At 37.6% G+C, this 53,464-nt stretch overlaps 7 protein-coding genes and 1 pseudogene across 8 annotated transcripts; 6 read left to right on the forward strand and 2 right to left on the reverse strand.

Moving 5' to 3' along the window:
• Nucleotides 1-3,356: 3,356 nt before the first annotated feature.
• On the reverse strand, nt 3,357-4,355 carry LOC307152139 (olfactory receptor 51E2-like; the record flags this gene model as incomplete). Its single annotated transcript, XM_079860547.1, has 1 exon — nt 3,357-4,355. One exon carries the CDS (start codon nt 4,353-4,355, stop codon nt 3,357-3,359), a length of 999 nt encoding a protein of 332 aa, XP_079716673.1.
• Nucleotides 4,356-9,653: 5,298 nt separating this feature from the next.
• Nucleotides 9,654-10,187, reverse strand: LOC307152140 (olfactory receptor 13J1-like; annotated as a pseudogene). The gene has a single exon. The product of its transcript is annotated as an olfactory receptor 13J1-like (transcript).
• A 4,053-nt stretch (nt 10,188-14,240) lies between these two features.
• On the forward strand, nt 14,241-15,245 carry LOC307152141 (olfactory receptor 51E2-like; the record flags this gene model as incomplete). The annotated part of the gene is made up of 1 exon (XM_079860548.1): nt 14,241-15,245. One exon carries the CDS (start codon nt 14,241-14,243, stop codon nt 15,243-15,245), a length of 1,005 nt encoding a protein of 334 aa, XP_079716674.1.
• Nucleotides 15,246-19,661: 4,416 nt separating this feature from the next.
• On the forward strand, nt 19,662-20,636 carry LOC307152143 (olfactory receptor 51E2-like; the record flags this gene model as incomplete). Its single annotated transcript, XM_079860550.1, has 1 exon — nt 19,662-20,636. The coding sequence occupies one exon, from the start codon at nt 19,662-19,664 to the stop codon at nt 20,634-20,636; it is 975 nt and encodes a 324-aa protein (XP_079716676.1).
• Nucleotides 20,637-25,431: 4,795 nt separating this feature from the next.
• LOC307152144 (olfactory receptor 1E16-like) lies at nt 25,432-26,448 on the forward strand (the record flags this gene model as incomplete). The annotated part of the gene is made up of 1 exon (XM_079860551.1): nt 25,432-26,448. One exon carries the CDS (start codon nt 25,432-25,434, stop codon nt 26,446-26,448), a length of 1,017 nt encoding a protein of 338 aa, XP_079716677.1.
• A 4,756-nt stretch (nt 26,449-31,204) lies between these two features.
• Nucleotides 31,205-32,221, forward strand: LOC307152145 (olfactory receptor 1E16-like; the record flags this gene model as incomplete). The annotated part of the gene is made up of 1 exon (XM_079860552.1): nt 31,205-32,221. One exon carries the CDS (start codon nt 31,205-31,207, stop codon nt 32,219-32,221), a length of 1,017 nt encoding a protein of 338 aa, XP_079716678.1.
• Nucleotides 32,222-37,007: 4,786 nt separating this feature from the next.
• Nucleotides 37,008-38,024, forward strand: LOC307152146 (olfactory receptor 1-like; the record flags this gene model as incomplete). The annotated part of the gene is made up of 1 exon (XM_079860553.1): nt 37,008-38,024. One exon carries the CDS (start codon nt 37,008-37,010, stop codon nt 38,022-38,024), a length of 1,017 nt encoding a protein of 338 aa, XP_079716679.1.
• Nucleotides 38,025-42,373: 4,349 nt separating this feature from the next.
• On the forward strand, nt 42,374-43,375 carry LOC307152147 (olfactory receptor 51E2-like; the record flags this gene model as incomplete). The annotated part of the gene is made up of 1 exon (XM_079860554.1): nt 42,374-43,375. One exon carries the CDS (start codon nt 42,374-42,376, stop codon nt 43,373-43,375), a length of 1,002 nt encoding a protein of 333 aa, XP_079716680.1.
• Between the last annotated feature and the right edge of the window lie 10,089 nt (nt 43,376-53,464).

The following is a 53,464-nucleotide window of genomic DNA, read 5'->3' on the forward strand; positions in this document are numbered from 1 at the left end:
TTGCCCTTTCCATTAAATATTGCTGTATTCATTTTCTGAAATTAAGAAATCAATTAGTTATTTATACATAAATACAACTATACTACAATAAACACTTCAAATAAATAAATAACTACAATCATATTGTTGATGCAACTATCCATAAAAAAAATCCCAATTGGGTAAATAAATTACAGCAATTCCACTGTGGTAAAGCGTTGCCATATGGAAATATACCTTTTCCTCTTCAGTCGGTCAGTCGACGCCACGTCGAGACCGACGAATAGGAATCTCACTAGAGAGGCCAACTACTTCGAGTGAAACGAAAACAAGCCAATATACATTGGTGTGCAATTATTTGCATCAGCTGTGCAGCCTCACAGCGCGGGTATATAATGAGCAGCTGGTGTGATTGCACTTCAGCTTTTTGCTTCGGAGCCAAGCACTTCGATGCTCTCTACTGAACAGAGTGACTTCTACAAGCCTTTTGGACCTCTCCACCTTCGGTGCGGGCGTGACAGCACAGCAGCGCGAGCAGTCTTCTCTCTTTTCTCTCTTCTCTCTTTTCTCTCTTCTCTCTTTTTTTTTGTTTTTGTCAAATTGAGCAAAAAAACAAAAAGCTGTTATCACAGCTGGTAAGGTGTGCCTGAGACACCTCAACAGGCATTTTCATGGCTGGTAAGACCAGCAAAAGAGAGACAGCGCACAGACAGGTGCAAATTCCTGTCTGTGTTCGCGGTGACCATTCCCCTGCGTGCTTCAGCACCAGCGAGAGCAGTCCCTAAGAGCTTACACAGATAGAACGCGTCTTTTTAAAGATGACTTTCTATCTGTGTCTGTTTCTGGATGCGGTCGTTACCTGGGATCACGGGATGGTCACCATCGCTGCCTCGTGTGTCTGGGCATTGACCCTTTATAAGCTCCCATTCAAAATGTTGATGCAGAGACGCATTTTTGAATGCATTCAACCCCAAGATTGGTTTGCAGCGATTGACCTAAAGGACGTATACTTTCATGTCTCGATTCTCCCTCGACACTGACCATTCCTACTCTTTGCGTTCGATGGTTGAGCATATCAGTACAAAGTCCTCCCCTTCGGGCTGTCCCTGTTGCTTCACGTCTTTACGAAGGTCGTGGAGGCGGCCCTTGTTCCCATGAGAGAACACAGTGTTTGCATTCTCAACTATCTCGACGACTGGCTCATACTGGCCCCCTTGCGAGAGCAGTTGTGCGAACACAGGGACATGGTGCTCAGGCACCTCAGCCATCTGGGCCTTCGGATCAATGGGAAAAGAGCAAAATCTCCCCCATGCAGAGGATCTCTTGTCCTGGTATGGAGTTGGACATGGTCAACCTAACAGTACGTCTCACGAACGAACATGCTGTTTCAGAAGCTCCTGGGGCATATGGCATCCGCAGTAACGCCACTCTGATTGCTTCAAATGAGGCCGCTTCAGCACTGGCTTCACGGCCGAGTTCCGAGATGGGCATGGCAACGCAGCACGCACCAGGTGACAATCACCCCGGCCTGTCGCCAAACCTTCAGCCGTTGTCAGACCTTGTGTTTCTACGGGCAGGAGTCCCCCTAAAACAAGTGTACAGGCATGTTGTTGTCTCAACAGATGCCTCTACCACAGGCTGGGGCTCCATGTGCAACAGGCATGCAGCATCGGGCTCCTGGATAGGACTTCAACTGCCTTGAGTTGCTGGAAGTATGGCTTGTTCTGCGCCACTTCAAATCACTGTTACAAGGCAAGAACCTTAGTGTACATCAACCATAAGGGTGGTCTACACTCCCATTGCAAGTCGCAACCCGTTTGCCATCTCCTCCTTTGGAGTCAGAATCATCTGAGATTGCTTTGTGCCATTCACATCACATGCGAGCTCAATCGTGCAGCCGACGAGCTCTCACGACAGCCCACTCTCCCGGGAGAATGGCGACTCTACCCCGAGACAGTCCAGCTGATCTAGAAACGCTTCGGGGAAGGCGGAGGGGTCAGACGCTACAGTAGGTCTAGCAGAGTATGCCCAGAAGGTCAGCCCCAGTACTAGGCTGCCCATATGTTGTGTTCCCTACGGCGATGCCGATGTGTTTGCACCAGCTCTTCTATTCACTGTCATCATGTTGACAGATGAGGTAATTAAAATTACAGTTATGATAGTTTGATAATAAAGTATATTTGAGACAATAGACTATAGCTATGTGAAACTATAGTTTATATGAAACCCTTTTCTTTGCATGACACATTGACATTACACTACAGAATAGCTTTTTCTGCATTATATAAGCATTCATTTCACATGTCATTGAACGGAAGGGAGGTTCTCGGTATAGTGCGCATCCTACGACACATCCTTTTGATTTTCCCAGCAAAAACGTCCCGAGTCCTTCACACGAAAATCAGTCTATGGGCCTTCATACCTAGATACCCTAATAAGTCGGGAAAGGTCTAGTTTTTTTAAATTTCGTTACAAGCTGTTCACACACTGGCTATAAAAAAAGAGTGATTAATACATGAAAATTCATACAAATAGACACTTTAAGGAGCTACTCTAATGACGAGGCAAAACTCACAATGAATTACATTACATTACATTACATTATATTATGGTGCTACCTCCCTGAAATGAGTTTTTGCAGAGTGGAATGTCTGTGTATGCCATTGTGTTGTTTACTGTGTGGGTTTATAGATGCAGAACGTTGCTATTTGGCATTATACTGTGGACTGTGGGATGGTTTTGTAATTGCTTGTATTTACTGTATTACTTTTGATAAATAAACAAGGCCTAATATAATGATTTTTGTTAATTGAAGAACATGCCTACATTATGTATTCAAGACTGTTCATTCAAGCAATAATTTCAGGAGGTTGAAGATATCTGTTCATAAGCATAACAAACATTATGCAGAATATTTTTTTAAAACGTGTTAAATTGAAAGCAAATGTTTTCATTTGACTTATTGTTAAAACCACTTAAAACCACTGAAAAAAATAATAATAATAATAAAAAAAAAATATATATATATTTTTTTTTCAAGCTTTATTTTTAGACTGAACTTATTTTTACAGTGTAATGAATAAAAAAAACAATCACAAAGCAAATTTAGGTTTCAGCCAAGAGGCTTTAAATATATTTGGCCTGCTTATTACATAATTTCTGTTACTTACAACATCTACATACAGAATCAATCAACTCTGTTAAATTAGATATTTATTGAATGATTACAGCTGATGAAACTAGTCAAATATTTCTAGTCAACGTACAAGTAAATCTTTCTTTTAGGCAGGTAATGAAAGTCAACTAACCCCAATATTGTGGAAGGCAAAATGCACCTCGTTTCTTCTTCACACACGGATCAGATCCTGTAAGTATATTTAATTTATCCTGCTGCATTTCATTTCCCTTTTTCTAGTAATGTTCACCTTGCTTCGTTTGTACAGTTCTTTTATGGATTGCATGACCTCCTCTGTCTTTAGAGTGTATATGATGGGATTCAGCATAGGTGGTATCGCCTGTGTCAGGGAATTGTTAATTATTTGAACATTTGGATGCAAAGGTGTTGTTACAGCTGCAATATTATTGCTCATAACAGGGAGATAAAACATTGCCACCAATATGAGATGTGAAGTGCAGGTTTTTATGGCTTTGATCCGTTCAGCACCATGAGCAATCTTAAGCAAAGCCAGAGAAATGCAGAAATATGAGATGACGATCAGTATCAGCGGTGTGCAAATCAAGAGACCATAGGAAATTTTACCCATCAAAATATTTATCGTAATATCATTACAAGCTAGTCTGCAGATTGGGGCATAGTCACAAAAATAACTGTTAAGTACATTAGACCTACAAAAGGAGATTCTATTCACTAAACCTACAAGTACAGAAAAAAATGTTACAGACACTGTCCACATAACACCTATGATCAGAAACATGGCTGTTTTGGTTACAATAGCATGATACCGTAGTGGAAAACAAATAGCAATCAGTCTGTCATAAGCCAAAGCAAGTAGTGTCAAAGACTGCAGATTCATGAAATGATACACAAAAAACATATTTGTTAAGCACGCTTCATATGAAATCTCCTGGTGGTCAAATAAAAACATTTCTATGATTTTTGGAATCAAAGCCGAGCTTCCACACAGATCAGAAATGGCCAGATGGAAAACAGCAATGTATTTGGCTGTGTGAAGTCTGCGGGCCAAATAAATGATACACATGATAAATGAATTCCCTAAAGAAGTCACAACATACACCAAAGACAAGAACACATAGTAGTATTTTGCATGTGGAATATTAGAAAAGTCACTAATGAAAAATGTTGCAGGACGAACAAAGGTCTCATTTGCAGAGGAGTTTGACTGAATGGAGCTCATGACAGCTGTTGTCTGGATTTGTGTGACCTGTAATGAAGAACTGTTATAAAAATGCACACTATAACAAATTATTCAAATAATTTTAAATAAAAATAAAAATGATTCCCAGTCACAGTACATTAATAAATAAACAGTCTTAATGTTCTTTGACAATAATATTATAATAATACAATTGTTTAGTCTCTGCAGTAAATCTATTTAAAAAAAGAAAAAAAAAAAATAGACAAAGCACATGGTTCATACTCTACCTTCTCCAAAGCTGCCAGAATCTCATTATTATACCACTAATCCGACATATTTATAGTAGATCATTCTCTTGCGCTTGGGACTTTCATGGATCATCACTTATCCCAATGGACTTGAAGATGAGGGGGCAGGAGTAAATCTTCTTAGAAAGTTATTTTTACATAGGCTATACATTGATATAAACCCATAATCACAAAAACCCATTTCAATGAATTAGTTTGTGTATTGCTCTACACTGTAAATTACAGTCTATACTGTACTGTCGAACAGTAATTTCATTCCCTTAAACCATTTAGTTCAATGGTTCAAAAACTAATATTTATAAAAGACTGACTTAAACCACATTTATTCTGTGATAAAGAACGGTTTTAAAAATGCACTTCACAACAGAGAATATAAAATGATATAAAAGAGAAAATAAAATACACTCACCTAAAGCATTCACTCTAAAAAATGCTGGGTTAAAAACAACCCAATTTGGGTTATTTGGCAACCCAGCGCTGGGTAAATATTGGACAGAACACATGCTGGGTTATTTTGACCCAGCAGGTTGGGTTTTTATACATTAACCCATCTGCTGGGTTGTTTTTAATCAGTGCTGGGTCAAACAACCCCCATGCTACAGGTTATTCATTTTAGATAATAATAATAAAAAAACGAATAAAAAAAAAACACAAAAATATTAATAACAATAATAACACTACTGTTTATTGATTCAATTAATGTGTTTATTCCAGCAAATTAATATAATCATAAATACATTCATGTTAAAAAAAACAGTTAGACATCTGCAACATAAACGGAGGCCCACAAAAATCATTTGTGCTAAAATGTTGGTATGTTAAAAGATTATAAAATGGTAAGATTCTCAAAATTCAAAACTCTATACTTACAAACTGTAAAATAGCCTATAGCTAAAGATTCTCTTCACAAAGAATACAATAAAAAACACATAAGTACATACATTGCAATTCACTTAAGCAATAAGCAATCATTTAGTCCTGTGTAGCAAAATAAAAACATGAAACTCTAAACCTATAAACTGTAAAATAGCCTAGCTAAAAATTATCTTCACAAAAAGATAAAAAAAAAAAAAAAAAAAACTGAGTCAACTGTTCCAGAGTTTCCCCATTCACCAAAAAACTGTCCAGCCATTCCAAGCTCCAAGACAAAGGGGAAGGGTTTTGCTTCTCTCTGCCTTTCCAGGTAAAGCACCATGTTGGTTTCAGACTAAATGAGGGAAAGACAATATCAGGCACAGATAATTATGTGTGTAATAAGTGTGTCTTAGGTTTTCATAAGGCTTATAGGCTAAGGCGCACGCACCCAAACACAGAGAACATACTGCAGCATAATAAAATATTTTATGTAAAGCTACCTTTCGAAAATGACTAACAAAAACAGTTAAATAATAGGTAACGTTAGACTTACAGCTTCTTTAGCATATCCAGCCACTAGCCAGTGACGTTACACTGCATCCATCCAACACCGCCGAGTCAAGTAACCCGCAACATTTCTGGAGATAAAACAGACACCAACAACTGTACTTAGACATTGTGACCGTGTTATAAGTGGAATAATTGATGACAGACCGTGTAAAAATAATGAATGTTATGTGTAACGTAACGTTAGCATAACGGTCGCTAGTTCGACAGATGTAAAATCTAGACTAGAGCATTTGGTCCGTCGTCAATAATTCATAGTTCATTTCAACATAACTTCTTGTTGACTTTCTGACTTTTTTGACTAACGTTACTTAATGATAGGATAGTTTTAATAAAACAGGGTTGCTCACCTTTACGCTCGCTCGGACTGCTTGAACCTCTCGTCCTCCTGTTGACGTAGTGATTTGAACAGTGTGGACAAAAGCGCGCGACTCGCGAGGAGGTAAGCGCTGGGTCAAAATTTCCAAAACAAACCCAAATGCTGGGTCATTGTCAGCTGATTACGGAGAAAATAACCCAGCAACATAGTCAAAATGCTCAACCCAGCAATTGGGTTTAAAAAATAACCCAGCATTTTTTAGAGTGTTATTAGGAACACCTGTTCAATTTCTCATTAATGCAATTATCTAATCAACCAATCACATGGCAGTTGCTTCAATGCATTTAGGGGTGTGCTGCCGTGCAAAGGCAAAAGACCGTAACTTCGTTTTTGGTCGAAAATGAGTTATTTATATTTTTGGTACATTCAAGACCTTCTTTATCATGTGGACAAGAATCTTGTATCAATTCCGTTTTTTTTTCGAGAAAATAATGATTTGTCTTAACAGTAACTTCCAAAAGCCCATGAGAAACCAAGGCAGAACACCGTAACATCAGTTACCGCTCTTTGGCTTTGTTTTGGAACGCTCAAATTACGAGTTACGGTGCTCTGCCTTTGTTTAGCCGCGTGTCAATATGAAGTTACTGTGCCGGTGTTCAATCAAATAATGCTACCTACCAGATTGTACGGTTATCTGCCTTTGTTTTAATGTCCATTAAAATTAAAATTACGGTGTAGCCTGTGTACTTGTACAGCTGCCATCAGTCGCTCTAACTTCTGATGTCCTCAGAGCGGTCAGAACATTTAGTATGGTCTGAACCCGCTCCATCGACAAACGTGCGATATCGATCGCGAAGGATTATGCAGAGTTGACAGAAAAACGTTACACATTGCCGTATCAGATGAATACAACCAACAATTAAAGCTCTGCAAACTAGCTGGCAGAGTGCCAAAACTTCGCCTTCAGCCCCGCCCTAAACGCGGTCGAGTCAACGCTGGACTAATAGGAGGTATTTTGTCATGTCAAATGTATTAATAATGCCATCAGAATGCAACCAAAGCACAGGATAGCAATAAGTAGATGGCTATAAATAATTGTAAATCATACAAAATAAATGCCATGATCACTAGATTTTATACAGGTGTTACTATAATGATTTTGTTAATGGTGATCAGCAACTAAATATTGATAATGTGGAAGTTACTGCCTTTTGCCTTGGCATGACTTCTCACTTTTTGCTGACAATACAAAGGCAGAGTACAGTAACTTTAAAATAGTGGTCAAAAGTCAAGTTTGAGCTCAAGATTTTTTTATGTATATAATTTCCATTACTAAAACATCTATTTGCCAGATTTCCAGTGTCCTACCTATAATTAATTTAGTGGGACAACTAAAAATCTTTAAAGTCATTTTTCTCAGTTCCACACTCTAGCGACATAAGGTCTTTTGCCTTTGTAGGGCAGTGTGGTCCTGGTCAAGACAATCTCCTGAACTCCGAACTGAATGTCAGAATGGGAAAGAAAGCAATTTTGAGCGTGGCATGGTTGTTGGTGCCAGACGGGCCGGTCTGAGTATTTCACAATCTGCTCAGTTACTGGGATTTTCACGCACAACCATTTTTAGGGTTTACAAAGAATGGTGTGAAAAGGGAAGAACATCCAGTATGCGGCAGTCCTGTGGGCGAAAATGCCTTGTTAATGCTAGAGGTTGATGCTTGATGCTTGGCACACTTTAGGCCCCTTAGTGCCAATTGGGCATCGTTTAAATGCCACGTCCTACCTGAGCATTGTTTCTGACCATGTCCATCCCTTTATGACCACCATGTACCCATCCTCTGATGGCTACTTCCAGCAGGATAATGCACCATGTCACAAAGCTCAAATCATTTCAAATTGGTTTCTTGAACATGACAATGAGTTCATTGTACTAAAATGGCCCCCACAGTCACCAGATCTCAACCCAATAGAGCATCTTTGGGATGTGGTGGAACGGGAGCTTCGTGCCCTGGATGTGCATCCCACAAATCTCCATCAACTGCAAGATGCTATCCTATCAATATGGGCCAACATTTCTAAAGAATGCTTTCAGCACCTTGTTGAATCAATGCCACGTAGAATTAAGGCAGTTCTGAAGGTGAAAGGGGGTCAAACACAGTATTAGTATGGTGTTCCTAATAATCCTTTAGGTGAGTGTAGAACTATATTCTTTGGTTTTACACATTGTGATGGATGATTAAAGGAATTTGGCCTTTGTGTTTCCTCATATTTAAACTCCTGTGAAACATTTAATTATGGCTAGACAATTTCATGTTCCTAGTCACCCTGGTGGGCTAAAAAAAAAGGTAAATATTAATGGGAATATACTTCAGAGATATTTTACTCGTAAAAAAAATTCTGGGGGTGCCAATATTTGTGGCCAACGTGTTTTGGAGAAAAACATTTATTTCATAATATGATTTCCCCCACACTTTCAAATCTTTTGCTTCAGTGAAAGTTTTTTTTCTAATGAACGATCAAAAGGATAAATTCTGACCACAACTTTATATTCAACTTATAATAATATTTTTTTTCTTTTCACTGTGAATTTCAATCGATTTACATTCTAGTATATCATTTATTGTTAATGTCATCTTGTCAATTACTTTAAACTTAACATTTTTATGGACATATATCAACTCCCCCACCTGCTTTGTTTACTCTGTTCATATAATTGAGGTCATAACCTTCTAATTCAAAATCAATTCCTTTAACCTCAATGAACCATGTTTTGGATATTGCTATAATGCTGAATGGATGTATAAACTGTTGTAAATAATCTTGATTGCATTGAAGTTTGTATACATGATTCTGCTGTTGAAGTGTATGATTGACAATTTCCCTTCTGAGTTGATACTGTTGTAATAATCATCTTCATTAAAATAGTTACAATTAATATTGATAGATGAGAAAAACCTGTTGTCAGGGTCTATTTCATCTTCCAAGTCTTGTGCATTATGCTCAGTGTAGTCAAATGATTTCAGTTCCAAGTGTTCATAGTCCAGAATCCTTTGTTGTACCCTGTGTCGTTTATGTATCTTGAAGTAAATGAAATGTGATTGGATGACATTGTATGAATGTACACAGAATGTTGAATGTTTTCTTTTTTTTTTTTTTTTTACCTCATTGATCCAGTAGCGTTCTCAGTCATATTTATCCAGCTCCTCCATCTAATCACCAAAACCTTGGCCTCCTCTGGTGTTCCGTTAAGTTTGATGAATATTTTGCTCGCCGCTCCAGGTCCACTATCCGCTAAATTCTACCGCTATGATCACAGTAGAAACTGTTAACGGTGGCAATAACTTTGCAGAAAGAAAGTCTGCTCATGAACATTGCTCCAGTGATTGTTAGCAACAGTGCAAGTGTCCATGAAGCACCAATTATAACAAGCATTGATCTATGGCTCACAATCACATGATACCTCAGTGGTACACAAATAGCTACTAATCTGTCATACGAGAGAACAGCGAGAGTTAGAGACTGCACTGTAAAAAATTTGAATATTACAGAACATATTGGACATGCATAATCCATACCGAATAAACTGATTCGCAAACAAAAAATGTGTCTTGTATCTGAGGGATTACAGCATATTCTCTCACAAATGTGTGTCAGTGATTAATTAAAGACAGCTAAATATTTAGGAGTGTGAAGATTTCGGTCCATAATGATAACAAACATGAAGTAGGAGTTTCCAAGCAAATAAATAAAGTAGACAAAAAACAGAAATTATGTATATCTCATGTGGGGAATACCAGAAAAACCACTGATGTAGAAAAGGTCAGTTCACTAAGGGATCCTGCATCCTGTCTGGGCAAAAACAAGTGTGTTTATTCAGTGTGATAAAAAATCATTTGAAATGACATGGCATTGCTGTTCAACAAATATTACAAGGCAAAGAACAGATATATTGACATAGACAGAAAATGTTGTAATGATTTCCATAAAAAGCAATTATGATCATTAAGGTTAACACACATCTTTAAAAAAATTTACTCACAGAAAGGTGAAGAGCAGCTCTGATGTATACATGCTGACAGCACTGTAAAAAAGACTTAGTCTTCCTTCAGTCCATCAGTTTTACAACAAATGCCAGGCATCACTGGACTTGTCAGCTGACCAATCACAGCACAGATCTGGAGAAACTTTTATACTGCCAGTCATTTGCTGCTCCATAATGACTATAGGATTAAATCTTCTAAAATTCTTACATTTTTTTCATTTAAGAGAACATGAGGTGATGTTGGTCACTTGTTGATGATATATTCATCATTTAGTGACCTGATCCACTGATAGCACCTATAGTCAAATCTCTGAATATATTAGCTTTTAATTTCACATTATTAATCATAGTATCATAACGCAGAAAATGTTTAGAGCTACTTTATCATTTAGACACACAGACATGATTTATAATACCACATGCTTGTTATGGCCAGACGAGCCAAGAGAAAATGTGATCTGGTGATGTTGGCTAACTGACATAATCATCATGTAGTGGTCCGATTCACTGATCTCATCTAGAGTCTAATCACTTAATATATTAGTTCTTAATTTTACATTATTGTGTATTGTAGCTCTAGTACCACATGCGATCCTGCAATGTTGTGATGTTTTGAAAGAATGTTTAACTCATTATGCAGTTTTGACCTAGAATCAGTGTATAAATCTTAACAATGCTGACAGTCAACAAATAATTCAGATAAACAGATGAACTTTGAACATCAGAAAACAAGCTAAAGTCTCAAAAAAAGCATTTTGTTGATTGTCACCATTGTTGAGATTCACACAAGTCTAAATGGAGTAGCTCTAAACATTTTCTATAATGATGTTATAAAATCTTTCACAATATCTGATTGTCAGAACACTCATGAAACAATATCACAGCGCTACTATAATTAATAATGTAAAATTAAGAGGTATATTTGACTCTGGATTTTATGAATCAGGCATGATAATTGTTATCAACAAGTGGCCAACATCACGCAGTTTTCGAAAACACTAATCACCATAATGGTGATTTCAAACGTAACTCTATTTTTCAATAAGGCATCAACATCTAAACCTCTGTTTATTCTCAATAAGAACTTTTGTACATATATGAAATAAAGTCAAACTGGTAAGTAACTAGTGAAGCTGGTAATGCTGTTTTTGGAGTAATCATCCTCTGCTGAGATCTAGAGATATCTGTTAGTGTTTGATGTTCTGTTATATTGGGATTTAATGGGTTTTATGAGGTTACCACATTAAAGTAGAGCTTGTGCTTTAGTCGAGGATGGGCCAAAAAACATTGATGTTGTGCTGCATGTTGCTTTGTGTAAAAGATACTAACTGTGTAGTAGCCAAACAGTGATGTCTATGGTTATGTTAGTTCATGCACGTGTTATTGAAAGCTAATGGTTAAATACATTAGATTTACATTTTACAGTGAAGGTGTTTGATCGTAATATTTCAGGAAAAGTCTGTAAAACATTCAATGAAAATATCTGTGAAAGTATTTGTGACCCTGCCTGTGAAAATCCAGCCAGTTTTTTATTTTTTTTGAGTCACTGTTTTCTATATAAAATCATCCAACATATTGTAAAGAGCATATGTTGGGGGGGGGGGGGGGGGGGTTAACAGTAGCTGCAGGTCATAATGGTACACAATTCTACAGCAGAAACTAACCTTACCCCATACCCTAAAAGGCAGCTTTCACAAGACCTTTAGGCACTCCCACTACTCCGACCTGCAGATACTATACCATTTGCCTTTAACAGACAGACAGCTTAAAAAATGGGATATAACCAAATTGGCACCAACATGAGATGTGCCACACAAGTCCTGAAAAGTGAAGCCAAAGCATCTTGATCGCCCCCAGGTGATTGGATGCATTATAGGTCATAAACCCCGCCCTCTTCATTTAATGTAATGGATGTGAGACAAACTAAACAATCAAATTACACTTCAAAAAAATTTTTTCCAAAGATGGTTTCTGTCATTTTATGCAGTTTTAATGACGCTGATGTTAGTTCAAGTGTTCCTTCTTTAAATAAGTTTGATTTGAGTTTTTTGATGCTATAAAAACGGGTGTGTGACACCATGATTGACACTACTAGAATGAAGTAGTCACTGAGGCGCCAACTGTTTATTTAAAAAAATCATCACATCACATTATCAATCGCATCACAATAAATGTATTGTGATTGTCAAAACATTTTAGTAACTAAACTGAATTTTATTAGGTTTAGTGACAACATGTTACAATGTTTACATGGTACAATTTCTGGTAAGCTAGGTTTATTTTATTTTATTGCTTGACACCAATTTCACGATTTCATTTCAATTCAATTCTTGTGATTTGATTTAATATTGACTCATTTGGATAAATATTTGGTACACAAGATAGGTAAATGTTATGTGACATAATTGTTCTCCAGCTGTTATATTGAACCCTTTCCGCGGTTGAAAAACACTGATTGATCGATATTATGTATGAGGAATATACATTTCGGTAAGTTGCACGGTATCTTTCAACATTGTTCATTCCTGTTGATTTACTATTAGCTAGTAGGCTAGAGATGATCGGTTCACGTGCCGCTAGGGATCTGTCACGTCAAATTTACAAGCGCCAAAACGGTATTTATTGTTTGAATTTCGTAATAAAATTGACAGAATCTGAGAGCTGAGATTTTTTTTTATATCATAAGTGACTGCTCTGTCTTGTCTGTCGGTCTCCGTGTCCTCTTTGTTTCGCTATTTTTCTGTGCGTGAGAAAATGGATGTGTGGCGTGAGAGCGTCTGAAAAGTGTCAATCGTGCGTCACGCTGAATGCGTGAGAGTTGGCAGCCCTGTAATGAGCTGTTCTGCAGTAAACTGTACTAACAGATTCTGCGGGAGTGGGACTTGATATCGCAGCCCCACTTCGCGCTCACTTCTGAGCAGACTCGAGACTCAAGATGACAGAGACATAACAACAACATATTGGGACACTGGCAGCTTCACTACAATTAAAGAGAGTGAAGGTGCGTCATCAATCTTTTTTACAGTCTATGACACACAAACACACACACACACACACACACACACACACACACTTCTACATCTATCTTTATGAGAACATTCACTGACACAATGCAATCTCTAGCCGCTTACCCTAACCTTACCGAACACAACTGAGTGCCTAACCCGAACCCTTACCCTAAACCTACCCTTAACCTAATTATAACCTTATCCCTAAAACCAAGTCTTGACCCTCAAACAGGCCTTTAAAGGGGTCTCAGAAAGTGAGGACCGGCCAAAATGTCCTCACTTTACTCTCTTTGTCCTCACTCCAATGGTCTAAAACTCAAACTGGTCCTCACAAAGATAGTTGTACAGTTGTACAAGTACACACACACACACACACACACACACACACACACACACACACACACACACACACACACACACACACACACACACACATTCTTTGATACTTGGAAAAGAAAAGAAAAGGTGTTTTAATATAGACAAGTCTACAGGGAGAAGCGTTGCTCCATCAACTAAAGTCCCAAGATCAAGACAATGATTTTACATAAATATCTCTGATTATAGGTAGAATAATAATATGCTGGCAGCTTAGTAGAAGGTAGATTATGAACCACATGTTTCTTCTCTTTTTTTTCTCTTAAGCATTTACCGCATTAACTGTTTTATTATTAATTCAAAATGAATATATCAAAGAACAACTAAATATTTTTGTTCATTAATGTACTGTGACTGTAAATTAAATCATTATTTGAATATTCTCTGTTATTGTGTGCATTTTTATAACAGTTCTTCTTCACAGGTGACACAAAAAGCCAGACAACAGCTGTAATGAGCTCCATGAAGTCAAACTCCTCTGCTAATGTCACCTTTGTTCGTCCTGCAACATTTTTCATCAAAGGCTTTTCTAATGTTCCACATGTGAAATACTACTATGTGTTCTTGTCTTTGGTGTATGTTGTGACAGTTTTAGGGAATTTATTTATCATGTGTATCATTTATTTGGCCCGCAGACTTCACACAGCCAAATACATTGCTGTTTTCCATCTGGCCATTTCTGATCTGTGTGGAAGCTCGGCTTTGATTCCAAAAATCATTGACACATTTTTATTCGAGCACCAGGAGATTTCATATGAAGCGTGTTTGGCAAATATGTTTTTTGTGTATCATTTCATGAATCTGCAGTCTTTGACACTACTTGTCTTGGCTAAAGACAGACTGGTTGCTATTTGTTTTCCTCTGCGGTATCATGCTATTATTACTAAAACAGTCATGTTTCTGATCATAGGGGTTATTTGGATTTTTTCTGTGACATATTTTTCTGTACTTGTAGGTTCTGTGAATAGACTCTCTTTTTGTAGATCTAATGTGATCGATAGTCATTTTTGTGATCAAGGCCTTGTCTATAAATTAGCTTGTAATGATAATTCTATAAACATTATGATGGGAAAAATTAGCTTTGGTCTCCTAATGTGCACACCACTGATACTGATAATTATTTCATATTTCTGCATTGCTCTGGCTTTGCTTAAGATTGCTCATGGTGCTGAAAGGATCAAAGCCATGAAAACCTGCACCTCACATTTCATATTGGTGGCAATCAGTTATATCCCACTTATAAGCAATAATATTGCAGCTGTAACAACACCTATCCATCCGAACACCCGGTTAATTAACAATTCCCTGACGCAGACAATACCACCTATGCTGAATCCCATCATATACACTCTAAAGACAGAGGAGGTCATGCAATCCATAAAAGAACTGTACAAACGAAGTAAGGTGAACACCACAAAAAGAACAAAGTGTACTAGGGGAAATTCAAAACAAAAATGACAGGTTTAAACCTAATCAGATGATCATTTAACAAATATTTTATTTAACAGAGTTGATTGATTTTGTATGTTCGATGTTGTAACAGAAGTAACTGTGTTAACAGGCCAAATATGTTTAAAACCTCAGGGTTGAAACCTAGCTGAGCTGCTTTCTGATTGCTTCCTTTGTTTGAAAACTACATAGGCCTATATAAAATTTCAGTAAAGATTCTAAATAATAATGCCTTGAAAATAGTATCCACATTTTCATCCATTGATTTAAGCTTAAAAATAAGTCAAATGAAAGAACATTTTTTCATTTATTTGCTTTAAATATTAAAGATTATTTAGAAATTCTTCTGCATCATGTTTATTATCTTGATGAACAAAAATATTCACACTCCAGAATATATTGATGTCTTGAATGAATCATTAGCTGGCATTTGTTTGAGCTATGATGACTGTTACCCACAAACAGTTTCTGAATTAAATATCCAGGGATGGACTCTAAACCCACATAAACAACATACTGACATACCAGATGGCAAGACACTATTTTAGGACTGCAACAACAATTTGATAATAAAAAGTCTTGATTTATCTGGTCTTTGAGCTATGCATGAAGAAAGTCTGAATAACGTTAGTTTACAGCAGTTACAGTTTCTATGGTGTAAGACTTGGTTTTTTCCCTTTCATGTTTGGTATCACATTAAATGTCTTAGTGTGGTTGGTAAAATGGTCTCAATTTCACAGCAGTCATTTGTTTTATGAAAAAGATTGAAAACTTAGAATTCTGTTCTCCTGTAGTGGGTGGTGTCTCTTCAAGATATCTGATTATCCTCTCCTCTACCCTGAAAGTAAATATGTAGTAAATATTTACAACTCTTTTGTTCTGGTCTGGGTATTTAAGGGAAACTGACAGAATAGTCTGTGGGAAATTCTGTAGTCAAAAGAACCCCATGCAGTGCTGTATCATTGTCTTAAAAACACTCACAACATCACTGTGTGTCCCATTGTCAGGTATGCATTTCTTACTCTTAAATTAATTTATGTATTTATTATTTTTGTATTGGCTTATTGTTTACTTCAATAATTGGCATAATACATTTTTACCTGACAAATAAAATTATATATTTGGTTTATTTTGTATTATTCTGAAATCATTATTTCTAGTAGATTAAAGTGGAGTCTGGTGTTACCGCAAATCTGTGCTCAGACTAGATCATACCGAAGGCCCAATGAATGGAGCATGGGGCACATAATCTGGGACCTTCCAATTTCTGACTATAACTGACTAAGCAAGTTCTACCAGAAAGACTCGGGAGAATTACTTCAACAAATCGTACATTTATTGACAGCTAAGCAAGCTGAAAATATACAAGTCATTTGGCGTAGGCCCTGTCCGTAGTGCATAATCCGAGGGTATCGGATCTGAAATTCCTGCCTGAAGACGAAGGCAGGGGCGCAGCCGACCCCCCTGGGAGGTATGGACAGGACCATCCTGGTGGTGGTGGGGAGGATGGGGGTAATCGTCGCTTCAGTATCTGCGAACTCAACATGTGTAAGTACCGAGCTTTTATACAGTGAGCATAAGAATATGATTGGATAGAAGTGAAGGCAATAGGTGACTTAGTAATTGAGTCTTCCCGGCAGAACTTATGCTAAAGCTTTCATTTCCAGTTTCGTGACTATAATTTTTTTTACACCTTTTGTTGTGAGGAAGCAGGGAGTGGCCTACTTAAAGGTAAATAGTTCACTTTGCATCCTCTGACTAAGATCTGAACTGACGAGTTTGTGTCCGTGAGCTCATGATTCGGCCGATGTGCAGTCTCTGTGTGACATCAGGTCCCTAATGAACAAATGATTGAAAGTATGGGATACCCAGAATAATCAAATATCTAACTTAATGCATAATCAATATTTATGATTAGTTCCTAATTAGAAACACAATCTAAATGTAATAATCATTAGAAATTGGAGTCAGATTAAGCCCCGAGCTAAAATAAATTTTAACTAAATTCTAGAAATTAAATGAACTTCACCGGAGTGCTGAAAAGGCATACACACATTATACCCTTGCCCACGCCGTTAGATTCTGTCGTTGGGCCGACGGGTGGTTCCTTACAAATAGTAAAAAAACATTTGGAAAATCGCGGATATCACAGCGTGAGAAAAAGAAGTTGTCAAAACAGGAGAGAACTTAAAGGCATCTAAGCGCCCATAAGCATAACATTGCCTGAAGCCTGATTGAATCACATTATTGCAACTGCGTGGAGCAGGTCCAACCACAATATTGCTCAGCATCGAGTGCAATTGCCTCAGACCTTTCGCCTTCACTCGACTATGGTGTCGACTATTTGAGAAGCCACCTATCGATCGCCATTGAGGTACACTCTTCAGAGGAAGGTAAGGTCCGCTGACATGCTCTTTCCTTCTGCCGCCGAGTCGCGGAGGCAGCTTAAGTTAATGTAGGAAGCTTGGGTGATGGGCCTGCGCCGGTCAATTCCCGCATTCCCCTTCGCCACCACAACACAGCAGACCCTTGCCTCAGAGCAACTCACATGGCATAACCAAGCCCCTGCCTCAGAGCAGTGGTTTGTCGTGCACAAACGCAAAAAAGCTTCTGCCACTTTCTCATTCACACGATATTTGCAGCCCCCAGCTTCAGAGCGGCTACGTGCTTTATACAGAGCATGAAGCACTTCAGTTACTTTCTCACTCATGGAGTGTGAGCAGCCCTCATCTCGAAGCTGTGGTTTGTCTGACATAAAGCACGATGTGCTTCGGCCACTCGTTCACTCTCAAAACGCACACCTCAGAGCGGCGATCTGTCATATATAGCTCTCCCCCCAGCATAGAACGATGATCTGTCTAGTATAAAGCACAAAATACTCTGGCCATTCTCTGTTCTCTCACCGGCTATGCCACTGTTTTCAGCGCTCTTCCTCTATGCGTAGCATTACCTACTACTGGGCCTGAGCCAGCTATGAAACCAGTAAACTTGTGGCGGAAATAACACCCTTTTCCAGTGTGAGGGAAGGGATGTTCCGCTGTGTGACAAACCTGGAAGAATCAGAATTGTTTTCTCTAGTTCAGTCTGTGCACTCCATCTGGTAGCGGCAGGTTACATATACAAAGAAAGGGTTGCTCCGTTTCAACTGCGTTATGAAGCTATGAAACGCCCCAGTGTTATGAGTGCATTATCAATTCGTTCTCTCAAACTGCTCGCACTGGAAGAGATCCTCTCGCAAGCTGGCCGGAGGACTAATTATTTCAGTGCACCTTGGGAAGGCTTACTACTGTATTCAGATAGACCTCATCACGGGGTGTTTCTGAGATTGCTTCATAGGCACAACTTGCCGCTTCGCAGTCCCTATGAATGAGAAAATATTCTGTGTACATTTATGGAATGTGTGATCGCGGCTCTCTCCCCTCTAAAATGAGTGGAGCTTGCATGCTGAATGATCTGGATGAGTGACTGATCATGTTTTATTCATAGAGTGTGTTTAACAATCAAAGATTTCTGCTTGTCAACCACCCAGAATCCCCTTCTTAGGAAGTGGAGTTGGGCTTTGTTGTCACATGGGCCCAGCACGGGCGGTAACCCTTGGAAAGCACTTTGAAGTGTGTTTATAGGAGTTGTGAAGTAGTTGGCGATTCCGATGTGGTCACCGTACTATTGCAATTTAGGTATTATATTATCCTGTGATGTGTAAGGCACTGGCACTGTCACTGTTTTTCTCTGCGTTACTGTGATAAACAACAGCGCTGGCGCTGCTGCTACTGCTGCCGCTTTGCTGTCATTCACCCAAGTTGTTCAAATAGGTCCAGTAGCTCAGCCTTCGAGCAGTGAGTTGCCTTTTTTTAAAAGTATTTTGGCCTAGATCATGTTATAAGGCAGCATACTAGGCTACTGTCCGGGCACTGACCAAGATGGCGGTTCCCGTCCCATTTTGGACATAGGACAGACTGAATCATGAAATGCGATGTAATGAGACTATCTGTAATAAGAAGTTGGTTTGTGTGGGCTTTAATTGGGGCATTAATTGGAAGCAAAGGAAAAAAGAGGAGCTTTCTGGACACTGGCACTGTTGCTTCACTCCTGCCCCTTCTTTCTCAAGTCTATAGGGAAAATCAACTAAAGTCCCAAGCTCAAGACAATGATCTGTTATAAATGTGTCTGATAGCTGGTATAATAATGAGATTCTGGCAGCTTAGTAGAAGGTAGAGTATGAACCATATGTTTCTTCTCTTTTCTCTCTAATCCTTATACTAGAATGGCATATAGGTTCAATAGGGTTATATCAAAGAACATCCAAACATTTTAAATGCACTTTGACTGGAAATGAACATTTTATTTGAATATTCTCTGTTATAATGTGCATTTCCATTACAGTTCTTCATCACAGGTGACACAAAAAGCCAGACAACAGCTATCATGAGCTCCATTCAGTCAAACTCCTCTGCTAATGTCACCTTTGTTCGTCCTGCAACATTTTTCATCAAAGGCTTTTCTAATGTTCCACATGTGAAATACTACTATGTGTTCTTGTCTTTGGTGTATGTTGTGACTGTTTTAGGGAATTCATTTACCATGTGTATCATTTATTTGGCACGCAGACTTCACACAGCCAAATACATTGCTGTTTTCCATCTGGCCCTTTCTGATGTGTGTGGAAGCTCGGCTTTGATTCCAAAAATCATTGACACATTTTTGTTTGACCACCAGGAGATTTCATATGAAGCGTGTTTGGCAAATATGTTTTTTGTGTATCATTTCATGAATCTGCAGTCTTTGACACTACTTGTCTTGGCTTATGACAGACTGGTTGCTATTTGTTTTCCACTACGGTATCATGCTATTGTAACTGAAACAGCCATGTTTCTGATCATCGGTGTTATGTGGATTTTTTCTGTGACATATTTTTCTGTACTTGTAGGTTTGGTGAATAGACTCTCTTTTTGTGGATCTAATGTGATAGATAGTTATTTTTGTGATCATGGCCTTGTCTATAGTCTAGCTTGTAATGATAATTCTATAAATATTATGATGGGAAAAATGAGCTTTTTTCTCCTGATTTGCACACCGCTTTTATTGATCATCATTTCATATTTCTGCATTGCTCTGGCTTTGCTTAGGATTGGTCATGGTGCTGATCGAATCAAAGCCATACAAACCTGCACCTCACATCTCATGTTGGTGGCAATCGGTTATATCCCAATTGTAAGCAATAATATTGCATTATTAACAATTCGTGTAAATTCAAACACTCGGTTAATTAACAATTCCTTGACGCAGACAATGCCACCTATGCTGAATCCCATTATATACACTCTAAAGACAGAGGAGGTCATGCAATCCATTAAAGAAATGTTCAAACGAAGCAAGGTGAACAAAAAGAATGAAGTTTAGTAGAAATTCAAAACAAAAAAATACAGGTTTCAACCTAATCTGCTGTGATCATTCAACAAATATCTAATTTAACAATGGTGATTGATTTTGAATGTTGTAAAAACTGTGTTGTAAATATGTTTAATACCTCTTGGCTGAAACCTGGTAAAGCTGCTATTTGATTTCTTTCTTTGAACAAAACAATTTACAAATAATTTCAGTAAAGTTTCTAATAATTGAAAATATTATTCACATTTTCATACAGTGATTTAAGCTTAACAATAAGTCAAAATAACTTTTTTTTTTGTTCATTGCATTTGCTTTAAATGTTACAAATGTTTTAGAAATGCTTCTGCATCATGTTTTTTATCCTTATGAACATACATGTTCACATTCAGGAATATATTGATGTCTTGAATGAATCATTAGCTTGCATTTGTTTTGCGGGTCACAATCAACTTCACAGATAGTTTCTGAATTAAATATCCAAGGGAACAAATTTTTTTGTTGAGAGTGATCCCAGACGTTGTAATGCAAGCATTTCAGTTAACAATTATTATATTATATTTTTTATAATTTAACAAAAGTAATACAATCAATAACTACAAAAAGCAACTAGCCTACATAACCCCAGAATACAGTATAGCCTATACATGGTACACATATATTTTGCCATATAATAACATAAATCTATAAACCATAGACTGTAATAAAAGATTGATGATGTGTCACCACTTCCTTCCACTGTAGAAAAATTAAGCCAAAATATCCCAGAAATGGTTGTTGCCGTATTCAGTGCTTACGTCATTTGGAGCCCAAATCTGCTCAGTGGTGATCCTGATGTAGAGCCGCGGTATCAAGGCCCCGCCTATACTCTCAAGCACAGCTGTCAATCATGAGTTCCCTTTCGAGAGCGGTAACTCTAAAATTGCGTAGCAACGCTGCGAGGAACTCCTCCCTTCTCCACTTTTGTTAAAATCTTATGGGCTAATGCCAGCTTGGAACAGCTGGCCAATTGTCGTGAAGTATGCAAATACTGACAGGCTCGCGGACAGTATAAAATGCACGGACGCGACAATTGCGTCAGAATCTATTTCTTCACGCTATCATCATGGAAGCTGCACCAGGAGACCTAGGAATCTTTTTCTCTACGCATCCGATGGCGTCAACTTGGCAAATTTGTGTGGGCCCCATCGACCTGCCCGACGAACATGAGTACTGCGTCGCCTGCCTGGGCCTCGCCCCTAAGAACCAGGAGGGAAATGGTTCGTGCTACAATGGGGAAGAGGCCCACTGCCGCCAGCGAGCCGCTGGTGGTCCCTCCCCCGTCTGGAGGCGAAGATGACGACGGGGCCTGGAGCCGCCACTCCTAGCGGTGCGGCTATTGGCTGACTGTCTGTCTCTTCCGTGGTTGGTGTAGCTTGACCCCGTTTCTCAGGGCTTATCTTCACTACCCTCACGGAGGGATTTAATACAGTTCCCGCAGCATTGCTAACGCAACTGTTCCAAGCTGGCATTAGCCCATAAGATTTCAACAGAAGTGGAGAAGGGAGGAGTTCCCCGCAGCGTTGCTACGCAATGTCTCGTTCCCACCTCTCAGGGATCCGAGGTTACGATAGTAACCAGAGACGTTTTCATTACATTTTTAAAGCATCAAATAATCATGAGCTTACACTCCATTTTTAAAGCATGATATAATCAAATAATCATGAGTTTATACTTCATTTTTAAAGCATCAAATAATCAAATAACATAATAGAAACAAATGTACTGGAAAATCCAACACTTGAACATAAGTCAGAATTATAAGAACTACCTAAAATGACAGAAACCATCTTCAGAAAATTTTGTTTGAAGTGTAATTGCATTTTTTAGTTCGGCTTGCATCCCTTTCGATTACGTTGAGAGGGCAGCTAGGGATTTATGAACTATACTGCAGCCAGCCACCAGGGGACGATCAAAATGCTTTGGCTTCATTTTTCAGGAAGAGTGCAGCACATTTGCTATAAACCAAGGACACACAATGACATACCACTCGCATGTGTGCGCTATGCAGAAAGAAAGTCCATTAGTTACGTCAATTTACAGCAGTGATAAACTAGTTTTTATGGTATAACACAATAGGAAAATCGCAGAGGTCACCAAGTGCCACCAACAAGTTGTCAAAACAGAGTATTTCCATTTATCCATATTTACTTCACACTACTCTTCTGAAAAATCCAACATTAATCAGCATGGATTCCATGCTGGTCCAGACTGTTTTATGCTGGTTAGTGCTGGTATAGTGCTAGTCCAGGCTGGTTTATGCTGGTATAGTGCTGGTCTAGCTGGTGGACCAGCATATTCATGCTGTTCTCAGGCAAAACAGAGCTGGTGAAGCTGGTTCACCAGCATGGTCTTGCAGGGTTGAGTGTGAGTGTATGCAAGCAGTGTTTTGGGGGAAATCATTGTTTTTGCTTGCATATTTCTATATTTAACACATTAATGATGTAAAGAACAATGTAAAAAACAATATAAGGTTCAAATATATGATTTATTGAATTATATTATTATAACTTTGTAAACGTTCTGCTGAAAGTAGAACTGAAAATTGTAATTGTTTTACTTATGATTACATTATTAATCAATGTTATTAGTAAACTGGTAAAAAGTTTCTGCTCATCTCTTCTGTTCTTTCCTCTCATCTTCAGTGATTCTGCTTGTTAACCTCAGGTGTCTAATGCTTAATCATCACTTGTAGAGTGAATCTACTTTATTTCACTAACTGCAGCATTGCTTTGGTGTTACTTTTACTCTCTATAGATTAGGATCATATTTGAAAATATATGTTTGTTTTCCTGTGTAAACATGTAACCAACAACATGCATTTTTCTTTATTAATTTGTTTGTTTTTTTTTAAATACATTTAGAAAATTGTCTTGGTCTTTAACTACGAACACAGACTAAGAAACGTGATATGTAACACATACACAAGTTTTGTTGTGGTCTTGCTGGGATCATACCAGCACCCAAAATACAACATATGCTTGTCCACCCCCATACACAAAATAAATATATTTGAAATATATTTTCAGAATATATTTTGAAATATATTTTTGGAATATATGCAAATATTCTAAATTGGCCCTAAATATGTGAATATATTTATATGTCAATATATTTACTAACAACATATATGTTCATATATGTTTTAACTTTTGCAAATTGTTTCATTTGAAATATATTTTGAAATTTAAAAAGTTAACATTTTCACAAACAAACACATTTTCAATTTATTTTTTACATTTTTATTTATTTCATTTTAAATATAATCAAGATACATATTGTAAATGTATATATTGTATATAAATGTACAATAAATGTATATATTGTATATGAAATACTATTATTTGAATTATTTTTACAGAATTGAATACAGTTATTTAATAGTGTGTGTATGCAGTGTTAGACACTGAGTTCTATCTATTGTTTAAGTGTACTTCACTGTTGGAGTGTCACTATTATACTTGCATCATAAATATTGTGCATATTTTCAATATTTAAATGACTTCAGGAAAGATGTCAATAAAACACAACAATAAATCTAATAATTGTACTTAGTGTTAGGTACGTGCCACCTAATATGGCCTAATAGTTCTAGGAAAGCAACTATCTGACATTTTACATTGCAGTCATTTAAATGTAAGTACAGTATTTATTATAGCTGTGTGTCATAATACATATGGTAGCCTACTGTTGTGTATAGGGGAAAAGGTAGAGGAATTACTATGATCAAAATACATTTTCGACCCTTCTTTAGCAAGCTAAACATTTTATGACCATATATTTTGTCATATATTTTACATTACATGTTATAAATGTAAATATATTTCACACTTAACATCATATATTTTTGTTATATTTCAGAATATATTTCAAAATGATAAATATAAGTGAACAACAATGCAAATATATTTCAATGTATTTGGAACATATGCCACATATATGTTTGACACTTTAAAATATATTTCAATATTTTTTTTTTTCTGTATGGGCCAGCACACCAGCATCCCAAGCTGGTCCCAGCATGCAAAACATACTTTATGCTGGTCCACAAGCACACCAGCATACCCTGCTGGGATCCCATGATAAACAATAGCACTGGCGCTGCTGCCACTGCTGCTACTGCTGCCGCTTTGCTGTCATTAACCCAAGTTGTTCAAATAGGTCCAGTAGCTCAGCCTTCGAGCAGTGAGTTACCTTTTTTTATATAAGTATTTTGGCCTAGATCATGTTATAAGGCAGCGTACTACTGTCCGGGCACTGACCAAGATGGCGGTTCCCGTCCCATTTTGGACATAGGACAGACTGAATCATGAAATGCGATGTAATGAGACGTTCTGTAATAAGAAGTTGGTTTGTGTGGGCTTTAATTGGGGCATTAATTGGAAGCAAAGGAAAAAAGAGGAGCTTTCTGGACAGTGGCACTGTTGCTTCACTCCTGCCCCTTCTTTCTCAAGTCTATAGGGAAAATCAACTAAAGTCCCAAGCTCAAGACAATGATCTGTTATAAATGTGTCTGATAGCTGGTATAATAATGAGATTCGGGCAGCTTAGTAGAAGGTAGAGTATGAACCATATGTTTCTTCTCTTTCCTCTCTTATCCTTATACTAGAATGACATATAGGTTCAATAGGGTTATATCAAAGAACATCCAAACATTTTAAATGCACTTTGACTGGAAATGAACATTTTATTTGAATATTCTCTGTTATAATGTGCATTTCCATTACAGTTCTTCATCACAGGTGACACAAAAAGCCAGACAACAGCTGTCATGAGCTCCATTCAGTCAAACTCCTCTGCTAATGTCACCTTTGTTCGTCCTGCAACATTTTTCATCAAAGGCTTTTCTAATGTTCCACATGTGAAATACTACTATGTGTTCTTGTCTTTGGTGTATGTTGTGACTGTTTTAGGGAATTCATTTACCATGTGTATCATTTATTTGGCCCGCAGACTTCACACAGCCAAATACATTGCTGTTTTCCATCTGGCCCTTTCTGATCTGTGTGGAAGCTCGGCTTTGATTCCAAAAATCATTGACACATTTTTGTTTGACCACCATGTAATTTCATATGAAGCGTGTTTGGCAAATATGTTTTTTGTGTATCATTTCATGAATCTGCAGTCTTTGACACTACTTGTCTTGGCTTATGACAGACTGTTTGCTATTTGTTTTCCTCTACGGTATCATGCTATTGTAACTGAAACAGCCATGTTTCTGATCATAGGTGTTATGTGGATTTTTTCTGTGACATATTTTTCTGTATATGTAGGTTTGGTGAATAGACTCTCCTTTTGTGGATCTAATGTGATAGATAGTTATTTTTGTGATCATGGCCTTGTCTATAGTCTAGCTTGTAATGATAATTCTATAAATATTATGATGATGAAAATGAGCTTTTTTCTCCTGATTTGCACACCGCTGTTATTGATCATCATTTCATATTTCTGCATTGCTCTGGCTTTGCTTAGGATTGGTCATGGTGCTGATCGAATCAAAGCCATACAAACCTGCACGTCACATCTCATGTTGGTGGCAATCGGTTATATCCCAATTGTAAGCAATAATATTGCAGTATTAACAATACCTGTAAATTCAAACACTCGGTTAATTAACAATTCCTTGACTCAGACAATGCCACCTATGCTGAATTCCATTATATACACTCTAAAGACAGAGGAGATCATGCAATCCATTAAAGAAATGTTCAAACGAAGCAAGGTGAACACAACAAAAAGAATGAAGTTTAGTAGAAATTCAAAACAACAAATACAGGTTTCAACCTAATCTGCTGTGATCATTCAACAAATATCTAATTTAACAATGGTGATTGATTTTGAATGTTGTAGAAACTGTGTTGTAAAAATGTGTAATACCTCTTGGCTGAAACCTGGTAAAGCTGCTTTTTGATTGCTTTCTTTGAACAAAACAATTTACAAATAATTTCAGTAAAGATTCTAATAATAAAGCCTTGAAAATATTATTCACATTTTCATACAGTGATTTAAGCTTAACAAGTCAAAATAACTTTTTTTGTTCATTGCATTTGCTTTAAATGTTACAAATGTTTTAGAAATGCTTCTGCATCATGTTTTTTATCCTTATGAACATACATGTTCACATTCAGGAATATATTGATGTCTTGAATGAATCATTAGCTTGCATTTGTTTTGCGGGTCACAATCAACTTCACAGATAGTTTCTGAATTAAATATCCAAGGGAACAACTTTTTTTGTTGAGAGTGATCCCAGACTTTGTAATGCGAGCATTTCAGTTAACAATTATTATATAATGTTTTTTATAATTTAACAAAAGTAATACAATCAATAACTACAAAAAGCAACTAGCCTACATAACCCCAGAATACAGTATAGCCTATACATGGTACACATATATTTTGCCATATAATAACATAAATCTATAAACCATAGACTGTAATAAAAGATTGATGATGTGTCACCACTTCCTTCCACTGTAGAAAAATTAAGCCAAAATATCCCAGAAATGGTTGTTGCCGTATTCAGTGCTTACGTCATTTGGAGCCCAAATCTGCTCAGTGGTGATCCTGATGTAGAGCCGCGGTATCAAGGCCCCGCCTATACTCTCAAGCACAGCTGTCAATCATGAGTTCCCTTTCGAGAGCGGTAACTCTAAAATTGCGTAGCAACGCTGCGAGGAACTCCTCCCTTCTCCACTTTTGTTAAAATCTTATGGGCTAATGCCAGCTTGGAACAGCTGGCCAATTGTCGCGAAGTATGCAAATACTGACAGGCTCGCGGACAGTATAAAATGCACGGACGCGACAATTGCGTCAGAATCTCTTTCTTCACGCTGTCATCATGGAAGCTGCACCAGGAGACCTAGGAATCTTTTTCTCTATGCATCCGATGGCGTCAACTTGGCAAATTTGTGTGGGCCCCATCAACCTGCCCGACGAACATGAGCACTGCGTCGCCTGCCTGGGCCTCGCCCCTAAGAACCAGGAGGGAAATGGTTCGCGCTACAATGGGGAAGAGGCCCACTGCCGCCAGCGAGCCGCTGGTGGTCCCTCCCCCGTCTGGAGGCGAAGATGACGATGGGGCCTGGAGCCGCCACTCCTAGCGGTGCGGCTATTGGCTGACTGTCTGTCTCTTCCGTGGTTGGTGTAGCTTGACCCCGTTTCTCAGGGCTTATCTTCACTACCCTCACGGAGGGATTTAATACAGTTCCCGCAGCGTTGCTACGCAACTGTTCCAAGCTGGCATTAGCCCATAAGATTTCAACAGAAGTGGAGAAGGGAGGAGTTCCCCGCAGCGTTGCTACGCAATGTCTCGTTCCCACCTCTCAGGGATCCGAGGTTACGATAGTAACCAGAGACGTTTTCATTACATTTTTAAAGCATCAAATAATCATGAGCTTACACACCATTTTTAAAGCATAATATAATCAAATAATCATGAGTTTATACTTCATTTTTAAAGCATCAAATAATCAAATAACATAATAGAAACAAATGTACTGGAAAATCAAACACTTGAACATACGTCAGAATTATAAGAACTACCTAAAATGACAGAAACCATCTTCAGAAAATTTTGTTTGAAGTGTAATTGCATTTTTTAATTCGGCTTGCATCCCTTTCGATTACGTTGAGAGGGCAGCTAGGGATTTATGAACTATACTGCAGCCAGCCACCAGGGGACGATCAAAATGCTTTGGCTTCATTTTTCAGGAAGAGTGCAGCACATTTGCTATAAACCAAGGACACACAATGACATACCACTTGCATGTGTGTGCTATGCAGAAAGAAAGTCCATTAGTTACGTCAATTTACAGCAGTGATAAACTAGTTTTTATGGTATAACACAATAGGAAAATCGCAGAGGTCACCAAGTGCGACCAACAAGTTGTCAAAACAGAGTATTTCCATTTATCCATATTTACTTCACACTACTCTTCTGAAAAATCCAACATTAATCAGCATGGATTCCATGCTGGTCCAGACTGTTTTATGCTGGTTAGTGCTGGTATAGTGCTAGTCCAGGCTGGTTTATGCTGGTATAGTGCTGGTCTAGCTGGTGGACCAGCATATTCATGCTATTCTCAGGCAAAACAGAGCTGGTGAAGCTGGTTCACCAGCATGGTCTTGCAGGGTTGAGTGTGAGTGTATGCAAGCAGTGTTTTGGGGGAAATCATTGTTTTTGCTTGCATATTTCTATATTTAACACATTAATGATGTAAAGAACAATGTAAAAAACAATATAAGGTTCAAATATATGATTTATTGAATTATATTATTATAACTTTGTAAACGTTCTGCTGAAAGTAGAACTGAAAATTGTAATTGTTTTAGTTATGATTACATTATTAATCAATGTTATTAGTAAACTGGTAAAAAGTTTCTGCTCATCTCTTCTGTTCTTTCCTCTCATCTTCAGTGATTCTGCTTGTTAACCTCAGGTGTCTAATGCTTAATCATCACTTGTAGAGTGAATCTACTTTATTTCACTAACTGCAGCATTGCTTTGGTGTTACTTTTACTCTCTATAGATTAGGATCATATTTGAAAATATATGTTTGTTTTCCTGTGTAAACATGTAACCAACAACATGCATTTTTCTTTATTAATTTTTTTTTTTTTTTTAAATACATTTAGAAAATTGTCTTGGTCTTTAACTACGAACACAGACTAAGAAACGTGATATGTAACACATACACAAGTTTTGTTGTGGTCTTGCTGGGATCATACCAGCACCCAAAATACAACATATGCTTGTCCACCCCCATACACAAAATAAATATATTTGAAATATATTTTCAGAATATATTTTGAAATATATTTTTGGAATATATGCAAATATTCTAAATTGGCCCTAAATATGTGAATATATTTATATGTCAATATATTTACTAACAACATATATGTTCATATATGTTTTAACTTTTGCAAATTGTTTCATTTGAAATATATTTTGAAATTTAAAAAGTTAACATTTTCACAAACAAACACATTTTCAATTTATTTTTTACATTTTTATTTATTTCATTTTAAATATAATCAAGATACATATTGTAAATGTATATATTGTATATAAATGTACAATAAATGTATATATTGTATATGAAATACTATTATTTGAATTATTTTTACAGAATTGAATACAGTTATTTAATAGTGTGTGTATGCAGTGTTAGACACTGAGTTCTATCTATTGTTTAAGTGTACTTCACTGTTGGAGTGTCACTATTATACTTGCATCATAAATATTGTGCATATTTTCAATATTTAAATGACTTCAGGAAAGATGTCAATAAAACACAACAATAAATCTAATAATTGTACTTAGTGTTAGGTACGTGCCACCTAATATGGCCTAATAGTTCTAGGAAAGCAACTATCTGACATTTTACATTGCAGTCATTTAAATGTAAGTACAGTATTTATTATAGCTGTGTGTCATAATACATATGGTAGCCTACTGTTGTGTATAGGGGAAAAGGTAGAGGAATTACTATGATCAAAATACATTTTCGACCCTTCTTTAGCAAGCTAAACATTTTATGACCATATATTTTGTCATATATTTTACATTACATGTTATAAATGTAAATATATTTCACACTTAACATCATATATTTTTGTTATATTTCAGAATATATTTCAAAATGATAAATATAAGTGAACAACAATGCAAATATATTTCAATGTATTTGGAACATATGCCACATATATGTTTGACACTTTAAAATATATTTCAATATTTTTTTTTTTCTGTATGGGCCAGCACACCAGCATCCCAAGCTGGTCCCAGCATGCAAAACATACTTTATGCTGGTCCACAAGCACACCAGCATACCCTGCTGGGATCCCATGATAAACAATAGCACTGGCGCTGCTGCCACTGCTGCTACTGCTGCCGCTTTGCTGTCATTAACCCAAGTTGTTCAAATAGGTCCAGTAGCTCAGCCTTCGAGCAGTGAGTTACCTTTTTTTATATAAGTATTTTGGCCTAGATCATGTTATAAGGCAGCGTACTACTGTCCGGGCACTGACCAAGATGGCGGTTCCCGTCCCATTTTGGACATAGGACAGACTGAATCATGAAATGCGATGTAATGAGACGTTCTGTAATAAGAAGTTGGTTTGTGTGGGCTTTAATTGGGGCATTAATTGGAAGCAAAGGAAAAAAGAGGAGCTTTCTGGACAGTGGCACTGTTGCTTCACTCCTGCCCCTTCTTTCTCAAGTCTATAGGGAAAATCAACTAAAGTCCCAAGCTCAAGACAATGATCTGTTATAAATGTGTCTGATAGCTGGTATAATAATGAGATTCGGGCAGCTTAGTAGAAGGTAGAGTATGAACCATATGTTTCTTCTCTTTCCTCTCTTATCCTTATACTAGAATGACATATAGGTTCAATAGGGTTATATCAAAGAACATCCAAACATTTTAAATGCACTTTGACTGGAAATGAACATTTTATTTGAATATTCTCTGTTATAATGTGCATTTCCATTACAGTTCTTCATCACAGGTGACACAAAAAGCCAGACAACAGCTGTCATGAGCTCCATTCAGTCAAACTCCTCTGCTAATGTCACCTTTGTTCGTCCTGCAACATTTTTCATCAAAGGCTTTTCTAATGTTCCACATGTGAAATACTACTATGTGTTCTTGTCTTTGGTGTATGTTGTGACTGTTTTAGGGAATTCATTTACCATGTGTATCATTTATTTGGCCCGCAGACTTCACACAGCCAAATACATTGCTGTTTTCCATCTGGCCCTTTCTGATCTGTGTGGAAGCTCGGCTTTGATTCCAAAAATCATTGACACATTTTTGTTTGACCACCATGTAATTTCATATGAAGCGTGTTTGGCAAATATGTTTTTTGTGTATCATTTCATGAATCTGCAGTCTTTGACACTACTTGTCTTGGCTAAAGACAGACTGTTTGCTATTTGTTTTCCTCTACGGTATCATGCTATTGTAACTGAAACAGCCATGTTTCTGATCATAGGTGTTATGTGGATTTTTTCTGTGACATATTTTTCTGTATATGTAGGTTTGGTGAATAGACTCTCCTTTTGTGGATCTAATGTGATAGATAGTTATTTTTGTGATCATGGCCTTGTCTATAGTCTAGCTTGTAATGATAATTCTATAAATATTATGATGATGAAAATGAGCTTTTTTCTCCTGATTTGCACACCGCTGTTATTGATCATCATTTCATATTTCTGCATTGCTCTGGCTTTGCTTAGGATTGGTCATGGTGCTGATCGAATCAAAGCCATACAAACCTGCACCTCACATCTCATGTTGGTGGCAATTGGTTATATCCCAATTGTAAGCAATAATATTGCAGTATTAACAATACCTGTAAATTCAAACACTCGGTTAATTAACAATTCCTTGACTCAGACAATGCCACCTATGCTGAATTCCATTATATACACTCTAAAGACAGAGGAGATCATGCAATCCATTAAAGAAATGTTCAAACGAAGCAAGGTGAACACAACAAAAAGAATGAAGTTTAGTAGAAATTCAAAACAACAAATACAGGTTTCAACCTAATCTGCTGTGATCATTCAACAAATATCTAATTTAACAATGGTGATTGATTTTGAATGTTGTAGAAACTGTGTTGTAAAAATGTGTAATACCTCTTGGCTGAAACCTGGTAAAGCTGCTTTTTGATTGCTTTCTTTGAACAAAACAATTTACAAATAATTTCAGTAAAGATTCTAATAATAAAGCCTTGAAAATATTATTCACATTTTCATACAGTGATTTAAGCTTAACAAGTCAAAATAACTTTTTTTGTTCATTGCATTTGCTTTAAATGTTACAAATGTTTTAGAAATGCTTCTGCATCATGTTTTTTATCCTTATGAACATACATGTTCACATTCAGGAATATATTGATGTCTTGAATGAATCATTAGCTTGCATTTGTTTTGCGGGTCACAATCAACTTCACAGATAGTTTCTGAATTAAATATCCAAGGGAACAACTTTTTTTGTTGAGAGTGATCCCAGACTTTGTAATGCGAGCATTTCAGTTAACAATTATTATATAATGTTTTTTATAATTTAACAAAAGTAATACAATCAATAACTACAAAAAGCAACTAGCCTACATAACCCCAGAATACAGTATAGCCTATACATGGTACACATATATTTTGCCATATAATAACATAAATCTATAAACCATAGACTGTAATAAAAGATTGATGATGTGTCACCACTTCCTTCCACTGTAGAAAAATTAAGCCAAAATATCCCAGAAATGGTTGTTGCCGTATTCAGTGCTTACGTCATTTGGAGCCCAAATCTGCTCAGTGGTGATCCTGATGTAGAGCCGCGGTATCAAGGCCCCGCCTATACTCTCAAGCACAGCTGTCAATCATGAGTTCCCTTTCGAGAGCGGTAACTCTAAAATTGCGTAGCAACGCTGCGAGGAACTCCTCCGCTCTCCACTTTTGTTAAAATCTTATGGGCTAACTCCAGCTTGGAACAGCTGGCCAATTGTCGCGAAGTATGCAAATACTGACAGGCTCGCGGGCAGAATAAAATGCACGGACGCGACAATTGCGTCAGAATCTCTTTCTTCACGCTGTCATCATGGAAGCTGCACCAGGAGACCTAGGAATCTTTTTCTCTACGCATCCGATGGCGTCAACTTGCCAAATTTGTGTGGGCCCCATCGACCCGCCCGACGAACATGAGTACTGCGTCGCCTGCCTGGGCCTCGCCCCTAAGAACCAGGAGGGAAATGGTTTGCGCTATAATGGGGAAGAGTCCCACTGCCGCCAGCGAGCCACTGGTGGTCCCTCCCCCGTCTGGAGGCGAAGATGACGACGGGGCCTGGAGCCGCCACTCCTAGCGGTGCGGCTATTGGCTGACTGTCTGTCTCTTCCGTGGTTGGTGTAGCTTGACCCCGTTTCTCAGGGCTTATCTTCACTACCCTCACGGAGGGATTTAATACAGTTCCCGCAGCGTTGCTACGCAACTGTTCCAAGCTGGCATTAGCCCATAAGATTTCAACAGAAGTGGAGAAGGGAGGAGTTCCCCGCAGCGTTGCTACGCAATGTCTCGTTCCCGCCTCTCAGGGAACCGAGGTTACGATAGTAATCAGAGACATTTTCAATACATTTTTAAAGCATCAAATAATCATGAGCTTACACACCATTTTTAAAGCATAATATAATCAAATAATCATGAGTTTATACTTCATTTTTAAAGCATCAAATAATCAAATAACATAATAGAAACAAATGTACTGGAAAATCAAACACTTGAACATACGTCAGAATTATAAGAACTACCTAAAATGACAGAAACCATCTTCAGAAAATTTAGTTTGAAGTGTAATTGCATTTTTTAGTTCGGCTTGCATCCCTTTCGATTACGTTGAGAGGGCAGCTAGGGATTTATGAACTATACTGCAGCCAGCCACCAGGGGACGATCAAAATGCTTTGGCTTCATTTTTCAGGAAGAGTGCAGCACATTTGCTATAAACCAAGGACACACAATGACATACCACTCGCATGTGTGCGCTATGCAGAAAGAAAGTCCATTAGTTACGTCAATTTACAGCAGTGATAAACTAGTTTTTATGGTATAACACAATAGGAAAATCACAGAGGTCACCAAGTGCGACCAACAAGTTGTCAAAACAGAGTATTTCCATTTATCCATATTTACTTCACACTACTCTTCTGAAAAATCCAACATTAATCAGCATGGATTCCATGCTGGTCCAGACTGTTTTATGCTGGTTAGTGCTGGTATAGTGCTAGTCCAGGCTGGTTTATGCTGGTATAGTGCTGGTCTAGCTGGTGGACCAGCATATTCATGCTGTTCTCAGGCAAAACAGAGCTGGTGAAGCTGGTTCACCAGCATGGTCTTGCAGGGTTGAGTGTGAGTGTATGCAAGCAGTGTTTTGGGGGAAATCATTGTTTTTGCTTGCATATTTCTATATTTAACACATTAATGATGAAAAAGAACAATGTAAAAAACAATATACGGTTCAAATATATGATTTATTGAATTATATTATTATAACTTTGTAAACGTTCTGCTGAAAGTAGAACTGAAAATTTTAATTGTTTTAGTTATGATTACATTATTAATCAATGTTATTAGTAAACTGGTAAAAAGTTTCTGCTCATCTCTTCTGTTCTTTCCTCTCATCTTCAGTGATTCTGCTTGTTAACCTCAGGTGTCTAATGCTTAATCATCACTTGTAGAGTGAATCTACTTTATTTCACTAACTGCAGCATTGCTTTGGTGTTACTTTTACTCTCTATAGATTAGGATCATATTTGAAAATATATGTTTGTTTTACTGTGTAAACATGTAACCAACAACATGCTTTTTTCTTTATTAATGTTTTTAAAAAAAATACATTTAGAAAATTGTCTTGGTCTTTAACTACGAACACAGACTAAGAAACGTGATATGTAACACATACACAAGTTTTGTTGTGGTCTTGCTGGGATCATACCAGCACCCAAAATACAACATATGCTTGTCCACCCCCATACACAAAATAAATATATTTGAAATATATTTTCAGAATATATTTTGAAATATATTTTTGGAATATATGCAAATATTCGAAATTGGCCCAATAAATATATTTTAGTTAAATATATGTAAATGTTTTTTTTATTTTTTTGAAAATATATTTTAGTTAAATATGTGAATATATTTATATGTCAATATATTTACTAACAACATATATGTTCATATATGTTTTAACTTTTGCAAATTGTTTCATTTGAAATATATTTTGAAATTTAAAAAGTTAACATTTTCACAAACAAACACATTTTCAATTTATTTTTTTACATTTTTATTTATTTCATTTTAAATCTAATCAAGATATATATTGTAAATGTATGTATTGTATATAAATGTACAATAAATGTATATATTGTATATGAAATACTATTATTTGAATTATTTTTACAGAATTGAATACAGTTATTTAATAGTGTGTGTATGCAGTGTTAGACACTGAGTTCTATCTATTGTTTAAGTGTACTTCACTGTTGGAGAGTCACTGTTATACTTGCATCATAAATATTGTGCATATTTTCAATATTTAAATGACTTCAGGAAAGATGTCAATAAAACAAAACAATAAATCTAATAATTGTACTTAGTGTTAGGTACGTGCCACCTAATATGGCCTAATAGTCCTAGGAAAGCAACTATCTGTCATTTTACATTGCAGTCATTTAAATGTAAGTACAGTATTTATTATAGCTGTGTGTCATAATACATATGGTAGCCTACTGTTGTGTATAGGGGAAAAGGTAGAGGAATTACTACGATCAAAATACATTTTCGACCCTTCTTTAGCAAGCTAAACATTTTATGACCATATATTTTGTCATATATTTTACATTACATGTTATAAATGTAAATATATTTCACACTTAACATCATATATTTTTGTTATATTTCAGAATATATTTCAAAATGATAAATATATAAGTGAACAACAATGCAAATATATTTCAATGTATTTGGAATATATGCCACATATATTTTTGACACTTTAAAATATATTTCAATATAGATATTTTTTTTTTCTGTATGGGCCAGCACACCAGCATCCCAAGCTGGTCCCAGCATGCAAAACATACTTTATGCTGGTCCACAAGCACACCAGCATACCCTGCTGGGATCCCATGATAAACAATAGCACTGGCGCTGCTGCCACTGCTGCTACTGCTGCCGCTTTGGTGTCATTCACCCAAGTTGTTCAAATAGGTCCAGTAGCTCAGCCTTCGAGCAGTGAGTTGCCTTTTTTTAAAAGTATTTTGGCCTAGATCATGTTATAAGGCAGCGTACTAGGCTACTGTCAGGCACTGACCAAGATGTCGGTTCCCGTCCCATTTTGGACATAGGACAGACTGAATCATGAAATGCTATGTAATGAGACGTTCTGTAATAAGAAGTTGGTTTGTGTGGGCTTTAATTGGGGCATTAATTGGAAGCAAAGGAAAAAAGAGGAGCTTTCTCAAGTCTATAGGGAAAATCAACTAAAGTCCCAAGCTCAAGACAATGATCTGTTATAAATGTGTCTGATAGCTGGTATAATAATGAGATTCGGGCAGCTTAGTAGAAGGTAGAGTATGAACCATATGTTTCTTCTCTTCCCTCTCTTATCCATACTAGAATGACATATAGGTTCAATAGGATTATATCAAAGAACATCCAAACATTTTAAATGCACTTTGACTGGAAATGAACATTTTATTTCAATATTCTCTGTTATAATGTGCATTTCCATTACAGTTCTAAATCACAGGTGACATAAAAAGCCAGACAACAGCTATCATGAGCTCCATTCAGTCAAACTCCTCTGCTAATGTCACCTTTGTTCGTCCTGCAACATTTTTCATCAAAGGCTTTTCTAATGTTCCACATGTGAAATACTACTATGTGTTCTTGTCTTTGGTGTATGTTGTGACTGTTTTAGGGAATTCATTTACCATGTGTATCATTTATTTGGCACGCAGACTTCACACAGCCAAATACATTGCTGTTTTCCATCTGGCCCTTTCTGGTCTGTGTGGAAGCTCGGCTTTGATTCCAAAAATCATTGACACATTTTTGTTTGACCACCATGTCATTTCATATGAAGCGTGTTTGGCAAACATGTTTTTTGTGTATCATTTCATGAATCTGCAGTCTTTGACACTACTTGTCTTGGCTTATGACAGACTGATTGCTATTTGTTTTCCACTACGGTATCATGCTATTGTAACTGAAACAGCCATGTTTCTGATCATAGGTGTTATGTGGATTTTTTCTGTGACATATTTTTCTGTATATGTAGGTTTGGTGAATAGACTCTCTTTTTGTGGATCTAATGTGATAGATAGTTATTTTTGTGATCATGGCCTTGTCTATAGTCTAGCTTGTAATGATAATTCTATAAATATTATGATGATGAAAATGAGCTTTTTTCTCCTGATTTGCACACCGCTGTTATTGATCATCATTTCATATTTCTGCATTGCTCTGGCTTTGCTTAGGATTGGTCATGGTGCTGATCGAATCAAAGCCATACAAACCTGCACCTCACATCTCATGTTGGTGGCAATCCGTTATATCCCAATTGTAAGCAATAATATCGCATTATTAACAATACCTGTAAATTCAAACATTCGGTTAATTAACAATTCCTTGACGCAGACAATGCCACCTATGCTGGATCCCATTATATACACTCTAAAGACAGAGGAGGTCATGCAATCCATTAAAGAAATGTTCAAACGAAGCAAGGTGAACACAACAAAAAGAATGAAGTTTAGTAGAAATTCAAAACAAAAAATACAGGTTTCAACCTAATCTGCTGTGATCATTCAACAAATATCTAATTTAACAATGGTGATTGATTTTGAATGTTGTAGAAACTGTGTTGTAAATATGTTTAATACCTCTTGACTGAAACCTGGTAAAGCTGCTTTTTGATTGCTTTCTTTGAACAAAACAGTATACAAATAATTTCAGTAAAGAATCTAATAATAAAGCCTTGAAAATATTATTCACATTTTCATACAGTGATTTAAGCTTAACAATAAGTCAAAATAACACTTTTTTCATTGCATTTGCTTTAAATGTTACAAATGTTTTAGAAATGCTTCTGCATCATGTTTTTTATCCTTATGAACATACATGTTCACATTCAGGAATATATTGATGTCTTGAATGAATCATTAGCTTGTATTTGTTTTGCGGGTCACAATCAACTTCACAGACAGTTTCAGAATTAAATATCCAAGGGAACAACTTTTTTTGTTGAGAGTGATTCCAGACGTTGTAATGCGAGCATTTCAGTTAAAGGTGCTCTAAGCGATCCCGGGAGACGTTACTTCTTGTTGACGTTCGAATTGTTGTCAAACAAAATGGAGGCTAGCTAGACCCTCCCTCCTTCTCATCCCGTCTCCTACCTCCTCCCCACCCTTCCGACATAAAGGAAAGTCAAAGTAGTCACTACAAACAAAATTAAGTTTTACTGATACTTCATTCAATGTGTAATGTCGCCAAGTTAGATAAATGCTTTTATATATTGCAGAACAGAATGCAGAAAAAGAGAAATATTATCTTAAAATCGTTTCGCCACCTGAGGTTATAACTATAGCTCCCATACAAGGACGCAATAATAGCATGTTAGCTTCGCGTTTCCCAGTGAGCATAAACAATGGCGGCGTCGTAAACAAATTTAGTCAAAGTTGTCAATAGCCTATAAATGAACATTCAAATTCATAACAAACAGTGGGTGAAAACAATCATTCGCATAAATTGTCGCCCTACTGTGAATTTGCTTGATCACTTACAATAGAGATTGATCGCTAGCTGCTAGAAACATGTTGTATTCACCAAAGTTAATGCTGACTGCATAGTTCTAGCTAATTACATCCTTGTGTTGGTTTGGCGAACATGAACATCAATTTAGAAAGAAAAAATGGATTTACCAACCAGTTCTAACAGAAAGACTCGGGAGAATTATTTCAATAAACCGTACATTTATTGACAGCTCAGCAAGCTGATAATATACAAAGTCATTTGGCGTAGGCCCCGTCCGTAGTGCATAATCCGAGGGTATCGGATCTGCAATTCCTGCCTGAAGACGAAGGCAGGGGCGCAGCCGACCCCCCCGGGAGGTATGGACAGGATCATCCTAGTGGTGGTGGGGAGGATGGGGGTAATCGTCGCTTCAGTATCTGCGAACTCAAACATGTGTAAGTACCGAGCTTTTATGCAGTGAGCATACAAATATGATTGGATAGAAGTGAAGGCAATAGGTGATGTAGTTGAGTCTTCCCGACAGAACTTATGCTAAAGCTTTCATTTCTGCAAAAACAGAGCAACTGAATGTCGGATTGGAATCCCTTCAGCCGGCGGAGTTCTCGCCACCTTTCGAAGATTTTTCCGATGTAAATTCGGGACTTCGCGCGTTCCTTATCCTTGTCCCTCTTCTTTGCAATTTGTTCATCGGAACGTCGTCTCTTTGGTCATGTGTCGGCCATAATTCAAACTTCCCTCTTCCTGCTTCTCTCTCCTCCACACACCCACTTCATGTGTACGCGCACTAACCCCCCAAACCCCACCCTCAAATACTTCTTACTAGTGATTGGCTGGAACACTTTTTGTTGTGTTTCGTGGTGCGGGTGAGCCCAGTTTGTTTTTGTTGCTGTTTGTGGAGCCTGTGGTGTCTACAGAGACCGCGTTTTTTTACAGTGTGTTCAAGGGACAGGCAGCTAGTGGATAGTGAGGAGATGTTTGCTGTGTGTGACAAAAAATGTTTTGGCCTAAAAAACGCGTGACATCACTTAGAGCACCTTTAACAATTATTATATTATATTTTTTATAATTTAACAAAAGTAATACAATCAATAACTACAAAAAGCAACTAGCCTACATAACCCCAGAATACAGTATAGCCTATACATGGTACACATATATTTTGCCATATAATAACATAAATCTATAAACCATAGACTGTAATAAAAGATTGACGATGTGTCACCACTTCCTTCCACTGTAGAAAAATTAAGCCAAAATATCCCAGAAATGGTTGCTGCTGTATTCAGCACCCTAATGTGGTTAAAGAAAGAACTGGCACCCCCAACCCTGAGCACAGAGTTCTCGGATGATAGTGCGCGCCGCCCACGGGTCCCGCCACTATCGTCCCCCTCTGTCACAGAGTTCTTGGATGACAGTGTGCGCCACCCACGGGCCACGCCGCTCTCGTCCCCCTCTGTCGCCAGACCCCTGGCAGAGCAGACCCCCGCAGAACGCTGGTCCTTACCTGGTCTTCTCTGTCAGGACGCGGCTAATGACCGTGCCCCCACACCAGACCACTATGCCACCCACATCCGGGCCGGGCATTCCGCCTCGCTGCACCACCGAGGGGACGTCTGTGGTTCGCATGACCGGCTGGTACAGTTCCTGGGAGCCTGGTTAGAGCTTCCCAGACTGTCCCGCTGGGTCACAAGAACCATCATGCTAGGCTACGCGATTCAGTTCGCGCGGTCTCCTCCCCGCTTCAGGGGAGTCCGCTTCACTATGGTCGGTGGCAATGCCCCTGTCATGAGAGCGGAGGTCACCACCCTACTGGCGAAGGGTGCGATCGAGACTGTCCCTCCAGCCGAAATGAAGTTCCAAGAAAGATTGTTCCCAAGAAAACCAGTGGGAAAAAGCTTTTGTTTCAGCAAAGCTACTGCATCATGTTTGTTTGCTTAAAACAAGAAACAAATATCTGACAATGTGGTAAGAAAAATAAACAATTCAATGGGGAAACAAGTAAAAAATGTTTTTGTTTTACCTCATACAGACATTTTTTCTCATTTTAACCATAAACCGTACTTGATTGTGATGAATTTTTAAAATAAATAAATAAAAAAATAATTAATTTTTTTTTTTTTTCCTATGTTATTCCTATGACTTCCTATGTAATTTTGTATATATATTGTATATAAAATGTTTATATATTTGTAATGGAAAACAAGACAAAAATACAAAGTAAGAAAAAAATATTCTACAGTGAATTTACATCTTTAAACTCCTGAATGAATTGTTGACTTCAGTGAATCATTAGCATGCATTTGTTTGAGTTCTGATGGCCAACAGACAATCTGTGACCAGTGACTTTTAGTAATCAAATCTTTTACTGAAAGTGATCCCAGACAATGTAATGTGCTGGATGCATATGCTTCAGTGAAATAAATCATTATATCAGAATTTGTTCATTTAGCATAAGTAATAGAATCAGTAGCTAAAACAAACAACTACATAAACCCATCACACAGTTCACATTTTGATAAACATTTTGTTCACATATATAAACCCACACAGTAAACAACACAATGAAATACCATGGCAACATAACAGTATTTTAGCGCTGCAATAACTAATTGATAAAAACAATAAAATATGTTTATGAAAATAATCAACAACAAATTTGATTAGACCTATGAATTATCTAGGTGTGTAACATGCACAGAGAAAGTCCCTCAGTGATGCACTGTGGAAAAAGTACACAACCCTAAGTGGTCAACAACAGGAGAAGTTTATTAAACTCTTCAAAGATGCCCATTACCAAAATGTTTCCTGAGATGTACTGCAGTTTAAATACCTTGAGAGGTGCTCACATTAGAGGCAACTTTGCTGACTGAGCGAGCATGTTCAAACTAAGCGACAAGGAAAGTAGCAAAATTATGTTAACTTAAAAGTTATTTTGATTAAATATTTCTTGCTAACCCATCCCACACACAAATACATTGACACTTGAAAATAAAGGTATTTTCTAGACTGTGACACAGTTCACATGCTTGCATTGATTTACTCCTACCCCTTCTTGCTCAAGTCTACAGGGAGAAGCATTGCTCCATCAGCTAAATCCCCAAGATAAAAACAATGATCTATTATAAATATGTCTGATTACTGGTAGAATAATAACATTTTGGCAGCTGAATAGAAGGTAGATTATGAAATGTTTCTTCTCTTTTATCTCTAAAGCATTTACTACAACTGTTTTATTATTTGTTAAACATGAATCAAAGAACATCCACATTTTTTTTTAATTAATGCACTTTGACTGGAAATGAAATCATTATTTGAATATTCTCTGTTATTGTGTGCATTTTTATCACAGTTCTTCATTACAGGTCACAAAAATACAGACAACAGCTATCATGAGCTCCATTCAGTCAAACTCCTCTGCAAATGTCACCTTTGTTCGTCCTGCAACATTTTTCATCAAAGGCTTTTCTAATGTTCCACATGTGAAATACTACTATGTGTTCTTGTCTTTGGTGTATGTTGTGACTGTTTTAGGGAATTCATTTATCATGTGGATGATTTATTTGGCCCGCAGACTTCACACAGCCAAATACATTGTTGTTTTCCATCTGGCCCTTTCTGATCTGTGTGGAAGCTCGGCTTTGATTCCAAAACTTATTGACACATTTTTATTCGAGCACCAGGACATTTCATATGAAGCGTGTTTGGCAAATATGTTTTTTGTGTATCATTTCATGAATCTGCAGTCTTTGACTCTACTTGTCTTGGCTTATGACAGACTGGTTGCTATTTGTTTTCCTCTACGGTATCATGCTATTATTACTAAAACAGCCATGTTTCTGATCATAGGTGTTATTTGGATTTTTTCTGTGACATATTTTTCTGTACTTGTAGGTTTGGTGAATAGACTCTCTTTTTGTGGATCTAATGTGATCGATAGTCATTTTTGTGATCAAGGCCTTATCTATAAATTAGCTTGTAATGATAATTCTATAAATTTAATGATGGGAAAAATTAGCTTTGGTCTCCTAATGTGCACACCACTGATACTGATAATTATTTCATATTTCTGCATTGCTCTGGCTTTGATTAAGATTGCTCATGGTGCTGAACGGCTCAAAGCCATGAAAACCTGCACATCACATCTCATGTTGGTGGCAATCGGTTATATACCACTTATAAGCAATAATATTGCAGCCTTAACAACATCTATCGAGCCAAACACCCGGATAATTAACAATTCCTTGAGACAGATAATACCATCTATGCTGAATCCCATCATATACACTCTAAAGACAGAAGAGGTCATGCAATCCATAAAAGAACTGTACAAACGAAGCACAGTGAATACAACTACAGAAAAAAACATGAAATGTAATATAAATAAAAAGTAATAATAGCAGATTTACTCTCAATGCATCAGCTGTGATCATTCAACATATATTTAATATAACAAAATTCACTGATTTTCCATATTTGATGTTCTAACAGATTTTGTATTGTAAACAGGCCAAATTCAGCATGTGTAAAACCTCTGGGATAAAACCTATAAAGCTGCTTTGTGATTCCTTTCTTTTTTCAAAACAATATAGAAATAATTTTAGTCAAGATTCTAAAAAGAAATGTTAGAGCATTATTCTCTCTAGAATGTAATGAATTTTATGTTAGCAGTAAGTTAAAAGAAACATTTCCATTACATTTAATGATGTTTAAATAACAAATTTTGGGAGGAACACATTCAAATTGCCTATCCAATCAACACGAGAGGAGGCCTATATTGTCACGATCTCCGTTCACCAGTCCAGCCACCTTAGCACACTGTTTCCCAGAATCCCTCCTGGCTCACACCTGCTGACACTCCACAATCACCACACCTGTCTGTGATTTACCCTCATCTATAGGGTGCCCTCTCTATAAAGCTAGCACCACACACACAGGCCTTGTCTGGTCTTGTTGTTCCTAACATGAACTACCTAGCGCTGTGATCCACTCAGCTAATCTTCAGTCTTCTGTTATCCCCATCTGAAACAGATAAGAACTGTTATTCACTGCTGTCATCAGGCAACTTATCCTTTCACTCAGTTACTCACCTATTCATGTTGCTTGTTCTCTGCATAGACTGTGCCAACTAGACTCTCTCCTGTGAAGGCCTCATTGACACGACACAGCCATCAGAACTGATCCTCAAACCAGCCACCATACCGGCGTGATGACTCCGACCTTCAACCAGATGGAACTGCATAAATATTCTAAATGTTCTGATCCAGTCTGACTTCTGACCTGTAATGTTGCCTGAATCATAATCATACACTGTTCGTTTGTTGGCCAGAAGAGAACTGGCCCCCCGACTGAACCTGGTTTCTCCCAACGTTTTCTTCTCCATTCTGTCACCTGATGGAGTTTTGGTTCCTTGCCACTGTCACCTTTTTAGTCTTTGTTGCCTTTGGCTTTTGGCTTGCTTAGTTGGGGACATTTAATATTCAACAATATTATTGATCTTCCTGTATTGATACCATTATATGAGAACTGAGCTGGACAATGACATCACGGTTTTCTCCAGAGCGGCTAGATGTATAAATGAGAAACTTTTTTACAACAAAAATTAACCATCACTGAATTCACTTAAGCTGGACTATGATGTTATTTTCATCTAGAAACAAACTTGTTACATTATTTTCCTGTTATCACTGTAAAGCTGCTTTGAAACAATATGTATCGTAAAAAGTGCTATATAAATAAAGGTGACTTGACATATCTACAATAAACCTCTTGTTTGGATATTACCTGTGTATTGCTTTCTTCTGTTTCGTGACAGAAAACCAGACCAAATCAAAAGATGGACTCAGTGGGAGCTTTGAGTCTCGGGCTTTCCAATTCACCATATTTCAAGTTAAAGGCCCCCTGAAATCAAAATATAAGTTATTTTTTAGCTTTTAGTATGAATATGTTAGGATTAATGTTATTAATAATCTGGGGGCTGTTCCATAAATTAAACTCCAAAACCGGACTTGAATGAGCCTAACAAATGAGTTGGGGCTAAAGTGGTTCCATAAAAGGTAATTGAAGCTCACGCAATCTCACTAATTTGATCCAGGTTTATCTAGTCTAGATCAGTGGTTCCCAATCCTGGTCCTGGGGACCCACAGCTCTGCACATTTTGTATGTCTCCTTTATCTGACACACCCAGTTCAGTTCATAGAGCTCTTTCCTAACGAGATGATGATCTGAATCAGGTGTGTTAAATCAGGGAGACATACAAACTGTGCAGAGCTGTGGGTCCGCAGGACCAGGATTGGGAACCACTGGTCTAGATAATTGCGTGTGCACGCGTTTCTTAAGCAGCCCTAGAGGTCGATCGTGGATCAAATCGATCCACCATCAAACAGCGTATATTTTGTGCTGTTTTATGCGTTTGTGACATGTCCCCCCCCCCCCCCCCCCTTAGTTCAAAACTGACATTTTACAGTTATATTCTCCATCTGTAAATGTTCGAAAGTCATGCAAATGTATCCCTTTTGCTGCTAATTTTCATATTGAACGAGCGCTGCTGCGCGCATGCGCGCCAAATAGGAGCGCAATAATTCTGACTAAAATATACATTTTGCTTGGAAAATTAATATGCGATATTTTATAACACTAGAAATATCTTCTAATTATAATAATTTATCTTTAGGATGTTGGATAAGTTGCAGTGAACTTCTAGCGAACAGAAGTACTTCAGTGAAGTAGCCTATATAATTCAGGGAAGATTTTTTTTAAGAAACTAAATATATAAAGATACAAAATATAGTTTTGGGTATAGGACCTATGCTACTTAATAAAGATGATGTATACTTATTTAGAATGCTGAGAATTACAGCTTTTAATGCAATATTTTTTTGGAGAAAGCAAGAATCCCCAGTTTTAAATGAGTAGATTTAGTTTCTAAAGTACATTATGGAGAGGATAACATTAAATTAAGAGCAAATGTATACATTTTGAAAAGATATGTGCAACTCTAAAATCAAAGAATATTCCATAAAATAAAGGAATATATATTAGCCTACATTAACTACATTTTTATATAACCCTCCCTCCCTTTTATTTCTAGTTATTTGTTATTTTATTTATATACTTATTTAATATTGAATATTTGATATTCAAATAATATTACTTGAATAACTATTAGGAATTATGTGTCATTATAAGAGTTTGATATAAATATGTTAATGTTACATTTTTATTACTATTTATTTATTGTTTTTTGTCTTTTCCCCCTTAAATCATATGTAAAAGTGTCTATGTACTTTTTGGTTATTGTTCTAATCATGTGTGTTTTTAGGCTATGTGTTGGTGGGTATTATCACAAAAGAAAAAAAGTAGAAGGAAAAATAAGGAATATTTATTGGGGGAAAATATGATGTCTTTAAAGGAACTGTCAATTTGTATAATTGTGTTAAATGTGTTTGAATTGAAAGACATAATAAAGTACATTATTTATTTATATATATATATATACTAAAATATTTGTTATTTGGACATTAGATGTGCCTTATTTAGAATTTTAAACCTACAAGTGTATTTTTATGATAGCAATAACTGTAAAGGGACTGTAATGGGGTAAATCAAATGTAGGCTAATATACTGTCAATTACTAAGCTCAGATTCATCTTACCAGTTAAAATTTATACTCTGCTTTTGTAATTATTTATTTTTAATTTTGTGATTTTAACTTCTGCTTTACAAAGCTTTTTTCAGATTGTGTTCTAATGTTCTTCTAATAATCATAAATATGTACTACAGCTGCCAAACAAAACCAGAGAGAAATGTATTCATAAATCTTTAAAACAATCTAATTAAATCTTGGGCACAAAACATTCAGCCAGTAAAAAAACCTGTAGTATATATATTGTATTTAGGCCTATCTATCTATCTATATATATATAGGTCTATATTGTCTAATTTATCATTGTAGCCTTATTTAAGTTGGTTTTCTGTATACTGTGTATTTATTTTTGGACTAATAGTGGTTAATAAAGTCCAATAATGGTATGAGAGAGTGTCAGTGGTAATATCATTGTGTTCCTATTGGTCAGTGTTAGAGGATCTGTGTAACAACTGAGGCTAAGCCTGACAGTTAGCCTGCCCTGGACCAGGCTAGTTTCCCAGCATAAGTTGCCAGGGTAACTGAGTTCGAACTATTTTAAGTTTGCTTTATGAAACCGAATCTACCAAAAATAAGCCTGACTAACCGAAATAAGCCTGGCTTATACTCTAATCTTGGTTTATGGAACAGCCCCCTGATGTGTTCCCAAACCAATGACAAAATTCGCATTTATGAGATCTAAGCATTCAAAACTTACAGTCCCTCACTTCTGCTAAAATGGATCATGGATTTTTATGACGTCACCGCGGACTTCAGCTTCTCATCACATCTTCTGTCCAATCAAATGCTCTCTAGAATGTAAAGCGTCCCGCCCCCATGCTATAAATACCACCTGGTCAAAGCGACACGTTGCGGAGCAATATGTGTTTTTGCCAGGGTCGATATTCTCCTGACCACTATTTGAAACAACTTGCGGCATGGATGTACAGTTTACAACAAAAAAAAAATCTCTCCAGTTAACTAGCAGGGCATTCATTTCGTTCGTTTGTCAAATAAGAGTCGTTCTAGCGCTGAAATGTTTTTTTTTTAATCAAGCTGCTGAGCTCGTTGCGGCGGCTATCAGTGGCATGGATACAGTCTCTTGTGTAGGATACTCTTGGGCTCGTGCACAGTCTTCACTCAGACGCGCGCTTCAATGTATTGCCATTGCTGAGACTCATTCGTTCCTGTGAAATCACAAAACAAAATGCACACAAACTTGTCCCTGCTTGATATACAAACACTGATAAACATATTCGGTTTGATGTGCGGATTAGAACCCAGAAACTCTGACACGCTTGGCAAAAATATTAGCCCATGAAAGCACACAAGTTACTATTGCTGATCTATGAATTTATTCACACGAAAATTCTCGGCACTAACATATACAGTGGGGAGAACAAGTATTTGATACACTGCCAATTTTGCAGGTTTTCCTACAAAGCATGTAGAAGTCTGTAAATTTAATCATATACACTTCAACTGTGAGAGACAGAATCTAAAACAAAAATCCAGAAAATCACATTGTATGATTTTTAAATAATTAATTTGCATTTTATTGCATGACATAAGTACCGTAAAACTTCAAATAATAGCCGAGTCCCAAATAGACGCCTGTCTCTTTTACACGCCTGGTGTGGATACAGGTTTGGATAAATAAAGGCCGGACTCTAATAGAGGCCCGGTCTGTTTTTTAGTTTCGGGTTGTATTTAATCTTCTAAAACCCGTCAGATCGTCGGGTTAAGCCAGTTCTATGGTGCAGATTGCGCACGCAAGAGAGCCCTGCGCATCTGGGCGGGAGCTGTAAGCGCAAGCAAGGCAGGCAGAGAGAGTTAGCGCTGCATCGCGTCTATGACAACTCGAGGTACACCGGACTAGAAGCGCCGCGTCGCGTCCATGACAACTCGAGGTATCGCACACCGGACGAGAAGCGCTGTGCCGCGCCGCGTCTATGACTATTCGACTCGAGGTATCGCACCGGACGAGAAGCGCCGCGTCGTGTCCATGACAACCCGAGGTATCGCACACCGGACGAGAAGCGCCGCGTCGCGTTCATGACCACTCGAGGTATCGCACACCGCACCGGACGCGCACTTTGTCATTTTATGGCCAGCAATATAGTTATGTTTAAGGACATTATGGAATTAAGATCATTTCTGTACTATATGATTGTACTGTACAAATACAATCGTTGCTAAGTCTGCAGTCTGAATTCACTTTACCTCAGAGCGTCCGTTTACTGAATGATTTTAGAATATCACCTGAAAATCCGATAACATCAGCAGTTTCCATTCAACCAGCTGATTTCTGTAAATGAATGTAAAACTAAATGTATATTGCAGCACAGGGTGAAGTCTCAACACACACTAAATTAAAGGCCTGTCTCATATAGACGCCTGTCTCAAATACAAGCCGGTGCAGTTCGGCGATTTGGGAAAATAAAAGCCTGGGCTATTATTTGAAGTTTTACGGTATTTGATCACCTACCAACCAGTAAGAATTTCGGCTCTCACAGACCTGTTAGTTTTTCTTTAAGAAGCCCTCCTGTTCTCCACTCATTACCTGTATTAACTGCACCTGTTTGAACTTGTTACCTGTATAAAAGACACTTGTCCACACACTCAATCAAACAGACTCCAACCTCTCCACAATGGCCAAGACCAGAGAGCTGTGTAAGGACATCAGAGATAAAATTGTAGACCTGCACAAGGCTGGGATGGGCTTCAGGACAATAGGCAAGCAGCTTGGTGAGAAGGCAATAACTGTTGGCACAATTATTAGAAAATGGAAGAAGTTCAAGATGATGGCCAATCTCCCTTGGTCTGGGGCACCATGCAAGATCTCACCTCGTGGGGCATCAATGGTCATGAGGAAGGTGAGGGATCAGCCCAGAACTACACGGCAGGACCTGGTCAATGACCTGAAGAGAGCTGAGACCACAGTCTCAAAAGAAAACCATTATTAACACACCACGCCGTCATGGATTAAAATCCTGCAGCGCATGCAAGGTCCCCCTGCTCAAGCCAGCGCATGTCCAGGCCCGTCTGAAGTTTGCCAATGACCATCTGGATGATCCAGAGGAGGAATGGGAGAAGGTCATGTGGTCTGATGAGACAAAAATAGAGCTTTTTGGTCTAAACTCCACTCGCTGTGTTTGGAGGAAGAAGAAGGATGAGTACAACCCCAAGAACACCATCCCAACCATGAAGCATGGAGGTGGAAACATCATTCTTTGGGGATGCTTTTCTGCAAAGGGGACAGGACGACTGCACCGTATTGAGGGGAGGATGGATGGGGCCATGTATCACAAGATCTTGGCCAACAACCTCCTTCCCTCAGTAAGAACATTGAAGATGGGTCGTGACTCGTGGCTGGGTCTTCCAGCATGACAACAACCCGAAACACACAGCCAGGGCAACTAAGGAGTGGCTCCGTAAGAGGCATATCAAGGTCCTGGAGTGGCCTAGCCAGTCTCCAGACCTGAACCCAATAGAAAATCTTTGGAGGGAGCTGAAAGTCCATATTGCCCAGCGACAGCACCGAAACCTGAAGGATCTGGAGAAGGTCTGTATGGAGGAGTGGGCCAAAATCCCTGCTGCAATGTGTGCAAACCTGGTCAAGAACTACAGGAAACGTATGATCTCTGTAATTGCAAACGAAGGTTTCTGTACCAAATATTCAGTTCTGCTTTTCTGATGTATCAAATACTTATGTCATGCAATAAAATGCAAATTAATTACTTAAAAATCATACAATGTGATTTTCTGGATTTTTGTTTTAGATTCCGTCACTCACAGATGAAGAGTACCGATGATAAAAATTACAGACTTCTACATGCTTTGTAAGTGGGAAAACCTGCAAAATCGGCAGTGTATCAAATACTTGTTCTCCCCACTGTATCAGTACAGTAGATATCATTAAATTGCAAATTAAACCCAATGTACTATTGAAATTGATTTCTGGACATCGTAATGTAATTTTTTCTGAAAATTGTTATTGTACACATATATTGTACATATATCTTAGCATTCTATAGCAACCTCTCCCCACACCCCACACACCTGTGCCACGCACTTTTTAAAACAAAATTACGCCACTGGTTGGAGATGTGTGTTCGGTTGCTCGAGTTTTATTACGTTTTTTTATTCCCAACTGTACATTGGTTCTGAATGAAATGACTAGAATTTATTCACACCTCTACTGTTGAATCCAACGTATCACCAGTGCTCGGATTTACTTCCGTGGTGCTGTCAAGTACGACTTGCAGTCTGTGAAGTAAACTAAACACTATTGGCTATTTGAAAAGTGGGAGGAGCCATTCCATATGTCCCGCCTTAGCTTCCTGTTTCAGTGGAAATGACCTCAACGCATCATACAAAGCTACGCATTTCAAGGCACGTCAGTGGGCCTTTAAGGAAGATCGAGGAATATGTGCATCAGTAACGTGCGGTGAAATCTTGTCATGGGTAGGCTGTGACCTATCAATGTGGCATATATGTTCATATATTCATTCAGCAACCCAAGTTCAATCAGGCATCATCACATCGCTGCCTGCATACAGCAAAGTCAGTCATATGTGAGGCTAATGCACAATCAAATCTAATAATCAAATTAATGGACACATCTATCTTATGACTTATACAACAAACAAATATTTTGTGCGGGACACAGTAAGAGAGGGAGGCGGCGCGGTGTCAGCGAACCGACAACCAGCCTAGTCACTCCTTCAAAATGCGCAAACGCGCACAGACAGCCACACACACACACACTATTGGTCTGGTGACGGCGCACCAGGATTTGAATAGGCTACAGTCAGAAAACATTGTGTCAGCAGTACAGCTTTAAAGTACAAAAACAGCTTATTCGCTCCTACAAACTGCGCTACGCGCACACACCGACACGCAGTTGTCATGGTGAAACATACAATCATTTGGTAACTTATCTCTGAAAAGCCCTGAATGTGCTCTGTACAGGACATGTAATGTCTCAGAGAAATCGCTAAAACATAATGTCCTCTATAGAGGACAAAACACTATAGTAGGTAGTCAGGAGTTTTACTAATCACAACTAGGTAAGCAAGATGATACGCACCTTTGTACGAACAACAGTGTTTTCACAACTCGGCGGTTTGTAGGCTTCCAAGTCATGAACCCAGCCATTTGTGAACTGAACGTGGGCTTCCATAGATTTATAATTACGAAACTGAGCCTCGGAATAAGCACTCACACCACAGACTAAATAAACAAAAATATCTGGAAATGTCAGAGGAGGTAAATCGTCGGGGTCTCGAGTATATTCTCTTGCAGGCACCTCATACGGATCCATATTTCCGATCAATGACATCTTTTCCATGTACCGTTTTCTTGCGTCAGGTAGAAGTTTCTCTGTATAGTACATTTCGTTCTTTTAATCGACTTTTCAACATTGTTTCGTGTAGTAAGTGATTGTTTTAAATCTCGCCCGATGTGGCCTCACAAAATGGCGGCGCACTCTTGTTTACGTCCCAGAATGCACTGCGCAGTGACGTCGGTTGCCAAGCCCGACAGCGAGTGGGTCACGTGACATGAAGCAAGCTCGGTCTCTGCCTCAATGTTGATCATTCAAGACAGCCGGAGAACTGACTGCGCATGCGCAAACCTACGTAAACTACGTTCTATGGACCAAAGAGGCACTGCTAACCTCTGCCTCAATGGCCATGGCTTTGAATTTCCTGCATGAAACAATGGTTTTAGGAGCATCAATGGCAAAATTAGTATATTATGTGTGTATTCCTGAACATTTTTGTTACAAAAATTTATATTTGGAATAAAATAAATGCAATTAATAATGTGGTGAATTAATAAAGTTCTTGGAATTAATAAATGTAATGTCAACATTTCCTTTGGTGAGGCACTGCCTACCCTGCCTACCCTGACTGCACGTCCCTGATGTGCATGAATTCCTGGAGTACTGCTATTTAATGACATGGGATGATCGGTATGTGCTTCAGTGGGTATGTGCAACTAAATCATTAGGCTATATTTGTCCCTGTTAATTTAACAAAATTAATACAGTCAAAAACTATGACAAGCAATTACACAACCCCATCACATAATATACACTTTACTCAGTACAATGCACACTGTACACTTTTCAGCATCTATGTAAAGACCACCCATTGGCCCAACGACGGAATCCAACGGTGTGGGCGAAGGTATAATGCGTGTATGTCTTTTCAGCGCTCCAGTGAAGTTCACTTTATTTATTAGAATTTAGTTTCAATATTACTTTAGCTCTATGCTTAATCTGACTCCAATTTCAAATGATAATCAAATTTAGATTGTGTTTCCTATTTGAAAATAATCATAAATATTGATTATGGACTTAATTTAGATATTTTATTATTCTGAGTATCTAATACTTTCAATTATTTATTCATTAAAGGACCCGATGCCGCACAGAGAAGCACTGATTTGAAACTTGCCTTTGCCTACAGCTGAGGAGAACAGGTGAGTTTCTGTCTTACTTTATCTATAATTAACCTTTTTGAGGTTTTCTTTTGCAAAATGTTTATTACATATCTAGACAGATTAGCACTTAGCAATTCACTCTCTCTAGGATAGGGGAATCTATAAACTGAAAGCTCTGCCATCATGTGTTTCTTTTTTAAATTTTTGTAAAAAAGTGACATTTACTGAACAAGTCTATTTATTTTGTTCTCCATAAATTAATGAGAACATTTAATTTAATTGAAAGGAGGTTCCCACTTATTTATTTATTTATTTAGTTGGAATTCAGTCAGCTTAACTGTTAATGTAATAAAATAATTAATGAACAAAACAAACAATAGGCTATAGGGGAGACCGGGACGGTTGTAAC

This window comes from Squalius cephalus (assembly GCF_949319135.1).
Source record: "Squalius cephalus genome assembly, chromosome: 24".
Classification (NCBI taxonomy): Eukaryota; Metazoa; Chordata; class Actinopteri; order Cypriniformes; family Leuciscidae; genus Squalius; species Squalius cephalus.